Below are 72,089 nucleotides of genomic sequence, written 5' to 3'. Positions count from 1 at the left end.
GGACACACGAGGTGGTCGAACCTGGACTGGATTTTTGCCAAGAAATTGGTATTGGAAACCATGTCCGGGTCACCACTATCCCAAAGAGGAGTAGCCCAGTTCAGCTCCTCTCCAGTGAGCAAAGAAAAAACACATACCAACTTAGTGCGTTCGGGGGTGGACTGGGAGGACGTCAGTTTGATTTACAACGAGCACTGGACAACAAAACTCCTGCAAAAATTGGGGTTGCCATGAAATTTGTTTGGCATCGAAAAATCTGATCCAGAGTTCGCTGCTGAAAAACATGGCTGGGGGACAGAAGCAACAGGGGGAGTCACAGGAGCCTGCTGCTGTGAGGCAATAATCCGCAGGGTGGCAGCGAGTTTTTCCAAGAGTTCTTTTTGCGCAGCAATCTCTTGGGACTGCTGGGCAATAGCTTGTCCATGGCTTTGGCAGAGATCATGACCTTGGCAGGGTCCATGGCCGGATCTTACTGTCACAGTCTCAGGGGAATAGTCCCTTAGGACTAATTAAGTGGACTCCCTGGACCACCGCGGGAGAAAACAACCTTAGCCACACCCGGGAGCGGAGTCTGAGTGAACTCCTGGTCTTCACTCAGTGCGACTAGGTGCGACTAGGCCAAGGTAGGGCAGCCAAGGTAGGGACACGGGGACCAGGGGAAGGCAGGCAGGCAGGACCACGGGAAGACAGGCAGGCAGGACCACGGGAAGGAAGGCAGGCAGGACCACGGGAAGGAAGGCAGGACCAAAGGAAGGCAGGCAGGCAGGTCCATGGGAAGGCAGGCAGGCAGGACCACGTGAAGGCAGGCAGGACCACGGGAAGGCAGGCAGGACCACGTGAAGGCAGGCAGGCAGGACCACGGGAAGGCAGGCTAACAGGACTACGGGAAGGAAGGCAGGGAGGACCACGGGAAGGCAGGCAAGCAGGACCACGGGAAGGCAGGCAGGACCATGGGAAGGCAGGCAGGACCACGGGCAGGCAGGCTGGCAGGACCACGGGAAGCCAGGCAGGCAGGACCGATTTAGCGGACGCTGAGCGTTAAACCACTGAGCTCAGCGTCCGATATATCTGATGCGGGGCGTGAACAGGCTATTTTGTGTGTGTGTTTTTACTTTTTTCTTTATTATTTTTTGTTTTTACAAGTTTTCCCCTGTAACTGAGGCATCTATCTTACAGGGGAAACGACCACCTGTCACTGGAGATTATGTTCAGAGCTGTACTGGGTCTAATTAGACCCAGCAACTCTCCTTAACCCCTTTAGACCCCGCGTTCACATGACCGCCGAGTCAATGGAGCCGGGGGCGTGCCGGCCCAGCTCCTCGCTGCATCACGCTCTTTCAGCACGATGCACGGAAGAGCGGAGAAGGGGGAAGCGGTAACAAACTCCATCTCCCTTCTCCTTAGGGTCCCCAGTGTGCCTCTGACACCCGGAGACTGGTTCCTGCTGCCGCGACTAGCGCGGGAGCAGGAGAAGACTGCATCGACGTCTAAAGCTGTTGCTGCAGACTCCAGAACTGCGCCCGCATTGTCTATACTAAAACATAGAGGTAAAGTAGTGGTACTCAGCGGTAGATGTTGTAAGTGACATAAGCAGGGAGGGTACAAGTTGCGGCAACAGGGCCATTTCGTGCTCATAGGCGCTTTCTCAAGCCGATGACGTCAGACCACCTGCAACGTGGCACATATAAGCAGTCACAGGTGGGCAGTGTCATAATCCCACTGCATTACAAAAGTTACCATAGAGAGAGAAGGCATCAGACGATTCTACTCCCCCTAGGGGTAAATTGGAAAAGCACATGCTCACAGAAATAGAAATGAATGTGAACAGGGAATAAAAACAGGTGTCAATCTCCTGAGAACATACCTGCACCTGATACATTAAAAACAAGGTAAATCAAGATGTATATGATACATACATATATACAGATACACATATGAACATATTTTTGGCCTATGACTGATCACAAGGAGGTAAATAACCTAGAAAAACATATATTGGAATATAGATTACAAAAAGAAAAGGGCATATTTGAAAACCAAGCCATTATATATTTTATAATTACTCAAATATACTTGCGATTGCGATTGTTCATGCCTAGGGGACCTTGATCCATTTAATCTCATATTGTAACAGTAAAAGGGAACGGTCTCTTCCTATCGGACTCTTTCTATCCCTGAGAATCTTGTATTCTCTGGATTTCCATTATGGCATTGGCGTACTATTAGGCGTGGGCACCCACGCCCTGTGGTAATGGACTTCTGATGCTCTATGAAGCAGGTAAATGGCTTCCTAATAGTTTTGCCTATACAGACCTGCCACAAGGGCAGTACATAATCTAGACCATAAAGTATACCTCAGTACCACATGTAATAAGTGTCGTACTTCTGTAGAAGGTCATTAGGGTTAATTTTTTAAACCTGAAGCTGCCAGATCAGGATCTTGTTTTAGGATATGCCAGTTTCATTGAATAGCAGCACAATCCCCTCACAGGGATTAAAGTCAAAAGAAAAGGCAAGTCTGCCAGTGTTACTCCCCTCCTTGTCTTTTTTTCTTTCTACCTGCAGATCTAAGTAACTCATTGCATGGTATATTCATGGCGTTTTGGAAGCTTTATCCAAAAGTGGAGATCCATGAGTTTCCCTCTAAGTTCTTCTTAGAAAACTTAAAAAATTGTTGTTCATCACCATTAATTATGCTAATACGTAAGAACTTATTGAAGGGGAGACTCTCTTTAGTGTGTGTAGGATGAAAACTCTCCATGTGAAGTAGGGAGTTAGTTGCAGTCTGTTTACGGAAGGTGGAAATACATACACTACCCCCACTTCCCTTATTACTAAATCCAAAAATTCTTGTCTTTTGTCACCAAATACGGCTGTAAACCGCATATTCATCTGGTTAGTGCCATTCAAATACTGTAACAAATGCTAGAAATTCGGCTTGAGAAAGCGCCCGTGAGCGCAAAATGGCCCTGTTGCCGCAGCTTGTAACCGTCCTGCTTGTGTCACTTACAATAAAGAAAATACTTTAATGCACATCTACCGGTGCGTGCCTGCTTTAGTACCTCCACTATTTTTCCTCACTTTACTTAATGGTTGGTGTCTCTAGCCTAAGGGTCCACTAATTAGTGTTTTGACCCTTAGTACTTGCTAGTATGATTTTTGTGTATAATTGTCATTGGTCTTTTTCTGATATGGCAGCTGTTTTTTAACTATTGGTTTAGGCACTCAGTTATGGTTACACAAGGCAACGGCAATCTTTCCAGTTAGGGAATTCATACAAAAAAGATACATTCCTACATTTTCTGGGGCATTTTAACCGATTATCGCTCTGCATCTGATATATCGGGCACAGAGCTGATGCCGGTTCAGCTCACGATCTGAGCCGAACCGTCATCGGGATACACGCGACCGTAGCATTTAACCTGCCTTTGGGGGGGTCTTTCCCCCACAATCGCACCCCCGCACGCCGATCGTTACTATGGCAGCCTGTAGGCACTGCCTGAAAGATGGCGTCTGTGCATAGGCTGACACTGCTTATACCCTGCAATACTGAAGTATTATCATGAACAAGCAATTGGATGATTGCTTGTTCATGTCCAATGGGGGAAATAGTAAAAAAGTTAAAAAAAAAATGTTATTCAATAAAAAATAAAGTAATAAATCAATAAAAATGCCCATAAGCCCCACAACATATAAAGAGACATATAACCCAAAAAAAGGTCTAAACCATAACAAAAACCCCACATATATAGTATCGAGTCCGTAACAATCCGTAGAATAAAAGTAAATAATTATCGAACCTGTTCGATGAACGCCGTTAAAAAAACTGTTAAAAATCGGCCAAAAATTATGATTTTTACCTATACAATCCCACAAAAAATGCAATAAAAAGTGATCAAAAACCCATATGTACTCCAGAATGATACTGGTGCAAAGTACAACATGTCCCGCAAAAAAATAAGCCATCAATCAGCAACATAGCCAATAAATTAAAAATGTTATGCCACTTGGAAGACGGCAGTACAAAAATTAAATTTTTCCCACATTAGGGTTTTATTTGACAAATTTAGTAAAATGTAAGAAAAAATATTCATGTTTGGTATCCCCGTAATCGTATCGAACCATAGAATAAAGATAACATGGTTATTAGTCTATATGGTGAACACCAAAAAAAAAGGGTAAAAAATCCAGTACAGAATTGATGCTTTTCTACTTCTGCCCTCAAAAAGAAGTTCCTACATTTTCAACAATAGGGGATACCAACCCCAAAATGGAAAAACACTGGAAAAAGCATCTTGTCCCGCAAAATAAATGCCGTCACATGGCCCAAATAACGAATGGGACCAATGGGAAAACTAAAATCCTGGCAACTGCAGGGCGCTCCTTCCCTTCTGCGCCTCACTGTGCGCCCAAAACACATGTAACGGCCACATGTGGGGGGTCTATGTACTCAGGAGAAATTGCAGAACAAATTGTATGGTGGGTTTTCTCTTTTTATCTTTTGGATATGTGTAAATGTTATAGCTAAATGATCGTATAACCGGCACAATTTGACCATTCTAAATTTCACCTCCATTTTGATTTGATTACTATGAAGACCTCAAGGAGTTAACAATCTTCCTAAAAACTGTTTCTGATAGTTTGAGGGGTGCAGATTTGAAAATGGGTTGATTATATAGGGGGTTTTGATGCTAAATATGTAAAATGTCATTCAAAAAGGTATTTATCCCCAAAATAGTCGATTCTAAAAATACGGAAAATCGATATTTGATTTGTAAGCCGAGCGACATCAATATATATTATCCAGACATTTAAAAAATTATGAAAACGTACAGTAGACATATGGGAAATGTAATTCAGCAAGTTATTTAGGTGGTAAATTTATCTGCCTGAAAACGCAATGATTTAGAATTTTGGAAATGGCAAACTTTTCAAAAAATTCATCATTTTTTCTTTTTTTCTTTAAATAAACACAAAACTTATCTGCCAAAATTTACCATTAAAATGAAGTACAACATGTAGGGAAAAAACTATCTCAGAATCGCTTTGCTAAGTAACAGTTATAAACCATATAATGCAACGCAAGTCAGAATACAAAAAATTGGGCTGAGCCTTAAGCTATAAAAAGGCTGCGTCCTTAAGGGGTTAAATATACAATGAGCACACAACCTCATGGTGGTAGGTACAGAGTTCAGAAAATGAATGGGATTGTACCGAGAGGTACTGAAGCTAGGTGCCGTTGTCCCCCCTGATGGTCAAGTGGGAAGTGGAGGCCACAGCAAGTTCTCTCAGATTGACCTTTGGAGGAGGAGAAAGTGATGCTCCCTAAACTTGACGTCAAACTGAGAGAACAATTTGACATTACTAAGATGTTTGTCTAAAGCAGATTTCAAAACTAAGGAATCCCAGTTACAGGCTTCAATAGAAAGATTAGAGTTTCATCTGAAAGACAAGAACAACAATTTTTACATGACCTTCAAGACTTTGGGGAGAATAGGGAAGAATAGGGTTCCTCCATGAAGACAGATACTAACTCAAGGGTAAAAGGTAGAGGTAGGGACCGAGCTGCAGAAGGTGGAATCGCAGGCCCAGTTAAAACTTTTTTTTAGAACAAAATGAACATGTGAAAACACGGAGTGCACATCAGAACAACTCCGTGCCTCCTCCACTCAGTGTCCCAAATAGTAAACTTGTTTGTGAGACCCCTTTCAAATTCTGATGCAAAATGAGTACAGATTTGGGGATAACATAACATCTACTTATGGATGTTAGACTCCTTTTTAGCCTTCAGAATGATCCAGTGGAGGCAGGCAAAAGTTCATTTTAAAAACAAAAAATAGTCAGTTGCCTCTGATACTTTAACCATTGATGTGTTTTTGAAAGAGGAGGTAAGGCATATGGAGTTCAACAAGAGGGACCATAATCTTGATGTCTCTAAAAGGTCGGCTGAAGGATCTTGAACAAGACATCTCCATAACAATTAAGCCCTCCGACAAGGGGGGAAATGTTGTTATTATGGATAAGTCTGATTATAAGCATGTGTGAAGACCTTATTTGTGAAAAATGAGACCTATGAGGTACTTACTTCCAATCCCACCTTTACATACAGGATAGAATTGAAAGAAGTTCTTCAGGATGTTTTAGGAATGGAACTGATTAGCAAAGCAGAGTATGACTTTGACTGGTCATTGCTATATTCTACTCACTCCCTAAAATACATAAGGGGGTAGTTCCCCTAAATGAGAGGCCTATGTTTTTGGGTATAGGGAGTTTAGTGTAGAAAGTCAGTATCTAGCTTGACAATGTACTGTGTGACTTTGTACATCTCTCACCTCTTATACACGCAATACCCTTAATCTACTTAAAAGGATGGAAGGTATCTCCATTGAAGGTAATTGGTTCTCTATCCTCAACCATACATGAATCAGGCATCCACAATGACCTCTTCCTACAACTACTACGGTTCTCTATCACTCAAAATGATTTTTTGTTTGACAGAAAAGTGTAGCACCAGCTCAGGGGCACAGCAATCGGTTGGCCATGTGCACCAATGTATGTCGACCTGCTTATTTAAGTTTGGTATCCTTTTTGGGGCTTTTGTGTTGCTCTTTCCTATTTTTTAAGAATTGTGTCCTTCCATTTATGAGTTCTTTTTTGCATACACAGTATTCCCTATTTTGCTATTCAAATAAGGTATGAAAGAGAAGACTATGTGCGGATTTTATGTGTTTGAGGTAAAGTATTTATTGTTTTTAAGTATTTGTATTGGTGAAGTTTCCCTCGCATTTTGGGTTTTGTTATTGAGCTGGGTAGCACCACAGGGGTTGATCCTGTCTTTGTGGATGTTATTATATTTGGTATAATTATTCTGGTATGTGTCCAAGTCTATCAGTGAGGCTTTATAGGTTTTCCTGAGTAGACTGGGAAACGGATTACTGTCCTTTAGATAAGAATTCTTAGGTTAGGTGCTTGGGTATAGTGTAAAAACTTATGAAGTCACTTCTGAGCAACGGGAGCAGTCGGAACTGCCATCAGAAATTTTTGGACCCCACATATCCAAACCATCTACAACCTCACACTCCTCCCCTGCCACGTCCATTATCAGAAGTTTATATGACAATTAGTTCATCCTAGCCAGGAGAGTGGTGATCTGTTATTTTTGGGCAGCACATAGAGACGCATCCTCAGACAAAATAAAGGATACCATGCCATTGACGAACATTAGGTAATTCCTAGTTCATATCATATCTAGGCTCATATCTTCTACTATATATGTTATCAGGTTCGTATTTAGTGTTGGTGCTGCCTGAGGGTGATGCCACACATGGCGTTTTGAAACCGTTTTTGGTCAGTTTTTAAGCACTCCTTTAAAAAACACATGCGTTAAAAAAAGCATCTTTTTTAAAAATGCATGCGTTTTTTGAAAACACATCTGTTTTTGCCTGTTTTTTATTGCGCAAATTCGGAAAACCTGTAAAAAACGGATGCATTTTCAAAAAATTAACGGATTGCTTAAAAACGGACCAAAAACAGTTTCAAAACGCCATGTATGGCATCACCCCTAGGAACTCTGTTCTTACTTTACCCTTGATGGTGCAATCAAGCTAACATCTCTGCCCATAACTCACAGTATGTTACTAAAAAGAGGAGGGTTGGACCCAGGATGAGTCTCTCCAATGTTCACTGCTAGCATTAGAATTGAAAACGGATTTATATTGCGTTCACACACTGCGTTTGCCTTGTGTTTTAAAAAGCATGATAAAATGCTTTATCATATGTACAGTAATGGCCAAAAGTTTTGAGAATGATACAAATGTTAATTTTTACAAAGTCTACTGCATCAGGTTTTATAATGGCAATTTGCATACACTCCAGAATGTTATAAAGAGTGATCAGCTTAACAGCAATTAATTGCAAAGTCAATATTTGCCTAGAAAATGAACTTTTTCCCCCAAAACACATTTCAACTTCATTGCAGGCCTGCCTTAAAAGGAGCAGCTAACATTGTTTCAGGGATCGCTCCAGCAACACAGGTGGGGGTATTGATGAGGACAGGGCTGGAGATCAATCTGTCATGATTAAGTAAGAATCACACCACTGGACACTTTAAAAGGAGGCTGGTGCTTGGCTTGCTCAGGAATGGCAGCAGGCAGGTGTGAGTGCATCTGCACGCACTGTGGAGGTTGAGACTCTTGGAGCAAGGCCTGGTGTCAAGGAGGGCAGCAAAGAAGCCGCTTCTCTCCAGAAAATACATCAGGGACAGACTGATAATCTGCAAAAGGTACAGGGAGTGGACTGCTGAGGACTGGGGTAAAGTCATTTTCTCTGATGAATCCCCTTTCCTATTGTTTGTAACATCTGGAAAACAGCTTGTTCGGAGAAGACGAGGTGAGCAATACCACCAGTCTTGTCTCATGCCAACTGTAAAGCCTCCTGCAACCATTCATGTGTGGGGCGGCTTCTCAGCCAAGGGAATCGGCTCTCTCACAGTCTTGATTAAAAACACATCCATGAATAAAGAATGGTACCAGAATGGTGATGGAGCACCTGGCCATAAAGCAAAGGTGATGACTAAATGGCTCAGGGAACAAAACATAGAGATTTTGGGTCCACGGCATGGAAACTCCTCAGATCTTAATCCCATTGAGAACTTGTGGTCAATCATCAAAAGACGGGTGGACAAACAAAAAAAAAAAGACTGCTATCAGTCAGGATTTGGTCCAGAAGTCGATTGAGAGCTGCCAGGGAGAATTGCAGAGGTCCTGAAGAAGAAGGGGCAACACTGCAAATATTGACTTGCTGCAGTAACTCATTCTAACTGTCAGTAAAAGCTTTTGTTACTCATAATATCATTGCACTTGTATTTCTGTACGTGATAAAAACATCTGACAAACTCACATAAAAACCAGAGGGCAACAGATCATGTGAAAATATAATATTTGTGTCATTCTCAAAACTTATGGCCATGACTGTAAGCACATTGTGCCACCCCATACAGCTTAACACCATATATACTACTCACACCACAACTATCCACACTGTGCCAGGTATACGTTATATTCCCTGAATAAGCTGTATCCACATGTGAAATAAAGACACCTTTTTCCACGGAGTGCTGCCCGCCTGCCTTTTCCCTGAATAAATATTAATTGTAGCCACTAAATTATAGCACAGTTCCCCATTATTTCATTTTTTTCTATTTTAAATGCATAAAACCCCCATTAAATTACATAAAGTGCCCCTCTAATTATATTATATACATTTTCCCTCAGAATTATACAGATTACCAGCCAATAATTTTTAATAAAAGTACTGACATCCCTAAATTAAGGTACATTCCTAGCACCCCACATTCATATATATTACTTGTTAATAAAAAATTACAGCCCTCCCCTCACTTCAAAATGTAACAAACAGCCCCCCTAAGTCATTAATTCATGTAATATACAGATCTCCCCTCAGTCAATAATCCTTGTAAAAGGCAGGGTCCCCGCTTAGTAAATATCCATGCAATACACAGGGACAGGCAAGGGATCACACTTGGAAACCCGAAAGCTTGAACAAAAACTTACCCGGTCACCGGAGTTCATCGAAAGTGCATTGTCTGTCTACAATGCACTGTGCCGCGATTGAGCGCCCAATATCGTACATGTGTCGCTTCCCCACTCAGGTCCGACAGAGATCACTGTCTTTTTAGTGGTGCATGTAAGTGCTTGGGCTTGCGACCCAATTTGAAAGTTAAATCCCGGGCTCAGTCCGAATCAGTCGCAGATGGTACGCCCTCTAATTTGTGTAGCACGGAGGCAGCGCAGCTGCGCCACAGAAAGGGTCGCATGTGCCACAATCCCAGTGCACACACTTATTAAATACCTGCGCAAACTGTTTTAGCCCCGAAAAAGTTGCACAGTCCAACAAAAGTGAACGTCCGACCCTTTGTAAGTGAGCCACAGTCTGTTCAATGGCACACAGTCCATAGCAACAGTATGTAACAGGCTGTAACTTTCCTTCTTTTGTCCCCTCAAAAACACAAAGTCCTGAAATGTGCCTTCATGCATATGACACAGGGTAAATATAAATAAGATAGATTATAGGGGGAGATTTCTGAGAGCAGAACTGTTCTGGTTGCCCATTGCAACCAATGAGAGCTCATCTTTCATTTTCTACTAGCTGATTATAAAGTTAAAGTTGAGCTCTGATTGGTTGCCATGGGCAACTAGAACAGTTTTATCTCAGACACTTCTGCATGGCATGGCTCACACTCACACAGCCTATCTAGCTTACTGGTAGGATGATTGTTTTGTAGCAAAACTTGATCTTGGTCTGACCATGACTAATGACAACATACCAAGTTATATCCGAAAAGCATAGGTCTTCCGCACACACATTTTAACAGTGAGCATGTCAGCTCTATACCTGTGATGTACTTGAATTTTTTCTTTTTTGTTTCTTATTACCATGAATTAAAATAAAGAATATGAAGCGTTTTAATTCATTGCTACGAGTTTTGGATCAAATTCAAAGTTTTGCTTCAGCCAGGGGATGCTGATATTCCTGAACCCTCTCAGTCCGAGTCCGGTGCTTCAATGTCCAGTGGCATATCGGCTGGCAGATGGCTTTGTCTCCCAAACATCATATAGTGGGGGGTATACACAGTGGTGCAATAGGTGGTGTTATATATAGGTATACCAGTTTGGGTAGAGGTCTAGGCCAGTCATCCTTTTTCAGAGGCAGCAAAGTTTTCAGCACATTGATAAGAGTCTGGCGATTTTTTTTATTTTTACAAAGCCCGGTTCCCTGCCGGTAGTAAGCGGTGGTCCTCAGTTTCTTACAGTTGTATAAGGCACACAACTCCTGTAATAACTAGGATTGAAACGTAGACCCTTGTGTCTGGACACCCATGGGGAAGAATAAAGCTTTTCCACAGGGCTGCAGTTTTAGTTGGTAGGAATGGTAGTCTGTGAGCTACCACAAATTTGGTGCAATGGTCTATGATTGTCATCACATCAACATGACCTGACTGACTAGCCTCAAGCTTTACACGACCGAGGGGCACAATTTCCAGAGGATGATGTCTCACCAAGGGGTTTATAGCAACCTTCTGGTTATGTTGCTCCCCTTGAGCAATGGCACAGGAAGGGCAATCTCGGCACTTGGTTTCGATGTCGTTTTTCATGACAGGGCAAAGTTTAAAATTAGCAATCATCTGGCCCAAAATTCAGTGAAGGTGGTTCCCCTCATAGCGGCGTAGCCAAGGGGTCCTGAAGTAATATGATGAGAGGCATGACTGCAGTGGCATTGGTAGTAGTAGATCTATTAAGACTGCTTGGGTTTGGTTAGGTAACTTTTCTCTAAGACATGTATGTTCACTTTAGGCTATCTAGGTTAATATTCTAGGTTGGTAAGTTTTTTTAAATCCACTAGACCAGGTTTTCATCCTATGTCTGTTAACATATATTTCTAAAATAAAAAAAAAATTAATGAAAAAACGTTCCCCAGAGGTACTCACTCAGGATCAGCTCTGGTGTACAAACAAACTCCCTCCCAGCATGCATCCGCAAGTGCTCCTTGCAAGTCATGCAACACTGGTATCAGCATTCCAGCTGGTGTACAGGCTTCTGGCAGGTTAGGAAGCAGTGTGCGGCGAAATCTAAGATGGCCAATACAGGCTATGGAGTGTTTGGCCATCCACTTGGCAATTGAGGTTCATTGTGAATAAATGAAAGGTTGCACCCGGGGGCTAATAATCCACAGGCAACATACACTCACCGGCCACTTTATTAGGTACACCATGCTAGTAACGGGTTGGACCCCCTTTTGCCTTCAGAACTGCCTCAATTCTTCGTGGCATAGATTCAACAAGGTGCTGGAAGCATTCCTCAGAGATTTTGGTCCATATTGACAGGATGGCATCACACAGTTGCCGCAGATTTGTCGGCTGCACATCCATGATGCGAATCTCCCGTTCCACCACATCCCAAAGATGCTCTATTGGATTGAGATCTGGTGACTGTGGAGGCCATTTGAGTACAGTGACCTCATTGTCATGTTCAAGAAACCAGTCTGAGATGATTCCAGCTTTATGACATGGCGCATTATCCTGCTGAAAGTAGCCATCAGATGTTGGGTACATTGTGGTCATATAGGGATGGACATGGTCAGCAACAATACTCAGGTAGGCTGTGGCGTTGCAACGATGCTCAATTGGTACCAAGGGGCCCAAAGAGTGCCAAGAAAATATACCCCACACCATGACACCACCACCACCAGCCTGAACCGTTGATACAAGGCAGGATGGATCCATGCTTTCATGTTGTTGACGCCAAATTCTGACCTTACCATCCGAATGTCGCAGCAGAAATCGAGACCCATCAGACCAGGCAACGTTTTTCCAATCTTCTACTGTCCAATTTTGATGAGCTTGTGCAAATTGTAGCCTCAGTTTCCTGTTCTTAGCTGAAAGGAGTGGCACCCAGTGTGGTCTTCTGCTGCTGTAGCCCATCTGCCTCAAAGTTCGACATACTGTGCGTTCAGAGATGCTCTTCTGCCTACCTTGGTTGTAACGGGTGGCGATTTGAGTCACTGTTGCCTTTCTATCAGCTCGAACCAGTCTGCCCATTCTCCTCTGACCTCTGGCATCAACAAGGCATTTCCGCCCACAGAACTGCCGCTCACTGGATGTTTTTTCTTTTTTGGACCATTCTCTGTAAACCCTAGAGATGGTTGTGCGTGAAAATCCCAGTAGATCAGCAGTTTCTGAAATACTCAGACCAGCCCTTCTGGCACCAACAACCATGCCACGTTCAAAGGCACTCAAATCACCTTTCTTCCCCATACTGATGCTCGGTTTGAACTGCAGGAGAATGTCTTGACCATGTCTACATGCCTAAATGCACTGAGTTGCCGCCATGTAATTGGCTGATTAGAAATTAAGTGTTAACGAGCAATTGGACAGGTGTACCTAATAAAGTGGCCGGTGAGTGTATGTTCAAAGTGGAGTAAATCTGGGAGAGTCCCTTGTGGAAAAGGACCTGGGTGTAATAGTATATCACAGATTAAATAACATCATACAATGCCTCTAAAGCCAGCAGGCTCTTGTCTTGTATCAAAAGAGGTATGGACTCTTAGGATAAAGCTGCAGTCACGCGAATGTATGCCTGCCGGGCGGCCATACAATCGCCGCAATGAAGGAGGCCTCCCCTCTCCATAGAGAAGCATGGCGCTCGGCGCCTTAACACAGGGAAAGATAGGACATGTCCTTTCCCGGTGTACGGAGCCGCACGTGTGCTGCACGGTATTGCTCCATGCGCCCATTGCAAGCTTGCGACCGTACATACGTGCCCTCGACGGTCGTGTGAATGCAGCCTTAAGATGTAATATTACCACAATCAGTGGGTAACATGGAGATAAAGGGGTACAGGAGGTGGTCTGGGCAGCCATCACTAATGACAGCCGGTCTCCGCTAGCAGTGAGTGTAAGGGGACCCCAACAGCTTATAATATGTGCAGGGCATCCCGCAACCACATGGATAGCCTCTCACCGCGAGGCTTTTAGCTGGCAATTTTCAGCAGGATAATGTTTGCCCAAACATAGACGGCTTCCAAGGAATGTCTCCGACAGATCGCAATACTTACTTAATTATTAACCACGCATGTGTGGAAACAGCTTCAGATGGATGCACAGATCAAGCCGCAACTTATGTAAATGTGCTGCTGGATACAGTATGAAACCCGTATCACTATATACCCAACAAAATTTCAACCAATCCTATGGACAGACTATTGTAATAACTTATGCATTTGTATGGAATACGAACCGTATAGAAACAGAAAACAATAACAAATCAAAGGTCTTCTAGAATATTTATTTCCAATATACCTGCATTGGAATATTAGACAAAAAAAGGCACAAACTCACATAAAAGAAACAACAATAATAGTCTAGACAAATCTACAAATAGTACTTATTTCAAAAGGAAGAATGGTATCAAACAATCAGAATCTGTCTGAAGATCAGCTGAGGTTTTACTCAAAGTATAACAGGGCAAGAAAGCAGCAGTCTCCATTGAGAACATCAAGTGTAAGGTTTTCATCCGTTTCTATTGTCAGAAGAAGTAGGATCTGTCCTTGTAAAGCAAAAGCAGCAGCCAACAATTGCAAATCCTAAGGCAAGACCAGCAAATAATCTAATTAACATGGTAGATGGTAAAATCTGCTGTCCGATGTGCCAAAAAGTCGGCCATGTTGTTTATCTATAAGCAATTAACTTTTTATGTTTGAACTTTGGTTCAAGTCACAAAGTGGTCGTATGAACTTGAACCAATGTGATTTGTATAACCTGTGTGTGAATCAGATCATACAAAAAAGAAACAATTGCATTTGCTGCTATTATCTACACAGGAATCAGTCCATTTATATGTAGGTAACAAGAAGTGTACGTTTTATAGGACAAAGTATGAACATTACCTTTGCAGTGTCAAGCAGCCAGTCACCTAAATACCAGCATCCCCACCCTGCTCCAAACTCGCCCTGAAGATATCACCAAAGTTATAGTTTTTGGAAAGCCATATATGTGTGTGTAATGCTTCAATAGACCACATATGGAGAAGAAACCAGATATAGCTACAGATAATTTATTGAAGGGTCTTGTTAGGCACTGAATACATTGGTTACTCCTCTGCTATAAAACCCTCAAATTGTTCGCTTATTTCCCAAGAACACATTGCAGGGGTCATACAGTATGGATCCCGGGAACAACAATGGAGATTTATCACAAGTGTCTGAGAAAAAACTGTTCTAGTTGCTCTTGGCAGCAAATTACAGCTCAGCTTTCATTTTACAGAAGTCTATCAAATAAAAGTTGATTGGTTGCCAAAAGCAACTAAAATAGTTTTACCTTACCCAATGGCTATATCTATATGATGACATCTACTTGCATATTTATGGTCATCTTATCTGACAGCTATACACCTGTAGATGCTGCTGTAGAAATAGATGACATCATTTGTGACATTCTCATATAGTACAATGAACTTTGTTCTCCTCTTGGATTATCTATCCAAGGCAGCGATAATATCAATACAAGACAGAAAATACAAAGGGCCTGCTTGGAAGAACATATTTTAGAGCAACTCCTAAAAATAGTGCTACAAAAACACAGAGAGATATAGTGCAATAGTATCAGCAGCCTGAAAAATGTATGTGGAAGCCATCGAACACGTGTAACCAAGTCACTATGTCCACAGGTAACATCAATGGTAATGTAAAGATATTCTGGACCGCAAAAATGATAATAAAACCCTAAAAAATTAAAAAACTGCATCAAAATTGAATGTGTGATCATAGCCTCAAGGAATGACTGGCCAACTATCCAATGTGTATTGGGGCCTTTTAAGTTTAACAGGCAGATGATGTCAGGCAGTATATTAAATTTCCACACTGAGCCAAAAGTGTAGGGTATAAGGAAGTTGGGAGGGAAGCTGGTGCCCAAGAGCCATAAGACCTTTAGTGGTAGTGGCCAACCCCTTCAAACCTGACCAGAGCAAGTACAAGACCCATACAGTAATTACCCTGGTAAAGTTTGTGTAAAGCGTCAGGACCAGCGGCCCGGAAGTCCCGAGTCCTGCTGCCCTGTCTTGTGTGAAGTCCTGGCTGATTTACACAAACTTTACCGGGGCAACTACTATATGGGTGACACTATTAGGGTCTTGCATTTTATCCATTTACCCCGGTAAAGTTTACTGATAGTGGTCCACCATCTTTAAGGGATTTTGACAATAACAACTATATTCAAACATTCACTTTAGGTAGAAGTCCAGGTCAACTTCCTCTGTACGTTCCAAAGTATTTATATAAGAGTCTTTGACTGATATTTGGAACAGGGATAAAGGAGCCAGTAGGTGAAATATTTTATATGACTGCAACAAAATGCCCTTCATTTTTTTTTATATTGATCCGCTTTAGTTACCCATACACAATACAAAAGCAGCTGCTTTCTCGTCTACTCAAAATAAAGCAAATCAAAAAGACGGGCGTGCAATGAGAAATGCTGTCTGAGGTAAACGTTGAATTTATTTTAATGGCTAATGGGATATCGATGCTTATAAATTATAACATTTCACAAAAATATATCCTTCTATTTGGTGAGGAGTGATATTACATCAGATGAACGCATGCGCTGGGTAGTGAATAAATAAGGGGCAGTTTCTCCTCTTCTGCATGGACCCACCTACAGATTTTCTTTCACATCTCCTTGAGAACCTTATAATATCTACACATATGGAGAACATGTTTCACTATTTACAGTTATTAAAACCAACTTTATTATTAAATATATATATCCTACAACCACAGTCTGAGCAGGCATCTTGATATCGGAGGACTAAGTAGTGGATAAGCTATGGCTAGTGGGGCCCTTCCTTTTTCCGAGATAAAACAGCTTAAATGACCCCAAAATCTCAAAAATAAAATGTTTCCATTAACCTTTCCAACTAATTTTCTTCTATTCTTGTTCTCCTATTTTTTGGTCACCCAGCTGTCCCCTGCTGTGATATGTTGTCCATTAACACATGATGTGAATATGGAGGTCTATTGGTAGCCTTCCTTGTGAGAAGTCATGTATAATAACAAACTGAAGTTCTGAGCATGTGAAATCATGTCTTTATGACAAACATCAACAATAACAGAATACCACTGGACCACTGGAGATACCAAAAAACAGGAAAAGTGGAATATTTCTTGATATTGGGACAAGTAAGAACAATTGTGGCCTCAAGGAAAATCCCTTTAAAAGGGAACCTGTCATCAGATTTTAAACTAATAAACCTAATTACAGGTTTCCATAGCACTATGCTAACTATTTCCCACAATGGTTTTCGTTAAAAAACAATGCAAAGTTTGCCCAGAAAATTATTGTGGTAAGCCGACCTCGCACCCTGCCATAAGGAGCAGCGAGTCACAAGGGGCGTGTGTTATTCATTTAAGGCAGTGTGTGACTCAGCCCACAACCCCGGCATCTCCCTCATTCTTCCTTCTTTTTGGATGACGTCATCCACTGTTCTGCTCTGCAAAAAGGAGGGGTGGGGGGACGAGGGAGATGCTGGAGACATGGGTTAAGTCAGACAGCGGCTCGCACGAATAACACACGCCCCTGGTGACTCACTGTTCCTTCTGGAAGGGCCCCAGGTAGACTTCAAAGTTTATCTTCTGGGGATAGGAACTATGCCTTTTTTTAATCTAAAAAAAGTGTGGGCGATATTTAGCCTAGAGTTATGGGAACCTCTCATTAAATTTAATAGTGAAAATCTGGTGACAGGTTCCCTTTAGGGCCCTGTTCACACCTGTGCATTGGAAAATAAAAAGAAGGTGTTCTGTTCACCTTCAATTAACCATGGACTTTAATGGACTGTCTGTTAAGCATCCAATTTTGTGCCAATTTGTAATACCTTATTTTACCCAACACTGGAAGTGAATCCAATAGGAAGGAGAAGGATAAGTCCTTTCATTATATTTCCCATGAAGCTGTACTTTGGTTATTATGAGTAATATAACATTTGGGTCGTTCAAATCTGTAGTACTGCTCTGTGATAGGATAGCAATTTCAGACGCCTGACTGTTGTCAGTACATGTATAGTCACAGAATCCATAAAATTACAAAATAAAATGGTAAAATATTTTCAACAGAGAAACCAACACAGACAGGAACACAGCCAGTTTGCAAGTTTTATGAAAAAAGTTACCCTTATCAACCAATCCTAGCACAGCTTTCATCCCTTACATCTTAAGGAAAAATAATATCTGTGTTGCTAGTGGTTGTTATGAGCAATAAAAGGCAGTTCCCCATGAATTTCCAAAAAAGCCTTGTTCAAATGACACAATTGATATACAACCTTAATAAATCTACATTACTGGGGGCAGATTTATGAAAACTGCCTAAAATTGTGGTGCATCCAATCACAGGACATCTTTTATTTTACCAGAGCAGTTTAGGAAATGCTAGCTCATCTCTGATTGGTGGCTATGACCATCAAAGACAGTTTTTCTTTCGAAGTCCGCGTTTTGGAATTTACTCAATTTTCATTATAAAAGGAATGTTTCGAAGATACCTGTTATGCATCTGATATATCTCCATATATAGGTAATAAATTATCTGTACTTTATTGTCACTTCTTCTCTATTACGGTTCTACTTTTTATGTAGCTACTTGACTCTTACGGATCTGTTCTGCACCTCATCTAACATTTACCTGAAGAAGAAACATATTATGGAACATAATAAAAATTTGTAAAAATCGGGGTTATTGCACAACTGTTGGTTGCTCAAGAAATATTTAACCCTAAACCCTGTCCAACTACAAATCTCAGCATGCTCTACTAGCTTCATGAAGCTGTGGCTGAACTGTATATACATGTTTACATTACTTTGTGAACGTATATCTGAAGAAAACAGAATCCACATTATTCTTGTGGGAGCATGATGGGAGATTTTTTTTTTTTTTTTTTTTTGGGGGGGGGGCGATGCGCTTACAACACAGGAACAACTGGAATGTCAGAGCAAAGTGGGAAATCGGATTGTCTTACCATAACATAAACCATCAGGTTTTCAGTTATTTACATCATTGTGACAAAAAAACAACACAGAATCTTGGACTACAAAGCAAAAAAAACAAAAACAAAACTATACTTCTGCTATGGAGGTCTCCATATCATACAGAAATTTAGGCGTCCTGCTAGAAGAATAGGATTGTGGTACATCCCAAAAAATTACATCAGGGCTTTAGATAGCACTTCATGTCTCAAAGTAGTAACAGAACTATTTGCATTTCACAATTATCACAAGACATTAGTTTTAGGGTATTTTTTTTTTGTTTCTCTTTCTAAATGTGACATTTAAATTAAAGAGAAGCTCGATAGACTGTCTGGGGGCAATGAAAATAAAAGAGCTTAGGGCTTTGTTAATACAGTATATACACAATGCACCTGAGGAGTGAGCTCCTTCATCACGCAGGTAGGAGAATCATAGCGTTTGCTTGTTATAGGACTACCAGCTCACAATATTATGGGGTGCCTAGAGTAAACTACAGGAGGGGTTCAAATCTTTTGCAAAAACAGGTAGTGGACTTGATCTAGAAGTGAGCTATTCTTCAGGACCGGACTACAGGATATTCCTGTCCATCACTTCGGTTCAAAGCTGAAAAAGATTAAAAAAAAAAAAATTCTTATTCAGATCACAATGAATAATATTTTGTATGCAGTGTAACAAAAAAATTATTCTAATCTAAATATAAATATAAGATAATGTGAATGAAAAATGATCATATAGCGTTTAGAAGTTAAAGGAAACCTACCACTTGAAATGCCAGGTGTAAGCTGCAGATACCGAGCACCAGCTCAGGGTGAGCTGGTGTCGGAGCTTACTTTCGTTATTGTCCTAAACCGCTGTATCGCGGTTTAAACACTTTTTAATGTTTATATCTGAAGCACCTTCGGCGCACCAAGCGCGCAACTGCTTGGTGCGCCGAAGCTGCTTCAGATATAAACATTAAAAAGGACAATAACTAAAGGAAGCTCCGACACCAGTTCACCCTGAGCTGGTGCTCGGTATTTGCAGCTTACACCTACCACTTCAAGTGGTAGGTTTCCTTTAAATACAACAAGTAATATGGCCAACATTACAGCACCTACAGGGGTTGTCTCCCTACTTAAAGAGGACCTGTCACCCAGAAATTTGGCACTAGGAGCTCTCTCCATAGCTCGGCGTGACTGCCACGCATCATATGGCATTCACCGCCCCCAATCCCGCCCCCTCATGAATATGCCAGACCGCTTTGAGAACAGTCCGGAGTTTCTACTGTACTAAGCAGCGGTGTTAGATAGTGTTATTGGAGGTTTACGATAAGCCTAGCCGTGTTACACTGCTGCGTTTGTTTTAGCACTAGGAGCTGCTTACTTTAGTGCCGAATTTCTGGGTGACATGTCCTCTTTGAACAAGGGTTATACAAAGTATTATCTCCTGTCTACAGAATATGGGATAACAATCTAATCAGGGGGATCCAACCGCTGGGACCTTCATGATCACAATGCCTGTAGTCATAGGTCCTCTCCCACACCATTAAATACCGAGGGAACGTTGGAAATTGCCAAGCGCTGCGCTTGGCTGATCCCGGCGATACTATTACCTGTCTATGACAGAGTCGGTGATACCAGAGTGCTGTGTTCAGCAATTTCCGATGCGGTCATTGGATTAATGACTCAGCCACAGCTACCGCTTCAGTCAACTAGTAAGAACAGACCTCCTTTGCTTGTGAGAAGGCATCCCAGGAATTAGATCTCATTGATCAGGGGTTATCCCTTATACCAGTGATAGTGAATCTTTAAGTGGCCTAGTGCCTAAACTATAACCATTACAGTGCTGGAGCAGGAGCTCCAATGATAGACTAATAAATGTGTAGTTCAGCCAACTACTGGAAGTGGGTCAGAGGAACCCTTGTTCCCAAGATAGATGCAGGTTCCAGAGGTAAAATCCACATCTTTTATTGCAAACCTCATTAAGACATAACCACATAAAAAATAAATTTATTCATATCATTTTTTTTTTCTTTTTATACTAAGATTTCAAAAAAACCAAAATCAGGGTGGAAACAATGCATTGAAAATATTGTACTTACTGAACTCAATACTTCAATGCTAGTCATCTGCTGCCACCATGCCTTTTACTGGATCTTTCTCTCTCATCTGAAATTAGAATACAAGTCTTAAACATAGAATAGTCTTAAAACAGAATAAATAAAAAGAAAACTAAAAAACACAAAATATTTTAGACAAAATGGGGCCCTGGGCAAAACTAAAAGTGGGACCCCAAAATAAAACTAATTCATGACCAGTCACATTCAGTAAGAGGCTCCTTTATCCCTGCACAGTAATAGGACTTTACAAGCAGTAGTAAGGTAAGTATCTGTAATATGGGACTGTGGGAGAATTTTATAGGATATAGATAGATGATGGATAGATCGATGATAGAGGATAAATATGAAAGATTATATAGATTTATAGATGCAGAAATATAAAGTAGATTATATACAGATAGCTAGATAAATGATATATATTCTAATATATATATATATATATATATATATATATATATATATATATATATATATACATACATATACACACACACATATTCATATATATATATACACATACATACACACACACACACATTCTATATATATACATTCTCTCTCTCTATATATATATATATATATATATATATATATATATATATATATATATATACACACACACTCACCGGCCATTTTATTAGGTACACCATGCTAGTAACGGGTTGGACCCCCTTTTGCCTTCAGAACTGCCTCAATTCTTCGTGGCATAGATTCAACAAGGTGCTGGAAGCATTCCTCAGAGATTTTGGTCCATATTGACATGATGGCATCACACAGTTGCCGCAGATTTGTCGGCTGCACATCCATGATGCGAATCTCCCATTCCACCACATCCCAAAGATGCTCTATTGGATTGAGATCTGGTGACTGTGGAGGCCATTTGAGTACAGTGAACTCATTGTCATGTTCAAGAAACCAGTCTGAGATGATTCCAGCTTTATGACATGGCGCATTATCCTGCTGAAAGTAGCCGTCAGATGTTGGGTACATTATGGTCATAAAGGGATGGACATAGTCAGCAACAATACTCAGGTAGGCTGTGGTGTTGCAACGATGCTCAATTGGTACCAAGGGGCCCAAAGAGTGCCAAGAAAATATTCCCCAAACCATGACACCACCACCACTAGCCTGAACCGTTGATACAAGGCAGGATGGATCCATGCTTTCATGTTGTTGACGCCAAATTCTGACCCTACCATCCGAATGTTGCAGCAGAAATCGAGACTCATCAGACCAGGCAACGTTTTTCCAATCTTCTACTGTCCAATTTCGATGAGCTTGTGCAAATTGTAGCCTCAGTTTCCTGTTCTTAGCTGAAAGGAGTGGCACCCGGTGTGGTCTTCTGCTGCTGTAGCCCATCTGCCTCAAAGTTCGACGTACTGTGCGTTCAGAGATGCTCTTCTGCCTACCTTGGTTGTAACGGGTGGCGATTTGAGTCACTGTTGCCTTTCTATCAGCTCGCACCAGTCTGTCCATTCTCCTCTGACCTCTGGCATCAACAAGGAATTTCTGCCCACAGAACTGCCGCTCACTGGATGTTTTTTCTTTTTCGGACCATTCTCTTTAAACCCTAGAGATGGTTGTGCGTGAAAATCCCAGTAGATCAGCAGTTTTTGAAATACTCAGACCAGCCCTTCTGGCACCAACAACCATGCCATGTTCAAAGGCACTCAAATCACCTTTTTTCCCCATACTGATGCTCGGTTTGAACTGCAGGAGATTGTCTTGACCATGTCTACATGCCTAAATGCACTGAGTTGCCGCCATGTGATTGGCTGATTAGAAATGAAGTGTTAATGAGCAGTTGGACAGGTGTACCTAATAAAGTGGCCGGTGAGTGTATATATGAGATAAATGTAGAGTAGAAGAAAGAGAGAAGATCTATTGATAGATGGATAGATAATAGATAGAAGATAGATAGGTGTATAGAAGATATATAGATAAATAAATAGACAAAACGCTAGATAGATCAAGGATTAGACAGATATATAGATATGCAGCAGACAAATTATAGGAGATAGATAACGGATATATACACAGGAGATAGATGATAAATATCTTCACCCGGACATTCAACCAAGGGGTTTTAAAAGAGCATTACATCCACTGCACACAAACGTTCACATGCAGGGGGCCCTAGGCAAATGCCCAGTTTGCCGCAGACTAACGCCGGCCCTACTGGCAAGAGCCCCACACGTATTAAAACTAGCTCAGGATTCCTCAGAATTTTTTGGTGCCAATTTAAACATGTTGTTTTTCGGTGATATTACATATAATTTTCATGTTCTTAGCTAAATGTTTCCTTGCCATAGGTGGTGCTAGTCTTGTTCTTTTATAAGCCTGTTACAGTCATCTCCATTTGTAAAGCACTAAAGTGCAAATGTCAGCAGGATTTCACATAACCTGTTAGTAACATGCTGCTACAAGTCTAATTTTTGACAACACATACATGTTTTTGCCGCTTTGTTTTTGAGAAATCGTTTTAGAAAGTGTATCTAACTCTATTCAACTTCTGTAAGCCTTGACTCGAGCTCAAGAAATTGAATAGAGATGGGTAACTTTACTTAATGTGATTTCTCAAAAAAGAACCATGTTTGTATATGGTTAATGTCATTCTGCTGCAGGTCCCATTATAAATGATATGTGAAATCCTGTTGACAGGTTCCATTTAAGCCACTCAGTTTGGTGATATAGGAACCTCTATTAGAGACTCTTTTCCCAATAAACACATGCTCTCTTAAGGTAGATAAAAAAGAATCACAGACTATCCAGATCTATATTTAACCCATTTGGATTACAATTTGCTACTATTTTTAACTACGTTTTAAGTTGCAATAATAAAGCTAAATTTCTGGTAGAAAAACACCAAACCGTTAAAACGAATGGTAATGGTAAGTAATTCTAACTTTTACATATCATCAAAGCAAGATCTGAGATACCAACCTCATCAAGCTCTTTCTTGGTTTCTTCCTCCATCCTGCGAATGTCATCCATTGTTAACTCCACCCACTTGTCCAGCCAACAGAAAAGCTGCCGATGGAAATTTGTAAACAACCGCCTCTCTTGCTAAAAAAAAAGAAAAGGATAATATGAATTATTTTTTTTCTATGAAGTAGGGAAGACCAATGCAGTTTATCCTAACAGGGAACCTCCACTGTTCCCAAAATATAATAAATCAGACACTACTGCCTAAAAATGTCACCAAATAAACTCTCCTACACAACACAAGAAATAAGAGGACATCCTGCCTTAGGATTACGTTATAACACATCTGTGTAATAGAAAAGCAAAGTGCAGAGCACACGGGAAATCTGCATTCCGGAAGAATAGAGGGGCACTCACTTCCCGTCCCTTCACCATCGGGTGGGGGCTTCGACCGGAATCCACCCTGGGTGAACCAGGGTGTTAATGAGGCCCAGGGGTGTATTCACATAAATATAGTTTTCTGACACAGACAAATGTCTTGTAAACTTTTTGCTGCAGTTTTTTTCAGGAGTTTTGGCATAGAAAATACTCTTAAGTTCCTTGTGTAGAAACTGTATGAACAGAACACAAATGAGGTTGTCCGTTTCAAGCAATTCCGCAAGCCTTCCCCCATACAAAGATTTATAGAGATCACATTCAGTAACTCAGCATAAGAGACCCGACTAGTCAGCTATCAGCAGGCAGAACTGTGGCGGGCAAACTGGGTCCAGCAACAGCACCAGTTTTTGGTGACAAGGAGCATGGACAAGATAGATAGATCAGTGTTCACACATTGAGGATTTGTTGTGCAATTTTAGTGCTTTGCACAAGTGAGTAGACTAAAATGGTTTTATACTTCTTTTAATTTTTTTTTTTTTCATCATTATTATTTTTACGCACAATGGCATGAAGGCAAAGCAAACTTGCATATATATTTTGCTTTATATATACATAAATAATAATTGGATCAAAACGTTGCTGTTCACACATTACAACAATACAGTAGCTTTTACTGTTCCTCCAGTCACTAATGCCTGGCACACCGTTCCCGATAATCTAAAGAGGATTGTACTACACAGACAGAATGTTTCATTCTAAAACTGGAATCTTAAAAGGGGGCCCACAAGGTCTGCAGTATTTAAAAACCTGAATCAGCTTTCAGATGTAGCACCAAAACACCCAGGTCATAACCTGTGCATAGCACACGGCAGGGTGGAGAAGGAGGGTTCGTGAGCGCTCCTTGCCCCTTCCTTTTACATTGAAAGCCGAGCCGTAAAAACGGCAATATATAGGATATGTCGTATATTTTGCAGTGCAGCCTTCTGGCTAGGTCATGGCGAGACACCTTGACAGGGTGCCATACACCTCTATGGGGGCCGTAACAACTCCCCGATACTGTTGTATGCAAGGGGCCTTTTAAAGGCAACCATTGGGCTAATATGGCCCTCAGTGTAATTGAGTTTGACACCTCTGCCCTAGACCAGACATTTGTCTTTTGATAAGTTCAGGTACTGGACCAGCGGTGACCTGTCCACAGAACATGCAATGTGTTGGGAATGTTTTCAGCCTATATCAGGTATAGAACAATGTCCAAACCACCAGCTCACCCCCTCCTCCACGTGGCTCCTCCGATCATGAGCACTGATCCCTTTGCTGCAAAGTATACTAGCACCATTCCTTCAAAATTCAGATCCAGCCAGATGAAAGGATAAAACAGCCTTTATTGCAAGTTAGTGTGGCATCCAAATGTGGGTAAGAGGTATCAAGATAATCTGTTAACCTGTTAATACCTGTTACCTATGTTTGGATGCCACAATAACTTGCAATAAAGACCGTTTTATCCTTTTATCGGGCTGGATCTAAATTTTGAACAAATGCTTCTATATCAGGCATATGTCTATGATAAAAATGTATTATGAGGCAAACTGTTACACACCCATAACCTTCAATTTGCAGACATGTCAGGTCTACAAACTGATGCTATACATTTTGGAACTGCATACGTAGATAAGTATATGTTGGCATCCATTTCCTTTTTTTTGGAAAAACTTTTTAGAGACTTACAATGTATGCAAAGCCCCAATAATATGATACACTATTTAATAATCTTATGCTGCACAGACAAAGCAATGCTAATCCCTTCTCATTTAGGTCTAAAAATAAATGATTGAACTTGAGATACATGATATACACAGGAACTGTGGCAGTCCATTTTTTATACATATATTCCTATGGCACTGTATAATTTTTTTCCCATTTTTAACGATTTTACAGCCCCACCATTTCTATTGAAGGGTTATCCCATGGAGTGATCCTCCCATTAGTTGAAAAAAATTGCCTGGCGTTAACTGAACAAAAGGAGGGGCACAAAAAGGAAAGGACCTTTAGAAAACTTGAATGCAAACATGAAGGTGAATACTGTAATCTACGAAACGTGAGCTTCCAAAATATATTTGTACTACGCCCCTTAGACTGACACTGCACCATCACTTACCTTTTGGATGAAGTTTTCCACCTTGTTCTGCAAGCCCCACCACTTGAACTTGACAGTCACTAGCTTGTATGCACACATATGGGGCATGTCTGTTCGTTGTGCCAGGGTTTTCTATAAGAAGTAATGTATATAACATTAGACAAGCACAATTTATACAAGCGTTATGGCAGTATGAAAACCCTAACTGATAATCAGACATATTGCAGCATGGCAGATAATTATGGTGTTTATTAATTCATGGGTGTGAGAGAGACCTTGTATGTGATGGAAAGACAGATTTGTGCAAATAAACACTTTTGGGAAGATGTATCAAAATGGTCTGAATATGGGACAGTTCTAGTTGCCCGTGGCAACGAATCAGAGCTCAGATTTCATTTCCCCATACCTAATAAATTAATAAAATTGAAGCGGAGCTATGATTGGTTGCCCAAGGCAACTAAAACAGTTTTACCTCAGACACTTCTAATAAATGTCCCCCTTTCTGAAGTTTTTCCTTATTGTCATCTTGTTATGTTGGATTACAGAAAGGCTTTTGATTTTTTTGGGGCCTATTGGCCATTTATAAGTTGCTCTGACTACTTTTGTGATAATTATGCTTGAATAGCAGTAAGGGCATGGCCAACCATATCACTCAGGTTGTGTTCACATGTTCAGTCTTTCAAATGCAGTTTTTGATGTCCAAACCAGGATTGGAGTGAAAAGGAGAAACAGCTTTCTTAATGATATTATCTCACACATTATAATCCCCACCTGCTTTTGTCTTCATAAACTGCATCTGAAAAGCTGAACGTGTGAACTTGTCACAATAAATCCAACATCTTTGTTTCAGTTTATGAAGCCAACATAATGAGAACAAGACACTCATCACCTGTTTTGGCAAATACATCAGTGCACCCAAATCCATGAACATTTTGGGAAACTTTTGCATATTCCTGATCCACATACAGACAAATATTTACCTTCCAATCAGGAGCTAGGGGTCCACGTCCAGTCTTGATAGACTTAAATTTTGCTGGGTCCTCCTCTGGTTTATAATCCTATATTGAAAAAAAAAAAATAAGAATGAATAAAATCTACCAGTTTTTTGGGCCAAAGCACATTTTTTCATGTTCCATGGCAAAACTACAGTAATTTCTTTATCCAAATATGGATCATTTGAACATGTTTTACTTAGTTTTTACGTAAACTCATTAGGGGGAATTTATCATACGGTGGCGCTCTATGCATCACTATATGATGGAACTCCCCCCCCCACTTTGCCTTGGTGGATACATCAAAAGACTTACAGATGTGCAATAACATACAAAGGTTCAACGATGCAGGCTATATTTCAGAGCTTGTACACCACAAAAATGGCATACAAATCCTGACAAATGTCACCCATTAAGGGGGATTTATTGATGCGCGTCTTTGTGTACAAGCCTCGATAAATTTGCAATTCTATCGCAACTATAATCCTCCTTACTACATCTCCAACTGGGCGTAGAGTTGGGCTGTGGCATTTACCTTAGCAACTTGTGCAGATACCCCTATCCTATTCTGTAGATATATGTGAAATGTATCAACATGTATTATGTATTTTAGGCATTTTTTTTTTTCAAACAAAGTGACTGTAAATGTATTAACCCGAAAAAAGCAAAAGTCTATCCAAAACCCCCCAAAAAGCACCTGTAAGCGCTATAATTGCGCAAAGTAAACCATATAAGCAACTGTGAAACAGCTGGTACATTTCATACTGTCTTTGTAAAAGATTAATTCTCTCTCCATGAAGATGATCCGTTCAACAATCCGATCCCACCAAACCAATATGAATATGTGATCCTCAATCTATGAATTGAATAGTTTTATCAGTATTTGCACAAATAATTTACCCTGGTCACACAAGCGTAATAGGAGTATCTGTACGCCAGTATTACTGCCACGCGATACAGTTTTAGGCTACATGCACACTGCCGTGAGCCCGCCGCACCGTAGCATGGCGGGCACGCGGCAGCGCGCGGGGAGAGGAGGAGGAGGTGAGCGCAGCTCACCCCTGCCCCTCTCCATAGCGATATATGGCCATGGCGCCGTAATACGGGCTACGGAGCGGTACGGTGCCGCACGTGTGTTGCACCGTACCGCTCCCGTATGATGCTGTCAGCCCATAGAAGTGTATGGGGGACATATATCGGCCGCATATACATCCCCCATACTGTAGTGTGAATGTAGCCTTACTGACCTGATAACTTGCAGGGCATGGAGTGACTTACAGTAGTAATAGGGGCACACCAATGTTTCCGTATTACGTTGAATTGAAACTGGCCTTGAGATGTGACAAAACATAGGTCTCACCGTGACTGCAATGGCAACTCTACTGCCTACAGCACCATTGTTATTACAGAATGATGTCCAACATGACTAAACATGTTCACTATTTTCCAAATTAAAATGATATAATTAATATAATTTTAGGCCAATATCAGACAAGGCTTTTTTGTGTCGAACTTCCACAGCAATCTACAGTGCATATACAGCACAATCCCCATGTAGTACATGCAGCTCATGCTGTGTAATAACTTCAGATTTGCAGATACATTCCATTGCATCTGGATTTACACAAGTTAATCTACTACGTAATAGAAAAATATAGGAGAGATAAGTTAATAATGTATACTGGCCATTCCTAGACGTTTGTGAATCTCTCATACCAACCTTAGAGAGAACCTGATGTCTATCTCCGATATCAATTTGCACTACTTCCACATTCTTCCAGACGTCTGGTTCTAATTTATGTACCTAAAGAAAAAGGCATCAGGTCATGAGTAAAGTGAAGCTTCTGAGAGCGAAAAGAAACATGGAACTAATTTTGACAATGAGCAATTATAAAAATTATGAAAGCAATGCCATTTCCTTACATAGTTAGGCGCCACCTGGTGTTCACAGTCTATCACTAGGTTAAAGTCCACTTAAAGTGTAACGTAACTTTTAACAATAGTGCACAAAATAAATAATAATGCAGATAATAGTGAACTTTGTGAAAAAGCTTATTAAAAGAAAAAAGTCTCCTTTTTCCCCTGCCTTTCATCCTGTATTAAGCAGTTTGTATAAATCAGATTTCTGTCTTGTGCCCCCTGACAGCTGAGAGATGAAGAAGCCTGATAAAGTGTCTAGCGATTTCAATCTTTACACCCCCTGGAGAGCCCAATCTCCTTAGCTTGGAAAAAGTTAAGCCTCATGCACACAAGCGTTTTAATGGCACGGTCATGGTGCAGTGAGCAGAGAGTGTCTCACCATACTGTGAACGTGCTGGGCCGCACCACAAGAGATAGCGCAGGTCCAATTCCCGCAAGGATTACGGCATGGCCGTCTGGCTCCTCCCATCTCCACACGGCTGAAATGGGCCACAAACATTAAATTACTTGCATACTGTACATACTGGTTACTCGTGATCGAGTTTGATCAGTCAAACTCATCATGTGTGCTGGCTGGATTGTCGGGTTCCGATCACTGAGCTGCCAGAATTGAATTTACATGCGGTGTTCAGCATTCATGCCAGCACAAACAATGGGGCAGATTTATAAAAAAGTGTCCAAAGGTTAGACAGTGCAGAGTTCACCTAGACGGTTTTATTCTGCACCAGATATACCATATAAGTCTCTAGAGCTGGATGATAAATCTGTACTTGTACTTGTACTCTGCACCTTCTATTAGTTGGCTTACTTTACACCAGAAAATTAGGACACAATTCTGTCGGTTCAGCATAATTTCTGACTCCAGGGACCTTTGGCATGAGGCCACACCCCTTTTGTCAAGCTAGTCGTAGGAGAGCCAGGAAACCATCTACAACCCTTTATAATTGTGGTGCAGTTTTTTAAACTACAACAGAATTCTGTCATAGACAGATTAATAAATCTCCCCCAATGAGTTTGAACGACCAAACTCGCTCTTATAGTACCGGCCTTACTCTTTAACCTCCTTTCATTACCTCCATATTGCTCACTACAGGAGAAAAAAGGAGCAAAAAAAAAAGGCACAGGGTAGCTTCTTTACTTAATAAAGTATATTACAAAGTTTACTATTATCCACTGCTCTATTCATTTCTGAAAGAAACAAAAATAGCTTCAAAGGTTTAGTAACAGATTGAGTCACTCTACCCACTACCCAGTCTCAGCATGGTAATCCTCCTCACTGCAGAAATCTACTTCTATGTGTATTTATCTAGATGTTACATTTAAAATATTGTATCTAAAATTGTCTCTATTCTACATCATGTCCATCTGGTGGAACCAATCTTCGTCAACACCTGCAACATATTGACACACTTTTCATTCTTCAGCATATTAATGCCATCATGTTTTGAAAAAATAACTCCCAAAGTCCATGTGCTTGGTCACCACATTGATATACACTGTAAACAACAAATCACCAGTACAGATAGGTGGACTTGAACTTTAAGTTCGGCGTTCGGGTTGCTCCACTTTACCCGTACATGTTGCATGATATGCTGTTGAGCCGCCAATACCTATCTCAGCAAACTTACCCCACTAGCAACTAGGCATGGCTGTAGGCACCCCTGCCAAACACAACCATGCCTAGTTGCTAAGGGTGTAAATCTTAGCAGCATATCACGTGTGTATCACATGTCTGGGTTAGGGTCTGCTCAAAGTTTGGGTCCACTCAACTCTAGTCACCAGAGACCCCCTGGGCAATGGCTGCATAAGCAATAACACACTGCCAGAGCACTTGCAGCTCAGCAAATTTTCAGCAAAAGCAGACCTTAAAAAAAGTATTACAGGGCCAGATCCTGCATCAAAGTGGTGCAAGGTAGGTTCAATCAGTAATGCAGCTTTACAGGATACAAATCACACAGTAGACTTCCTTTTATCAGAATGGAATACCCCACAGAGATAAGGGATTTATATTTCTTGCTCTTGTTTTCTTCTTTCCTAATTTTAGAAAACGGGATACCCAAGCGCTTTCTTATGTCAATACACAAACCTCACTGGTAGCTGCCAAAATACCTTGTTTTCTAATAATAGAGCATACTAAAGATAACAGCCAGGAAATAACTGGAAAATAAATTCCTGGGAAATATTTTAAAAGCATAAAACTGCAGGCTATGCCTCCGGTGTTCAGAGAAGCTGAAAATGTATCTAGTACAGAATAAACGAGATGATTCCCATGGCAATAGAGAGGAGAATAAAAGGCTCTGTGTATGCCACTTACATTGTCTTGTGTACCCAGATCCGGCTTGTGCCACGTCTCAATCTTAATCAAAAAGTCATCCTTCATGTATTCATTCTGCAATGTAAGCACAAGTCCCTGAGTGTCCACCGCCTCTAAAAATAGGATAATACTCCTTAAATGTGCCAAGATTATTAGCGACTTAAGATGTTCTAGTAAAATATTAAATTCTGCCGGGGAGCGAGGAATGGATGTGACGTGACCAGGAGAAATTGTTATTAATGATATCAAATTCTTAGTGAATGATTATTATTTGCACATCTTTGTAACATTATAATTTCTGCTCTGGTTTACAGCACAAGCCCCGGAGTAAATGATTTTTAATAGCGCAGACAGCGATTCATGGGGATAATTACTACAGGCTGTAAAGCTATTAATACACATTCCCCAATGAGCATCCAAGTTAATGGCCCCAGGGACACTTTTCTCTGTCTGAAAACAAAGGAAAAGCACTAAAATGTAAGAATGAACCCGTTCTGGATTCCCTGCATAAACAGCTCATTGCATTGTGTTGTAGAGCAGCTGGAAAAGGTCACAGAACTGGCCGAGGCGCTACTGGAATCTGCAGAACGGCAAATACCATCTTCAGAATTTCACAATATCATCTAAAAGTCCATAGATGTGAAATTCAGACATAAAGGTGTTGGCCACTAAACTTCATGTAATGTTTTGGGGGCAGGATATGAGGTAATTTACCAATATACATCTATAAATAGTTCTGCACGGATTTCTTGAAAGTAAAGATATGTGATCCTAACTGTCCATTATCAATCTACCTTCCCGGACCTTAAGATTGTATTCATTAATGCCATCATAAGGTCCTGGAAGATAGTTGGTCATGAACAGTTACAAATCACATTCCAAGAAAGCGGTGCAGAACTTTTTATAGATGTATATTGATAAATTAACCAATATCCTGTCTAATATGCATTACAGAAAACTTAAAGTAAGGAGTCTGTCAACATGCAGACTCTTCAGTAACATTACGCTCCACAAACCTTCATCAATTTGCACTACAGCTCATTCAGAATTTAGATGCTGTCACTCAGAGCAGAGAGAAGAGGTGGTGCAGCAGCTGTCTGTAGAATGCTTGTGAGTTCTTTGATGATAGAGATAGTGACACTTACAAAAGTAGTAAAAGAATATGCAAAAACATTTTCGAGGGAAAAGGAAAACTCTGCCTCTAATGCTACCTTAAATGAGGCTGCTGCCTCTACATAAATGTCTGACTTTCAAGAAAACTAGTGACAGTAGGTTGAATAATACTCAAATAGTAATAGACACCCCGCTGTGGACAGTGCTGTTTAGTTGTTATCACAGTAGAGAGAACAGGTTTTGGTAGGTGAGTGGGATTAGATGTAGGTCTCCTTATGGAAATTGCCTTAGGCCGGCGGCACACGTGGCGTTTTGAACCCGTTTTTGGACCGTTTTTAAGCAGTCCGTTAAAAAACCGCATGCGTTTTTGACCGGTTTTAATTAAGATAATTGGTAAAACCAGTCAAAAATGGATGAAATTTCAAAAAACGCATGCGGTTTTTAACGGACTGCTTAAAAACCGCCCAAACACAGGTTCAAAACGCCACGTGTGCCGCCGGCCTTACAGGTGTACAGGAGTGTTGAAGGCCGAGCATGCTCCACTGGAGAGTCTAACAAAAGAAGTCTTTGCCTCCATATCAACTTCAAGAAGGCAGCTTCCTCTGCATCAATATCTGACTTTCAAGAAGCCTAAAGATATGGAATAACGGTCAAAAGGTTGTAAAAGGTTGTTTAGGTTAAGATGCTACACCAGGGTACGTTAAAGGGGTATTCCCATTTCAATAAGTAACTGATATTGTTTGAATAATGAAGAGTTATACAAATTTCCAATATACTTTCTGTAGCAATTCCTCACGGTTTTCTAGATCTCTGCTTGCTGTCATTCTACAGGAAGCTTCATTGTTTACTTCAATTGGACAGAAATCTGACCATGGTCACACAGGTGCACGACTCGTTATATCACACGGCTTTGATTACTCTGTGTTATAACGAGCCGTACACCTGTGTGACCATGAGCAGATTTCTGTCCAATGGAAGTAAACAATGAAGCTTTCTATAGAATGAAGACCATGAGGAATTGATACAGAAAGTATATAGAAAAATTTTTATTATTTCACCAGGTCTCTGATAACAGACTCTCTTTGCAGGGTTATATCAGTTTCATGGCATTTATTTACCATTTGGAGGTCCAAAACTAAATAACTTGTTCCCTACTGTAGAACAAGCATCTTCGTGCAGTACATATAAAAATTAGATAAAAGTACTACCTGCATATTCCATCCAAATGATACTGATCTATAAATAACATGTCAAAATGTTTGCAGCTACACGTTCATATTATATCTGCTGTGACATCGCCCAGCAATGTAGTATTCTAGCAAAACCATGTACTTACTGTAATTACTGCTCGGTGATGCATGGAAAGAAAATGAAGGGGAAAAAAAATTAATAGAGGTCATGTAAACAAACAAATATAGATTCCTATATTTCTATAAATCCACTCTAAAGTACTATACAACAATCATTTCAAAATGTCATCAAATATTTCATGTTAGCAAAGTAATAGGGAATGAAAGGAGGAGGTTATGGGTAATAATTGCCTTAGGGAAAGCAAGGTGAGTGGTTAAAACAATGGTAACAGCATTAGGCCTCATGTAACATTATGGCTCCTTAAAAGAGGAACTTACCATTCAAATTAACCCACCAAAAATAAATACTGATACTTCTTATGCAAAAATGATTAAAATTGCCCCCATCCCTAAATGGTTCCTTCTTTCTATATCTGAATTTTTAAACAGAGCAGCCATGGAAAGAGATAATTATTAGCCTCCTTATCTGTCTGAAGTGGATAGATCTAAGAAAGCTTTCAGAAATACTGTTCACGAAAGAAGGAAAAGGCAGAATAAAAAGGTACAGAGAAGCTGCATCACTTAAAGGACACCTGTCATCAGGTCTGTGTCACTAGTCCTGTCACTACTACCTGTTGGAGCAGCTCACAAGGATCCCATCCCAGCCTTTATCTAGTTATTTCATACATTAATCATTGTAAAATCATCTATTCTTTATTATGTAAATTAGGCAGGTCACAAGGTCAGAGGCAGTGATGTCACACCTGTTCCCCCTCCCCTCTCCTCCCCCTGCTCATGTCTGTGTGTAATGTATAGTAAAGCATTGCTGATGTGTGTGTTGCATCTGCTGACATGCTGCATCCTCCTAATACACATGTGAGAGACACAGACATCAGCTACACATGAATCTGACATGTTCTGCTGTAACATGGCTGCAGCCTGGAGCTGCTGTATCTCTCCTAAACACACACACATGCACACACAGGCTGCAGGGGGCGTGGCCACCAGCACTAGGAAGCACATCATTATACAGCCTCACATCATTATACAGGCTGTCAGTCATGCACTGGGGGTGTGGCTGTGCCTCCCACTCATGAATAAGGTGGACAGCTTGAATATGCTAATGCTTCATTGGACATCTCACAGGTCATTTGCATACAGCTTTAGGACCTCATTGCTTAGGTTTACAGGCATGTAGAGGGACAACGAAGGGATAGAGGCAATGCTCTCTAATGGCAGTTTATGAAAATATATTTAGTTTAGGGGGTTATTTTGCATGACGGGTTCTCTTTAAAGGATATCTACCATTTAAATTAAAAAAATAAACAAACAAAAAAAAACACCTACACATACCTCCCGGCGGTGTTCTTTGCTAATCTTGACACGCTGGGATCACCTAGAAAAGAAACCTATAATTGCCAGCCCAGTGCGCAGGGACAAGATGTCGGGCGCTCTGATATGCCAATTAGGCACGCCCTTACCAGCTCCCCAGCATGGGAAAGGGAGGTGACATCACATGAGAGGCATGAATTCACACCTCCTGCGTGATAGATGCCTCCCTCTCCCATGTTGGAGAGGGAGTTCACGTCACAAAAGGGGCGTGCATAATTAGCAGCTCGGAGCGCAGGACATCTTGTCCCCCCGCACACGGTTGGTAATTATAAGTTTCTTTTGTAGGTGATCCCGGCAGATAAAGCTTAGTGAAGAAGACAAAGAGGAACGGAGGTGAGTATCTGAACATATTTTTTACTTTTTTTAATGGTAGACTTCCTTTAATGAATATATTACTATTATCAAGCATTTACCATTATCACCTTTTCCATTCAATTTTGAAATGGAAGTCTACCATTAAAATCAAACATGATAAACCAGGGGCACTTACAGTTCATTCACACGGTCGTCTGGGGGGGGATGTATATGCGGCCGCATAGACGGCAATGGCAGCCCTTTGATGGTACGGTGCCACACGTGTGGCACCATTCCGCGCCGAACATAAGGAAAACATAGATATACAAGTTTCCAATATACTTTCTGTATCAATTCTTCACGGTTTTCTAGATCTCTGCTTGCTGTCCTTCTATAGAGATCTTCTGTTACATCCAGTGGACAGAAATCTGACCAAGGCCACACCGGTGCTGCGTGACCATGGCCAGATTCTGTTTACTGGTAGTGAACATAGAAGCTTTGTATAGAATGACAGCAAGAAGAGGTCTAGAAAACAGTGAGGAATTGAAACAGAAAGTAAATTGAACAATAACATTAATTTGCTGAAATGGGAATACCCCTTTAAGTGTCTCTGGTTTATCTTGCTGAATTTTGATGGTAGATTTCCTTTAGAGGATTAGTTACACTTCAAGTTATTGAATAAAGATACCATGCCAGCAATTTTGCAAATTAGAGAAATGTGAAGTAGAATGGTGCTTTAATTAAACAATGTAACAAATACTCTGCGAGGCCCTATAAACATTACATTAGATAATTGAATTTCTAAGTTCCTAAGTATATCTATTACTGGAATCACACCCTTTAGGAGTGGGAGTTAACCTTATACTATAATACAACTTGGCAATGGCAGGGCAATCAAATTATGAGCCGCCTGTGGGCATCATTGGCTTAATGACGGGAAGAGCAGGGAGACATTCACAATGTACACATGGGTAGATCGTCGATCTCTTTGCTCTTCATCCAGAGAATATAGGCAATGTTAATGGCCCACTGATTTTTTGGTTAATATTTTATAAAAAATTATTTTTACTACAGGCAGCCCCCGGGTTACATACAAGATAGGTTCCATAGGTTTGTTCTTAAAGGAAACCTACCACTTGTAGTGTCAGGTTTCCGATGGCAATACCGGGCACCAGCTCAGGGTGAGCTGGTGCCGGAGCTTATTTTAGTTAGTGTTTTAAACCGTGGTATCGCGGTTTAAAACACTTTTTAAACTTTATAGCCGGCGCAGGCTGGTACGCGCTCGGCGCTTACTGTGCGCGCGGCTACATAGGAAGTGAATGAGAGCCGCGCGCATGGTAAGCGCCGAGCGCGTACCTCCATGCGCCGGCTATAAAGTTTAAAAAGTGTTTTAAACCGCGATACCGCGGTTTAAAACACTAACTAAAATAAGCTCCGGCACCAGCTCACCCTGAGCTGGTGCTCGGTATTGCCATCGGAAACCTGCCACTTCAAGTGGTAGGTTTCCTTTAAGTTAATTTGTATGTAAGTCAAAATTGTATATTTTTGGGCAAATTGGACAATTGGAGTTTCAAAATTGTTCGCTGTAATGGGACCAAGGATTATCAATAAAGCTTCATTACAGACACCTCACAGCTGATCATTACAGCCTGGGACTATAGTAACATCCAGAGAGCTTCACCAGATGTCTCAGTGGGCAGAGAGGTCCGTCTTTAACTATGGGTCATCTGTAAGTTGGGTGTCCTTAAGTAGGGGACTGCCTGTACCTTAAAATAAAAAAAATATAGGGTCTTTATATGCCAGTCTCATAAGGTCATTGTCCTTGCCTTTAAATCTAGTTTCCACAAAAATTTGTCCTGCAAACTGTTCCATTTTAAAGTGAACAGGTCAGGAGATACCAACATGCAAGGAGATATCCTCCGAGAGACAAATACAGAAAACCGGTGCCAACTTAGCATCTCTTTAGCTCGCATGCCTTCCCCCAAAGCTAGGTAACAAGATGCTTGTCAGAATGGCCTGCATTATTCATGTAGAAGGCCAGAGCGAGTGAGAAGCGCACGCAGATTAGGTAACAATGTCACAACTAGAGCAGTGAGCCTGGACAGTAAAGAGACGCTCTGCAGGCTTCTAACAAACTGAGCGACTCCACAGTATATTGTTAGTAAGAGACAGGACGGCCATTCATCAGCCCCAGTCTCAATACTCACTGGTCCTGCAGTAGGGGTAGGCATTCCAGGCCTTCTCGTGCATGTTTAGTGCTCCTTCAGGCGCCAACATCCTCACAAACGTTGGTACTTTGCTGTAGACAAGACAGACAGTGAAAAAGTTTTGTTGACAGACTACAAAAAGAATACTTATTCAAACTTAGAGACAAAAATGAAACAAGAGTTTCCAAAACTTGTTCCAGGGAACGTCCAATGGGACAGAACTTTTCCTACGCATCAGTCCACCAAAGAAAAAATGTGATAGAAATTTATACAAAAACATGTAACAACCGCAATTATGGAAAATGTTAATAAACATTGGAGCTTTACATTACAGATCAAAGTGTCCTTTTGGTCTTTTAAGATCCTTAGATGTTTGGCTCGGCTGTAACCCAGAATAGGTATTGTTCTTATCATATTAAGGCTGCATTCACATGAATGTATGAAAACGGCAGTACATACGGGTAGCATACAGCCCAATTCACTTTAGAGGGCAACATGGCCACCTATTTACATGGCGTATTGTCCACTGTACTGTAAGAGAGCCGTATAAAAATATAGAACATGTCCTATTTCCGTGTATTTCTGTTCCTTATGCCCTAAAAAGGTCAATGGGAACGTATAAAATATGGGTTGCATACAGGCTGCATACCGTATGCTGCCATCTATACGGACAGTATCCGGAACCAGTGGGAGGGGCATTCTGTCAGCCAGCCAATAGTCAGCCATCCATCATTTGCCAGCCCACCATATTTTATATGGATACAGTACGGATCCAGTGCCATACAGATGAAAATCGGCATATATATATATGGATTCATACAGCACAGAAATACAGGACTGGAGAAATCACACGTTCTTCACACGCTGATTTGTAGACCCCCTAATATTGCCCCCTTTTCTGTAGTCTCTCCTTAAAGATTATCTGCTGCTCCTTATGATTCCCTCCTTATTGCTGCCCCTTCCTTATAAGGCAACAGAGAAGATCCTCAGAAAAGGGGGTATAAGAACAACCCCTCTTCCATAACCCCCATATACTGGTCTCCAGGTCGAGGGTGCCTGTTTCTATTGTCACTCTATCAAAAACATGTCCCTGAAAGCCTATAAAGGCCCCGGTACAACCTACTGTTAATCAATGGTCCCAGTCAGGTTGTTTAGGTGGATAGTAGGAGTGATAAGAATTCCCAATTTGATAGGGTGACAATAGGGATAGGCACCCTCATCCTGGGGTCCCTTAATCCATTCTCTGCAATACTACATACTCTAACCCCTTCCTCGTGCAACTCCTATTACACCGACTGTATACTTACCTAAGGCCTCATTTACAGGACCGTCTGGGGGGTTTATCTGGCTGCAAATTGCAACCACATATATTTCCCTATAGACGGCAATGGATGGCCTGGCGGTGATCCGGTGCCACACACGTGAGGCAACGATCTGCACCATCCACGGGGAAAAGATAGAGCATCCCTCTTCTCCAGTGCACCGCCGTATGCCCGCCTGGCTATGGTCGGCCATATGTCTATGTGAATGTACCCTAAGGTGAATTTTCTGACTACATATTTACTAGAGGTCAACATATTTGACCTCTAGTAATCAGGACATCAGGACATAATCAAGGAAAAAATCTGCAAAACCCAATCTCCATCTATACACCATTGTGCATTTGACAGGGTTTGCACCCAATATTTGGGGTACATTATTTTTAGTTCTATATCCTTCGGTTATAGTCTGATCACCAAACTGATGGCGATAAATTATTAGACTTGATAACCGTTTTAACTGTGAAGGATCTAGTTAGGGAAGCAAGAGTTCTCCCTATGGAGACTTCGCCTTGTAGGCGTGTGGAGACTTATAGCCATGGACGTTCCACTAGGGGATTCTGGGAAACCATACAAATAAGTTTTCCAGAATGGAATAAGGAAAACCACGCCTTTTGGTTGGTTTTATATAATTATTCAGGAAAAGTTATTTTTTAATCTCACTTCACACACCATTTTATATGTATATTGAGGTGGTAAAATAATTGGGGGGGGGGGACGGACGGACGGACGACTCTTCTCTATTCTCATTGTACTTTAAAGTAATAAATTAGGTAACATAACGCAGAAATTACCTCTGTAAATGGTAAATCTTGTGTGTGTATTGTCCTTTCTCCCCATCCTTCTCGTAGGGCTCATTTACAAGTACTTCCACACCTTCTCCTCCGCCTGTTTCATTCTTACTCGCTTCTGCAACTGAGTAGAGCTGGCCCACTTGGTACTAGAAAAGAGGAAGAACTAGTTAGTGTGGCAGCACAGGGTTAGAACACACTATGAATGGTAAGAGCCTAGTAAAGATCTGGGTGCAGGGATAATAAATAATAATAATAATATATAACCTTGGAGGATTGTAAAAACAAAATGAAGAAAGAAAAAAAAAAAAGTAGGAGGTGAGGATAATTTTTTTTTTTTAGTTTTGTTTTTAACAACCTTTTTACAGCCTGGACAACCTCTGGAAAACTGCTGTCTATATGTTTTTTTTAATTTGATCTATAAAACAAACTTACATTTTCTATGACTAAATTTCCTTTGTTTTTCTGTTAGAGAATATGAGCATAACAGAAAACACGGTGGTTTCTAAAAAGCTGCAAACTTGAAATAACGAACCATACACAATCTTTTATGAAGAAATCCTGTGATTTAAAGGGCACCTACCACCACAAATCTACCTATAAAGGTAGATCGGGTGGTAGGTGGATCAATGGGACGTGAGGATAGTCCTTTTAAGGGCTAATCCTCACGTCCCCGCAATTTTTTGGTAACTTTTATCAATCGTTTATGCTAATTTTATTATGCGGCTACTGGGGCGTGGAGTAGCCGCCTCTGAGGTTACACGAGGCGGCTACTCCACGCCCCAGTAGCCTCTTTTCTCCTCCTACTCACCATCTTCGGCGCGCAGCTGCTCGTAGCTGCGCACCCTTGTCCGACGATCCGGCAGTCTGCGCATGCGCAGAACAGCAGGCCCGCGCCTGCGCGGTCACTGTTCCAAAGCCGGGGCTGCACAGGCACGGGCCTGCTGTTCTGCGCATGCGCAGACTGCCGGATCGTCGGACGAGGGCGTGCAGCTACGAGCAGCTGCGCACCAAAGATGGTGAGTAGGAGGAGAAAATAGGCTACCGGGGCGTGGAGTAGCCGCCTCGTGTAACCTCAGAGGCGGCTACTCCACGCCCCAGTAGCCGCATAATAAAATTAGCATAAACGATTGATAAAAGTTACCAAAAAATTGCGGGGACGTGAGGATTAGCCCTTAAAAGGGCTATCCTCACGTCCCATTGATCCACCTACCACCCGATCTACCTTTATAGGTAGATTTGTGGTGGTAGGTTCCCTTTAAAGAAAACTGAAGCATTGTTACCGGTACTTACTTCTAGTACAATTATAGTAAAAAATGACTAACGCTCAGAAACCTGTTAGGCAGGACAGTGACCGTATGATCTTCTATTCTGGGAGATTCATAAGGTCTTTGAACACTGAAAAAACACGACCTAAGGAGTCGGGGGCAGAGATCTGTCACACTGGGATGTCCCCTCCTGTTCTGACAAACATCCTATAGGACAAGTACAATATTATAAGCTACTGTAATATTGTAGGGGTGTGACTCTTCTCCGCCCCTTTGACTCTTTACTGCTCATTTTGTAAAGCAATCAAAGATCTTGTTTTCTGTGCAATGCAGAATGTCCCAGAATAGAGACATGAGTGTGAAGACATATTGGAAGAAAGCTGCAATGTTTTTCATACTCGGACAACCCCCTTTAAAGAGAACCCGTCATGCAAAATAACCCCCCTAAACTAAATATATTTTCATAAACTGCCATTAGAGAGCATTGCCTCTATCCCTTCATTGTCCCTCTACAGACCTGTAGACCTAAGCAATGAGGTCCTAAAGCTGTATGCAAATGACCTGTGAAATGTCCAATGAGTCATTAGCATATTCAAGCTGTCCACCTTATTCATGAGTGGGAGGCACGGACACACCCCCAGTGCTTGACTGACAGCTGCTGAAATGTAATGGCTGCTCCATGTGCTGGTGGCCACACCCCCTGCAGCCTGTGTGTGTGTATAGGAGAGATACAACAGCTCCAGGCAGCCATGTTATAGCAGAACATGTCAGGTACTTGTGTATTAGGAGGATGCAGCATGTCAGCAGATGCAGCACACACACCAGCAATGTTTTACTATATATTACACACAGACATGAGCAGGGGAAGGAGAGGGGAGGGGTAACAGGAGTGACATCACTGCCTCTGATCATGTGACCAGCCTCATTTACATGATAAAGAAAAGATGATTTTATAATGATTAATGTATGAAATGACTAGATAAAGGCTGGGATGGATCCTTGTGAGCTGCTCTAACAGGTAGAGGTGACCGGACTAGTGACACAGACATGATGACAGGTGTCCTTTAAGAGCCCAGTACATGGGCAAATTAAGGTCCAAACTTCTTTGCACAAAAGATAGCTATGAATAGCTTAGAGGGACAGCCCACTGGATTCCTATGCCAAAAATGATCAGAAATTTAAAATACTGAACAAATAAAATATTGATCCCGATAACCCCCCACTACAATTATTCCCAATTTAGGAAAACCCAATAATAAATATAATGTTTAAAAAGAGAAATAGCCTGAAGAGATCATTTAAATTTACTGAAAAAAAATACACATCTTCTGTGGCTGACCTTTGCAATATACATTGACTTGAATAGTATATATAGTGACAGTGAACAAACCTGAATATCTTCTCTGCTGTCACTGGTACTGCCCTATAGCTACTGTATAGGTGCTGATCTGTGCTCTAAGGGTCACATAACAAGTTTTAAGAGGATCAGATGGTCCCTGCAGCATTTGCATGGTCCATTTAATCCTTCCTGTTATTTCTGATCCTTTAATCTCATTTAGAATAAAAAAAAGATGAAATAGATGAGAAACAACTCAGAGGATCCAACAAGAGTCACTGTCAGAAAGACACATAGGTAAACACGTATCTGCTTCTCAAATATTGAGAAAATACTGGATTCTAGTGTAGTTCTAGAGTATCCTCGTAATTAATGACACAATAATAAAGTCATAGGCCAGCGGTGGCACTCGGAGCCCTTTCTGTGGGCACCCAGGCCTTTACCCCAATACATAGTTTTCCAGGTTGGGACTTAAGGCTTTCTCCTGAGATCCAATACACCATTCTTAGAACTATTTTAAAGCAACATCCTAGGCTGCCAGGAGCGGGAAGGGTTGGATAGAGATGGATTGTCATTTGAGCTTCTGCTCTTGGTCCCCTGATTATTCCTTTTCAGGGGACCCTGGAGGGAAGCTACAATCCATATTTCTCCATCTTTCTATTGTCTTGGTGAACTCAGTACACCAATACGATTAAAACCTGTGGTACAGTAGGGATCAATAAGTTACTGCTTAAATTGTCATGTTGGCACTTTGCGACTTACAAGTAGATTTTGGTTGTAGGTTGGGCACTCTGTCTCCAAAAGGTTCGCCATCACTGTCATAGGCAATTATCATAATAACAGGTAATATAAGGCATCCTCTAGTTGGACGCAATCCCAGATGATCACAGGGAGCCCCACTGCATAGACCCTCCAGGATCATTTGGGATCTGTAAGGGAACGGGGATATGAAGCGGCATGTCATAGCCAAAAATGCCCCCGGCTTTGTACACCAGCATTAGTTTTACATTTTAGGATTTTATGACTTATTGGGGTGTAAGTAGTTATCCCCTTTCCACAGGATAGGAATTCACTTGTTATTCTATGGGGGTCCTAGCGGTGGGAGCTCTATGGGTCTAGAGAATGGGGGTACGATGTACCTCAAATGAATAAAACACTAGATCAAGCACGCACACTTTTGCTTCATTCACGGTCTATGGTGCTGACAGAAGTAGCGGAGTACTGCACTCTGCCATCTCTATCAGTGCCAGGAGTCTGTGCAACCATATGGGGGTACAAGGATTCCCATTCCTGTGATCCATGGGGGTCAGTGCCATACTGCTTCATGCTCCATCCACTATGTAACATGGCTGCGTTCTTCTGAAAATAGCGCCACCTGTCTTAAGGTTGTGCATGGTACTGCAGCTTCACTTCATTGAAGTGAATTGGCTTAAGTTGCAATACTACCCATATCCTTCTGACAAGTGTAGAGGTATTTTTGAAAGGAAGCAGCCATGTTTTTCAGATGTTCAACAATTACTTTACATTTCACTAAACACGAGCAACACCTATTCTGTCAGATATGAGATCTCTATATATCAGGGTGCCTTCTAGTGTTTGCATTTTGTAAACAAGCTTTCAAAAATTCTTGCCGCTTTTAAGCAGGAGATAGGATTTTCCTAGGAGGACGAGTCTTAAAAATAAATCCAGACATTGGATTACCTAAAATATGGGAATGATTACCCAGCACTATGTATAGCCATGTTCACAGCACCACACTTCCATCTGATCGCGACGTTCACCGGAATGTGTTATGTTCTTGGAAATACTGAATGTTTAAGTTAACACTAAGCAAATATGTGCCTGGTTAAGACTGCTTATAATATCTCATCCACATCCGTGGTGTACTCTCTACCTGGAAACATGTGAGAAGAGGAGCAAAACCGAACTTTGCACCCATTCAATGCCCACGTTGAGGAAGTTCCTTGTTTTAGGAGTCAATACCACTAAGAACTTTGCTACGTGACTACAATGTGATGTGTCATAAAGAGAGCAGGCGTTTCCTTCAAGCCTACGGATCACAAAAAAGGTGGCCGCACCTAATGACAAAGATGAAGCAAAACCACAGTTCAGCTGGATATTCCAGATACAGAGGATTTCCCACTGACACACATTCACGTCCTCCTATTCAACAGCTTTTAGCTCCTCAAATCACACGAGTCACTGAGCAGTGGTCTTATGTTTTAACTTATTAAAGGGAACCAGTCACCACATTTTTCCAAATACAGCTAGTGACAGGTTCCCATAGAGCCCTATAACATAACTGACGCTCTTCTTCTTTCTAAAAATTGTTTTTCTCTTACCTCCACATAAATCAATGTTAACTTATATTACCTGGCATCAGAGAGGGCATGTCCTGCTTGGCTGAACCCTCCCATCTCCTCCTCCCAATGTCCTATGCCTCTTCTCAGCATGTGATGTGACCAGGGGGATCTAAGGTCCTTTACCTAGTTACGATTGCAATGTCTTCCCCATGTATGTATCTGATCACATGGCAGTACAGGCAGTCCCCGGGTTACATACAAGATAGGGTCTGTAGGTTTGTTCTTAAGTTGAGTTTGTATGCAAGTCGTAACTGTATATTTTATCATTGTAATCCCAGCCAGAACTTTTTTGGTCTCTGTGACAATTGGATTTTAAAAATGTTGGGTTGTCATAAGAATCAGGATTAACACTAAAGCTTCATTACAGACGCCTCTGATAACTGTTACAGCTAATCATTGTAGCCTAGGACTAAAGTAAAATAAATTACCAATACTCCTCCCCATCCTCCATGGGCATCTTACTCCTCCCCATCCTCCATGGGCATCTTACTCCTCCCCATCCTCCATGGGCATCTTACTCCTCCCCATCCTCCATGGACATCTACTCCTTCCTCCCCATGCTCCATGGACTCACATCACGTGAGTTGTATATAAGTTTACAAACTGTTTTGTAACATTGCAAAACCATGGAAGATTTTAATTATTTGGGGTGGGTTCATTTGCATGGCAGGCTCTCTTTAAGGTCACAATTTGTTTCTTTTTGTTTTTAAACCCACCATCAAACACTAGATGTAAAATTGTGTTCTGAGCAACACCTAAATGAAACCTGGCATCACACAGGGGCCACGCCCCAAAACGTCAAATGACAGACGTGACGCCGCTCTGTTCAATGGCATAGCTGCATGTGTGTGTTCCAGGTTGCACGCCCCGAATATCTGCATTAGAGGAAGTGGATTTTGAGGCTGAATTTAGACGAAAATATGCCCGCATGGCTATGGCCGGGTGGGCATACGTCCCGTGGACTGGAGAAATGCATGGCATTCGTGCCGTGCACAAATGGAGAGATAGGACATGTTCTATCTTTTCCCCGTGTGCGGCACCGTATCGCTCTGTGTGGCCATTGCAGTCTATGGGGGAAACATGTACGGCCGCAAGCTTGCGTTCGTCTGAATGCAGCCTTAATCCTCACAAAAGGGTGAATATGTGTAGTTGTTATCCCATTGAAAACACCTGCATTTTTTTGATGTGTATATCATCCCTGTGTGAATAGCACTTTATTTGCTTGTGAAGATTTCTTTGGAGGGTCGCACAGCCCTCCATGTACTCGCCAGAGGTAGCCCGACTGCCATTAGGTACAAAGATGAGCTCCTCTGACCTCTTGTGAGACCATATGCTGGTCCCGTTGGCCCTGGGTTTCCTCTAATGCAGGACAATGCTAGACCTCGTGACTGGAGTGTGTCAGCAGTTCCTGCAAGATGAAGGCATTGAAGCTCGTTCCCTAGGCTTGAATTTGATTGAGCACATCTGAGACATCATATCTCGCTGCATCCACCAATGTCACGTTGCACCACAGACTGGTGGGAGTGGTTGGTGGGGTCCTAGGTTGAGTATCTATATATGTATATATACTATTGGAAATATTTTCACGGTGTGACTTTGTGTGGGTATCTAAAAAGGTTGATAATAGGGAGGGGGGATTAGGGGAGGGGGTGGTTGAGTATTTATAGATAATGCATATGCACCAGCGGAAATATTTTATGTTTGCGATCCTCTGTGGCTGGAGTACCTGCATGCAACATAGATATAATACTTGTATTAACAAAATATTTTTTGAAAAAGGAGGGGGCAGGGGAATGGGGGGGGGAGGTTTAAGGTGGGGTATTCATATATGCTGTTAGATATGTATTTACACGCAATGTATATGTATTAATGGAGTTGCTGTATTACGTAATTTTGTGTACAAATAAAAAATTTTCAAAAAAAAAAAAAAAGAAATCCAGGCCTCCATTAGTTAATAAAATTGATTTCCATTGATTTTTTTGTGATTTTGTTGTCAGCACATTCAACAAAGTATTTAAAGAGAATATTTCATTCATTCAGATCTAGGATGTGCTATTTGAGTGTTCCCTTTTCTTTTGAGCAGTGTATATACAGTTTCAAAAAGCAATGGCCCTTACATGTAGTGTTATTTTTCTTAGCTACAGTTGCAGTAGACCCACCCGCGTTAAGTGTGTCATCCAGATAATGAAAATACAAAGGTTCTACGTAGCCAAGTAGGGCACAGATTGACGTGTGACCTTGCAGAGTAACTGTATTCTGCTTCTCATGGTAAATAGGTTGGGATTGTTTTGTAACTATGCGTTGTTCTTGTTCAAAAACAAGTGAGCCAAGACAATGAGGCAAGGGAATTACAGCAACGCCGGTCTCCAGGCCTAGTGCAGAGCTATTATTACAGAACAACCGTAACTCCTTATTCCTGTTCTGCAAGTGCTGATTCAGAACACGACATCTGTGGAGCCTTCAGTATTACTGGTGGCGTGAGTCATGTTCTTCCTTATTAGAACTTAGACGCTGCAGTATTTCACTCTGAACAGAAGATATATACAAGCCCTTCCTGGGTTACTAACTGGAAAAATGTCAATATTAAGATTGGGATTTAAAGGAATAAAAAATACATTTATTTTAAAACCTAATTTTTTTGTTTAAAGAGGACTTTAGATTTAGAATTTTCTGTCTAGCCCTCATGGTTGCCAAGATCTTAGACCCAAGTATCTGACCATTATAATCCTCTCCACTGTCATAGAAGTGGAGGAGGACGTTAGGATAATCTTCTCAGCGTAAGGCTCCTTTCAGACAAATGTTGTGGGGACCTATATACGGCCGCACAATGTATGCCCAATATTGATCCCCATAGACTTTTATGGGGCTCGGCCATGCTATAGTGTGTCACCTTACCCTCCATAGGAAAGGATAGAGCATGCTCTATCTTCTCCCATACATTCAGCCAGGCACTATGCCTCATATGCTTGCCCGTGTTAGCGCCCGAGTGAGCATATGTTTGAATGAAAAAGGTTATGAGAAGATTATCACAACACAAATCCCCTCCTCCTCTCTGACAGCACAGAGGATTAGAATTGTCAGATACTGAGACTGATATCTCAGCAACTGTGGGGGCTTGAAACAAAATTGTGACACAGAACCACCATTATAGTATTTATGTTTATCTCTACATCTTGGAGGTGGCCTGAGGGTGTTTTTAAAAAAAACAGGGGCACCGCAGTGACAAATGGTGGCATGGTACACCAAGATGGTAAGTACAAGTTTTATTTAATTTTATTTTTTTACAGGACCTGCTTTATAATCTGCAATTCGGGCAGAATGCAATGGGGGAAATGAGGGGCTAATATATGGGGGCATGGAGACCACGGCTGTGTGTATGACCCTATAGAAGTTTATGGAAACGTTTGGTAGCAACAATGGCCAAAAACAATGTCTGCATGCAGCCTTACATAGGGAAAATCCTCTGAAAATCCTGATTGTTAAAATTAGTGAAATAACAATACACACTTTACCATGTTCTCTATGGCACTTCAACACTCCCCCAAATTTGGTGTCGCCAACGTCAGAATGATTAGTTACAGTGGTCACACTGGACCAGGAAGAACTGGAGGGCAGAGAGTGTCTGCAGTAGAAAATAAAATTCAGGAATGCTCCTTTTATTTACTACTGGTGTAAGCAGTTTGGAAAACTATACATATTTTTGGTTGGCCACGCCCTTTAAATACTTATCCATTGTTTGCCAGTATGTGTACTACCTTCAACGCAAGTTTTATATTTGTTGTTTGGTTGCTATGGAAGACATGGAAAGACCAGAGTGTAGAATACAGATGAAAATACAGTGGCTATAAATAAGAGCCATTTACTTCTACTGTTCTGATATAAAACAGCTAAACTAAGAGGACAAGATCCAGGACAAAGCACAGAGCAATATCTGAACCATGCAATGATAAAATGCCAGAGATGCGGACACAGCCCCTGGAGAAGAGCAAAGTTATCTTGAGATACAATTAAAAATAAAAGATGAGCATTACTTTTCAATCTCGGTCAACAGCACGTTGCATTTGCACTGCTTTAACACGGCTGGTACTCCATGTTTACAGAAACGCAATGTTAACAGCACGTAAACATAATGTAACAACGTGTGATCCCAACCACACTATGAGAACCCTTTCCTATGGCTGCATGGTAGATTACATAGGAGTTTCTCTATGCAGTTGGCAATTTGAGAGTCTTCTCCGACAACCTGGATCCAATCCTTCTTTTCCTCTCATAACCACCTCGATGGTCTTAGTTTCTACACCCAGTTCATGAACTAGGGCACCACCCACCTGATAAATGGAGGCCCTGATATGCTAATTGGTCTCTATATTTAACATAATTTATTACTTGGGAATATTGGGAACTACATATTAAAAGGTTCTGTGCCTGTAATTATTGCACAGCTGGATTTAAGGCCTATTTAAACCTATCAAAAGCTGGGGGTTGGTGGAGGTGATGAAATCTCCTTTTTAAAGCGAACCTGACAGCAGGAATGTCATTCTTAGCTGGTGACAGGTTCCAATGTCCTTTGATATGTCATTCCAAATACAGCCACTACTTTACAAAACTTTATTTCACATTACCTGGCAGCATACCAGCAGTGTGTGGAAAGTCCTGGGGGGAAGGGGCACAGCTGCCATGTCTCAGTCTCCTCCACACCATCCCCTCCCTTGACTGCTCAATGCACATGACAGGAAGAGGGTAGGGGTGGAGGGAGCTACATAAATGAGGAGTAGAGGAACATTGCATTAAGGAGACAGACAAAGGCTGCTGCAGCTGAACACCCAATTGCCCTCATAACTCCCCACACACTGCTGGCAGGGAGCTGGGTAAAGTGAAATACACTTTTATAAAGTAGTGGCAGCACTCCGAATGCTTACAGAGGCATTTTGGAAACTGTCACCAGCTGAAAAAAACATTTCTGTTGACAGGTTGGCTTAAAGGGGGTTGTCTAGAGTTTAAAAAACATGGCAACTTCACTCCTGCACATGGTTTGGGCCAGTATTGCAGATCAGCTGTATAAAATTACTGAATCTCAACTGCAATAACAGGCTGCAGCCATGGTCAGGAGTGGAACGGTTTCTGGAAGAAAGCGGCCATGTTTTTCCAACATGTGGCAACCCTTTGAAACTTGAGAAACACGTTAGGAAACACTATCCTGGTACAGAATTCACTCTGGGTGTTACAATAATTTTCCTGCAGGTAAGCCTAAGAATATATGTGCAGTTACAATTTAAGCAATGTATGGGAGGCTATATTTGGATTGAAAGGGCAAAGATAGAGCGCAATGCACTTTCACATGTGTAGTGCAGAATAGTCAATGGTCAAAGTAATTACAGGATCTTATGCAACAGTTCAGGGCTGGGATTGCAACACGTTTTTTGCATACACTAGGCAATAGAAGGCTATGGGGAGCGGATGCAGCATATTGCATCTCTCCCCAGAGCCCTGCCGAGCCCATACGTCGCCCAGCAGGAGGGAGGACCTGGTGGTGTCACTGTCCATATTATGACAGTGATGACTGGGGAAACACCCTGGTAATCGTCAGCAGCCAATAGCCAGGTCAACGTATCCCACTGTATAAGGATACAATCGGATACGTCTGCGTCATACGTTGTAAGGACACGTCAGAATCCTCCTGACATATCCTTACAACATATGACAAATAACGAAGTGTGAACCCAGCCTTAGGTATTCAGTTGTTTGCATCAGATTTTTGTGAACCAAAACTAAGCGAGGTCAAGCACACAGAACACATATCTTTCCAAAATCCATATACGGTACATAGTTGCTCTTCTGATTTTGGCTCACAATAACCGGTTCAAATAACTGGAGAGGAAATGTGAACTGGGCCTTTGTATGCCAATGGATGGTAGCACAGATTATTACTGTAGTACATAAGACTGTGAGTGAAACATCATGTTATCAAAATATAATTCCACTAATTTCTATATAGACAGAAATACGCTTTAATAGAGTAGTCATTTAGGATAATATTTAGCCTAATTGGTTGATGACACAGAGTACATGAGACTGGACTGTGATAGACAATCTATTCATTCTGTAAAATGACTGTAGTCTGAATACTTAGTCTGTGGCTGGATGTTGATACCAGACATGGAGTCCAGCATAGCCACACGGTACTGATCCATCTACAACAGCACTGTAAAGTGAACGGCATTTCCTACTGTGACAGGCAGTAATATCACAGTGTTATGGCATAACCACTAATCCACCAAGACTCAGTATCTAGTGGACATCCACTAAGGGACATCATGACAGCCCTTGCTTACCAGTGATGATGCCGGGGTGTAAAGGAGATCAAGCCTCTGACATTAAAGCTACTGTATCCACAATCATAAAACAAATATAAAATACAGTTACAAGTCATAATTGTGATTTTTCAGTCCAATATAAGGATCAAAAACCTTGGTGTTATGTATATTCATGAAAAAGAAGTATGACTTTGGTCTTTAAAAGAAGGATTAGTCGCCCTGGAGTCTTACACAAATCAAGTCATAAGTTGTATTTTGGAACAATGATACACTAGATGTCTCTTTCTATTGTGCAAAGCAAGTTTGGGCAGTTCAGCATGTAAGGTAAAGAGTAAAATATACAACAGTATGTAGAAACACAGGACTTGGCTGAATCTCATCTAATAAAACCTCACAGGAATTATCCTCTGATGATTGCCAGGGCACCAGTCTTCCTGCAGCCCCTTTAAGTTTGATGCAAGTTCTGGGATACCACCCACACGCTTGGTTACATTACACACTTGATGTCTCAGAATTTAGGACCTGGTTAAAGGGGTTGTCCATGATCGAGAGTTTTTAAAGAGTTACTGTAAAGATACTTGACAAACAAATTGCTTTATCTGGAGATAGCCTTTGACAACAATTCTAACAATGCCTACAGCATGCTCCTGGTTTCTTCCTATCCTGAGATCCAGCCTCATATATCTATCAGCCCTATCTGTAAAATCCTCTCAGCATCCCTTGAAGTGGGCGGGACTTCCTGGTTGTGACATCGGCTATGGGCAGTGAGGCCACAGCACTGATGGCATTCACATGAACGTACACAGGCACATGAATGTTCAGAGAATTAGTGTTACTGAACAGTGTGACATCACTCAAGGTCCTGGAGATATCTTTTTACTGCCTGTAATATTTAGGACTAAAATCCTCCTCCACCTAGCAGCTACTGGTTGGGAGTGTACATTTCTCCTAGAACCCCTCCCAACAAGATCCACCCCACTCATCTACAGCTACGGATTCCCATGGAAACTAAGGAAGCCATGAAAAAGGAGAGCAGCCAGGGTGACAAGGTTAAACCCCTTCTTACAGCAGAAGTAATGAGGGTAGATTAAAGAATTACATATTTTAGCTAAGTGCAGAAGTTTTTATACTTTACAGTTATTTCTTTAAATATAGGGCTGTGAGCTCCAGTATACAGAAGCTCAACAGTGATGTGGTGTCGATGACAGCACACCAGTTACAGCAGCAGTTGCAGGCCCACAACAGCATTACAACATTACTCTACAGATATAGTAAAGCATCAAATAATTGTGGTCAAATGACTCCTTAGGAAAAGGAAGGATATAATGGAGTTTTTGTTTGGTGAAATATAACAAAATGTTACATTATCCCCACCCCTCCACTGCATCACCTGTGCCTTTAAAAGAAAAAAAATAAAAACAAACAAATGAGATCACCATGCTGCTATAAATACACATAGAAAGTTACAAGTGGAGCTAAATAAGGAAAATAAATTGCATAAGATTTTAGACATCCGCCCCAAGCAACCAGTCCTCATTTATTTCAACTATGAAATATTTTGCCAGTAAAAAGTGAACAAATTACATTACAAGGTTTTTCTTGTGTTGATATTGGCTCTTAACTCTTAAAAATGTGCTGAAAAAACCTAACATGGCTTATACTCAAGTCTATAAAAAAAATTCTGTACCCAAACTGTACCCACCTTTCTGAGGCCTACCCCCCAGGTCCTCTTCTTGCTTAATTCCAGCTCTGTCTTCGGGTCCCTGCGAGATGTTGGAACCCACACAAGCGACGCACAAACAATGACGTCTACAAGCGGCTGATGTCATAGTGTGTGTGTCTCAGCCACACGTGGAAACCAAAAGACAAAGCCGGAGCAATGGAAGCAAGAAAAGGACCAGTGGGGGCGTCAGAAAAATGAGTATAGTGTTAATTATTTTTATAGACTTGAGTATAAGTTGAGCTAGGTTTTTTAGCACATTTTTTTGGGCTGAAAAACTCGTCTTATACGCGATCGCCTAGGGCGCCACTCTTGTCTCTCACCCGGGGGTGCTGTCCTGAACTTTAATAGTAATCAACCGTATGTGTGTCTTTAAGACGCAAAAAACACTGCTTATTAGATGCGAGGTTACCACTGCCTACGCCCTCTTAGTGACCTAGGCGGTGCCAACGACAAGTCAGTGACACCATTGGTGCCTCTAGTGTCATTGAGAGAGGATGCCTGCAGCAGTATCATCATGCTGCCGGCGTCCGGGGATAGAAAAGGTGCAGTGAGGCTGCAAGGAGCACGGCCAAGTGAGTGTATATATATATATATATATTTTTTTTTTTTCTGTGCTATCCATATACTGACCTGTGCTACCTATATACTGGGGGCATGTGCTGACCTGAGCTACCTATATACTGGAGGCATGTGACTATATGCTTAAGGGTAGGGGCTGTGCTGTGTGCAGAAAAAAGCCGTTACACATCATTGCCCCAGAGTGCTCAGAATCTTGCGACAATCCAGGAATATAAATGTATTTTTCAAAGTTGTGTAACTACTAATAACACACACAAAAGGTGCAGCACAGCCCCATCTACCTTAAGTCATTGCTGTAGTATTCAAATAGAACCTTACTACAGCAGTGACTCGGAGCAAAAGGAAAGGGGCTGTAAAGAGATCTCACATACAAGTGCATCAGAATACTCCAGCTTCAATTCTGGAATATCAAAGCATTTCTCACAGTCCTGCTGCTACTCACAAGACACACAAAGATATGGTTACACAGTTCTTTAGGGCTGCCACTGAACACTGTCTACAACTTTTTATGGTCAAAACTACTGATAAATTCCCTTTAACAAAGTATATAGTGCATTTTTCCCCACTAGAGGCATTTAAAAAAGTAAATTAAAAATTTAACTACATTCTGAAAAAAAACATATCCAGTTGGCTGGTTTTACCATCTAGAAAATAAACATTCCACTAAATAAAAGAACCTTTTAGAGAGGTAAATTCACAGCTTAACACAACATTAATCAGCTTCAGGCGGAGAGAAGGACTTAAAGTGTTAAATAACACTCATGGTGAATAACCATTCTGTACTCTTGGACTTTGCAGCTTTGTATTAGTCACTGGGTATGAGCTCTGAGATACCGAGGAGGATAATTATGGAGAACTATTACATGTGGATTCAGGAACGTGTCATACACAGGCAGCGCCTATTTACAAGGCTCCTCCGCAGAACAATGAGGAGTCAGTAGTATAAACTTATAAAATAAACACAAATGCTCTTTATAGAATAAACTAAAAACCAGGATGCCGAAAATAGTCAGCTGTAACGGACAAGTATTGTAGTGCTGACCACAGGACATTCAACTCACCTCTGAGACCAAATCAACCCACTGGCATCAGGCTGTACATGATTTTTGCTTGACAAGGGGGTGTAGCTTAGTATGAATCAATGTGTGCCAAAATTTTATAACCAGTATAGCAACCAAAAGCGGGTATAAAATTAGAAAAAAGCATCTAAAGAGGCACAAAATGTATCATTCCACAAGAGGCACCTTGATAAATTTGGTGCAACTGTCTAGTTTAGGCTTAAATTGTGAAATTAACGTTTCAGTTAGAAAATGCAAAACTTTAAATTTAAGGCTGCACCTATACATAAGATCCATGTTGGTCAAATACCACCTACTATGGAAAACAAAGATTTAAAGGAAATCTAACATCAAATCTAATCATAAACCAGGGATACTAACTCAAAGATTCTTATATTTGTCATACATGGCCTCCTTCCTTCTAAAATCAACTGTTATAATTGTGCTAATGAGCCCGAAGGGATCTGAGGAGTGTTTCCAGAACTCCTCAGTGCATCCAGTTACACAGGCTGTTACAATGAGCAGAACAAGTCTCACCTCTCCCTGAACTTCCTGGTACAGGATCACATAGATGTACTTCTATATACTGGAAAATTCATCATAACACAGAAAAATTACTTTAAAGGTTCAAATGACTGTAGGAGTCAGAGGTACAGAAGAGTCATGTCGGGCTGACCCCTCATAGCTTAGATCAGTGGTGGCGAACCTATGGCACGGGTGCCAGAGGTGACACTCAGAGCCATTTCTGTGGGCACTCAGACCATCGCTCCAGGACAGAGTTCACCAAATTGGACCAAATCCACCTGCAGTCCCAGGCAACTTAAGAGATGCGGTTTTAAAAGCGACATTTCATTTGCTGTTTGGAACTGCGGGAAAAGCGAGAAGTGCAATGTCTTTGGACCCACTATTCTTTCTCTACAGAGGTACCCTGGAGAGAAGCTACAATGGGGGTCTGCATCTGTGTTCCTTCTTTCAACTGTATTGGTGGCCTCAGGGGGTCAATACGATTGACGAGGAACAACAGGGAGCAATAAGTTACTGCTTAAAATGTCGTGTTGGCACTTCACGGTAATTAAGTGGATTTTGGTTGTAGTTTGGGCACTCGGCCTCTAGAAGGTTCGCCATCACTGGCTTAGATTATGCCCTATAGCAGTGATGGCGAACGTTTTGGGGACAGAGTGCCCAAGCTTCAACCAAAACCCACTTGTATCCCGCAAAGTGCCAACATGACAATTAAAGCAGTAACTTATTGATCCCTGCTGTATCACAGGTTTTAAACGTATCGGTGTCTTGAGTTCACCAATACAATATAAAGATGGAGAAATTTGGATTGTAGCTTCCCCCCCCCAGGATCCCCAGAATCAGGGGATGCAGAGCAGGAGCTGAAATGACAATCCATCTCTATCCACATCTTCTGGCTCCTCCTGTAGTCCTGGCAGCCAAGGATTTCGCTTTAAAATAGCGCTGAGTATGGCACGTCCTGGACCACGGGAGAATGCCTTGAGTCGTATCTGGCAAACTTTGTGTTGGGGTGATGGCCAGGGTGCCCACAGAAAGGGCTCTGAGTGCCATCTCTGGCACCAGTGCCATAGGTTCGCCACCACTGCCCTATAGGAAGATCATCACAAGCTTCCTGATGATCATGAATTAAGCCAGAAGAAGACATCCCAGCGTGACTTTTCAGCAGCCCTTTAACTCCTTACAGTTCATTTGAATACAGTGTTCTATGTAATATTTCAGGCGAATGCTTAATTTCCCAGAATATAATAGGGCATAACTGATCCGTCCTGTATAACAGGTTAGTTATTTCCTCATGACAGATTCCCTTTCACCTTTTCAGTCACCCAATGACCTCAGTAATTAAAGGGACATCATGAATCCTTGTAGGATATGACAGATATGCTATCCCTCGGGATCATTTTATCTTCCCTGCTGACTTTTAATAGGACAAACAGGTTTTCCCTATTTTTTACTTCACTGTCAGACTATTAGATGTACAGGCGGTCCCCTACTTAAGGACACCCGACTTACAGACAACCCATAGTTACAGACAGACCCCTCTGACCTCTGAAGAAGCTTTCTGAATGCTTTACTGTAGTCCCAAGCTGCAATGATCAGCTGTAAGGTGTATGTAATGAAGATTTATTGATAATCCTTGGTCCCATTGCAGCAAAAAATGTTTAAACTCCAATTGTCACTGGGGCCAACTTTTTTTGTCTGGATCTACAATTATAAAATACAGTTTCAACTTACATACAAATTCAACTTAAAAACAAACCTCCGGACCCAATCTTTTATGTAATCCGGGGACTGCCTGTATTAGTAAATCTGCCCCATTTTCTGCCAGTAATAGGACCATGTACTAGATACATGATGGCTTGAGGCTTCCTCTCATTGTAAACTTGATGATGAATGGTCATTCGAGGAATGAAGACTTTCTCGACACAGTTGACCGCAGCGACGCCTTTAACAAACAGTATCCATGGCAATGGGCAGCTGATCAATGATTTACAATTACACTGTACACTTCATGCTTCACTTCTCTGAACCTTTGTTATGGGAGTCAATGTCTTCCTAAATGAAGCGCACAGGTCCCTAAGTGATAGACAACTGTATCCTCATTTAAAGCGCTTGTGTTTACAGGAAACAACACAGCAATAAATGTAAGGGCCGGGTGAGATTACAGGTAAGCAAGGCCTAAGTCACACTGTACAAAATGTCACACCAGAAATTCTATAGTTAGCACATATTCTAGGGAAGGACTGCACAGCATTGCACCTTGTTCTTATAGCCTTAAAGGGAACCTGTCAACACAATGCCCATTTTTCACCACGCACATGTTCCAAAAGCCCATAACATGGCAATTGCATAGTCGCTTTTTTCACGTTTGTGAGTTTTATAGGTCCGCTATAATCATATAGTGCATTTTACCTGGCTACCTGCCAAGCTCCCAAGCCGAGTCCCATGGGCAGGAATTCAAAAATCACACAGTCTCTTTTCCTCAGCCCACATGCTCCAGTCCCTGACGTCACAGATGGGCAATAGCTAGGAAGCAGGGGAGGGACATCTGGAGCATGTGGGCTGCTCCAGAAGAGATAAGGTGTCATTTGAAGTTCCTGTTTCCAGAACTCAGTGTGGGTGCTTGGCAAGGAGCAAGGTAAAATACACTATATGATTATAGCGAACCTATAATACTCACAAACGTGACAAAAGCAACTATGAAATTGTCATGTTATGAGCATTTGGAACATGTGCATGGTGAAAAATGGGCATTGTGTTGACAGGTTCCCATTAAGGCTATAAAAACAAGGTGACATCCTGTGTAGTCCTTGCCATGGTGAAAAATGGGGGTTGTGGTGACAGGTTCCCTTTAAGGGACAATACCATAAATAATTTGGTATATATACACGCCCCTCCTTCCACTGATACGGCCTCCTCCATTCCCCACAGTCCGGCAGGACACAGGACTTCTGGAGTCACGTTATCCCCAGCTCCTGGTAAACTTTAACCAGAACGACGTATTAGAGTTTATTAATTACCCTGTCAAAGCTTAGTATAAGTGCCCAACCCCTTTATAAGGAGTCTGACAAAAGGATAGGAGATACTTATGTGTACTACATCGTAGCAACCAGTGGGAGCATCAGAAATCTCAAGCAATGAAGTTCCCTGAAGTGCCAAACACAAAGACTCGAACAGCACTTCTTTCACTTCCATGGGACCAATAGTGAACAGAGCACTGGTTGGACATCGTTGTCATGTAGTAATGAATAGTTGTCATTAGGGAAAACCCCTTTAAATCACATTCTTTTCATTGCACCTGGACAAAAACAAGGCGACCAAGCCTTCCTATTTCCCATAAGATTACTGTTCACATGTACTAAATGGTAAAAGTAGGGGAGAGGGAAGTTTTATCACATTTCTTTAATTATATGTAAAGTTTAGAGATGTTTCTTACCTCCTCCACAGACAGAGGCAACACAACTCGGCTGAAAACGAAAAGAAAAAACAAGTGAGAAATGAACATATGAAAATGTGCACAGGCAGCGCAAGTTTATTTTTGTCGACTATCTTCAAGGAAATCCCATTGAAATCTATTTTCAGATTATTTTAAGGTTAAAGAACGTTCCGTCCTAACCCCTTCCCTGCAGCAGTAGTGGCGAAGTGATGGAATGAGGTAACGCACATACTGAAACTTTGTCTCAGGAAAATTAAATCTCATGTGTTGTATATTTCAGAAAAACTTTTACCTGGGAGCTGTCACCAACTTTATTCCCCATAACATCAGTAACAAGTCAATGTGCCGCTTCTCTATTAGTCCTATTACTAATCCTAATGCCAGACAACAACTGCTTGTTACGTTTGCCAAAAAAACAAACAAAAAACAATTCAACATAAACATAAAACGGGCATCCTGCTGCACATGTCATGGGGAAATTGTGGATCATTCGTCTAATGGTTGGACATTTGGCATCAGCTAATTGTGGGGGTTCCCCAGTATGGACCCCCACTTATCTCATATTAACAGGTGAAAAGTCTATTTAACCCCCAATACGTCCTCATAACTATTCAATCTGATAGTTCTACAAATGAATGTAACTTAAAACAAAGTTAAAGTGGTTGTCCCAAGTTGCCCAGATTTGACCTGCTGCTCCATTCTCATGGTTTGAAACCCTCACCTATCAGTAAATTATTTCCTATCCTATGGACAAAGAACAACCTTACAACTTAGAACAACTTCTTTAAATAAAAAAGACAGAAGAGAGCAAGTTAAACAGTATTTAACCCTTTGTACCAAACTATTGCACTGGAAGCCGGCAGGACACGTGACAGTACAAGAAGTCTTGAATCCTGCTTCCCGAGAGTCACGTGACCCATGGCTCCCTGTAAACTTTAAACAGGCCAAGTGTAATATGGGAGACCTCTGCTCTATCACCCAACCACTGACCCCTCTATTTACTTCTGTGGAATCTGATGCTTCTGTGAGCTGTAGTCCATATTTCACTAACAAGGCAAATTCTGCTTAGTTTCTATTACATGTCAGTTTAGGAGGAAGTATGTGGAGAAAAAGGTAACTTTATCCAGTAAACTATACTACAATGTTTCTTATATGCAACTGTAATTTTCATGTATGCCAAGTTTGTCAAAGAGGTATTGTATGTTTATTTATGTTTTAGTTTCATTTTTCCACAACCAATTTAAAGATGAATAATGACCAAAAATACAATCAACTTAAAAGGGAACCTGTCACCACCCTTTTTTTTACATTAACAGCTTGTGGTAGGCTCACATAGAGCCCTAGTAACTAACTGACACCCTACTCTTAGCTAAAAATTGCTGTAGCTAGTCCAGGGGGCGTGGCATTTAGGGGATGAATCCTGTAGCTCCTCTCCATGCATGCAGCAGTAATGTGACATGGGTGACATCCTCCTAACATTAGCAAACCGTACACCAAGCATAGATCTCATGAACTCACAGCAGCCTACATTGACAGGGGTAGAAGTCCATGTAGGCATGCTGTGATTTTATGGTCAGATATGTGCACAGGGTACAGTTTGCTAATGTTAAGAGGCTTAAGGACCTGTGATGATGTCCCCCTGGTCACATGACATTAGGCCACCCTTCCCACTCGCCCCTCGACTCGTTTTATAGATTCCAAGTTAATAACTCAGATTTTATGGGGATGCAAGGGAAACAATTTTTAGCTAAAAGAAGGGGGTGGGAACGTTACTAGGGCTCTATAGGAACCTGCCACTAGCTGTATTTGTGAAAAAATTGTGAAAAAACTGGTTCCCTTTAAACAAACTTCAACAAATAATAAGGAAATAAATGGAAATTGTAGCCTGTTTCATACGATATGAATATTATATATATTTTCTGTGCCTGATAGCAGATAATATAAACCTAACATTAAACAATGTGTCTTATTGATTTGATGACTGGACCAACGACACAGATGTTGGTGTGGACACTGCACCGAGATATGCAATACCTTCCTCTGATCAATAAAGAATTCTCTGGAAACTCAAGGTAACCTTGATCCCCAGCTATTCTTACAAAAGTCCTACAACACAAGGCCAGCAACCAGATTTCATATTAAAGGGGTGCTCTATGACACTACCTGTAAGAAAAACGAGGGTGGCTAGTGAGGTCAACATAGGGGGGTTAGGTGTGGCTTAGAACCCGGTCCAGCACAGATAAAAAGGACTATGTTTCCAGCGACAAATAGTATTTAAGCTGCCATTTGCCCAAATCCAGGGGTTCACAGCAAGGGGAACCCACACAGTATAACCAGATGCCAGACAATCCATTAACATAACTGCAGTGGATAAGAGATCACCTTTTACCACCAGTCCTGAGGCACTGACTACTCCATAAGCCTATTATTTTTGGCACAGAAAACAAAGGGAGGAATCTCTAGTGATAGTACGGTAATTATTCCAAAGGTTAATACATGAAGGGGAAATCACAGCACATTTGACAAAATGTAATCTTGGTCCCTGGTAACTCGATATAATATCAAATCACTACCAATGGCACAAATGCTTTTAGTAAGAATCATAGAAACAAGACCAAAATAAATCCGTCTTACTCCTGCTTAGCCCCAACGACGGGAACAGGCAGACGGCTCTCAGATCATGTGAGGACAAAGCCAAAAAAGCTTTCGAAATCTGTAGCCTCATCGCACATCACGTCAGCATGTAAAGCGGTCTTATCTTCTACAGATACTGGGTTGGGGTACCTGGTGCTGAACGAACTGGTTGAGGACCAGTTCTGAATGCGCAGATTTCTATTTTAGTGTAGAGGGGCTGATTTTATGTAAAAGTTATGTATGGTCTTTGTAAACAGAAAAATCAAAGAGCTTTGTGCTACTGTACATTTCAATTTATAGGATGATACATTGTAGCAAACGGGACAAAATAAATAACTTATGTAGCTCACATGTTATTGTATAAACTGGATACAACTGTAGCAGATGTACGGTAACACATTACTGTTCTCCTATGGAAATAAACATTGTATCTTTACCTAATAAAGGAACCGATACAAAATATATACCGCATGTACTGACATAGAACAGGAAATCTCTCTTAAATTTACATCCCAAGTAGTTGAAATAATAGCACCACTATTATACATGATATACATTGCAGTCACACACAACTAAAAGTCACCTTTAAAGAGAACCTGTCATCAGTCGCACCCACTAAACTACTGAAGTAGGGTTAAAAAGTATTTTCTAGAATTTCTCTTTTATGTGAAATCTCACACAATCTCCTACAAAGTCATATGCAAATAAGACTCTTCTCACCTCATTTTAACATGATATGAGTCACGTGGTGGCAGGGGTAGTGTTACTATAGAAGACCCTATTTTCGGTTCTAAAATAGCTAGAAGCATGCTTTTAGATATTTGGAGATCACATCAGGCTTATGCCTTTGTGAACTACAGAGCCAGAAGAACAGGCAGTTAAACACAAAGCCGAAAAAGTATGCAGATAAAGATCCAGTTTCAGCCCATTTCTTAACCGCCTGTCCAGTTCTGTAGCTCACAGAACCATAAGCTTGATGGGATCTAAAAGATGAGATTTTGATCTTTAATATATGACACAAAAAGTATGTTTCTTGGTGCTACAAAATCAAAGATAGGGGCTTCTGAAATCATGACTCTTCTGATGTTAAAATGGGGCACACTAAAAGTCAGAAACTGCACTAAAAGTGCTCTGCCCGTGTATAAAGCTGGGTGCGGAGAATCACTAAGAACATGCACCAGAAATCATGAATCTGTCGCTTCTCCGCACTGGCCCGACAGAGTTCACCATCTTTTTTGTGGTGCACCTTTAACACACGGTGTGCGACACAATTTGCAAGTTGAATACGGCGCTCCGTCTGAAACAGTTGGACCAACTAACGGCACGCCCCCTTATTTGTGTCACATGGAGGCCAGGGCAGCTGCGCCAGAAAAGGGTCACGTGCGACACAATAGCAGCACAGACACTTCTTAAATACCTGTGCAAGCTGTTTTAGCCTAGAAAATGTGCACAATCCGACTTAAGTGAGTTGCAAAGCCCTTAGCAAATGTGCCCCATTGTGGTTTTTTTTTTTTTTTTTACTAAGCATATGGATAGGATTTGGATTATCCCATTCACTCCCAATGTGTTCCCCTTGGACAAATCAGCATGTAATGCCCTTTGAGTGCAGAAACATTGAGGGAGATTTATCAGTTTATACATTTAGAATTTGAACCAAAAAAACTGTCTGCGCCCCATCAATCAAGCGTTACTGACAGTTTCCTACAATTTTATGACTAGAATGGCAAAAGGGGTGTGACTTTTGGTGGAAAAGTCTGTGTGCCAAAAACTAGGCTAATGTGCCAGAATTTTGCTACAGTTTTCTTGTATAAACTAATAAGAGGTGCCAAGAACGACTCCACAGTCTTTAACTACGTCAGATTTATCTTCCTGGACCAGTGATAAATCTGGTGCTGCTTACGCCACTTTGGGTGAATCACCTACACCAGTGATGGCGAACCTTTTAGAGCCTGAGTGCCCAAACTTTAACCAAAAGCCACTTATTTATTGCAAAGTGCCAGCACAGCAATTTAAGCAGTAGTTTATTTCTCATTGTTCTTTGACAACTTTCAATCCTTCAGCCTCCTAAAGACACCAATGCAGTTGAAAGGAGGAGGGCAAATTCCCCTATCATTGTAGGAAGGTTCTGTAGGAAGATTCTTTGAGTCCTGTCTGGTGAACTTCATGCTGGGGTGATGGCCTGGGTGCCCACAGAGAGGGCTCCGAGTGCCGCCTCTGGCACCAGTGCCATAGGTTCGCCACCGCTGACCTACACTATAGTTTCTGTAACACGTTGTCCATACCTATATAGTCAGGTCCAGATTATAGGGTGGGCTCATGGGGCGCATGACCCGGGCCCCCAATGTTTTGTCCTTAAATAGGCCCCCACCAAGTGTGGGGGATTCGGGCGGTCTCATGGCCACCCAAATCGCCTACTATGTGCCCCAGAACAAGTTCGGCACACTTGTGTCTATGGGAGAGCCAGTAGCACAGTGACGGCATCTTTGTGCAGGCAGTGAGGAGTGTAACAACATCCCAGAAGAAAAGGAGGAGGTTACCGTGCATCATGGGAACGGGAGAAAGGGAGTACAGATTTATTATTTCACTGGGGGGCTGTGTATTACTGGGGGCTGTATATATAAAATAGTGGGGACTATATATAAAATAGTGGGGACTATAAATAAAATAGTGGGGAGCTGTATATTAATCACTGGGGAGCTGCACTTTTATTAATTACTGGGGGCTGTATATTTATTAATTACTAAAGAGGCAGTATATTTAAGGGGTATGCCCATATGAGCGAATAAATGTTATTGTTTGTATAATGAATAGTTATACAATTTTCCAATATCCTTTCTGTATCAATTCTTCAATATTTTCTAGATCTCTGCTTGCTGTCATTCTATAGAAAGCTTCTGTATTTTCAACACAAATGAGGAATTGATACATAAAGTATATTGGTATTTTAATTTGCCTAAATGGGAATACCCCTTTAATTACTGGGGCTGTGTATATATTAATTACTGGGGCACTGTAGACATCTATGGGGACAGTGATCGAGCCAAAAATTGTGCAGCTAGATCATAGTCCCCTTTATGTTTTTGTGCAAGAGGCCTAAGAGGGGAACCTGTCTTACATGGATTTCTGACTAAGGGGGGGTCCTAACTATTACATGGATACTAAATGTGTACCCTGTCTAGGCTACATTCTGTGGGGGTCTAGGCTACCAGATTTTGCATCCAGGGGCCCACAATATATATATAGTCCCCAGAATTGCTAAACTTAGAAGTAATAAGACATATATCAGAACCCCACTATCCCATCAGAACCAGGAAAATCTTGCTTAGTCCCACAGAGGTGTAACCAGAAGGCAACAACAAGACGCTCTTCCTTGGCCAAAGTATTCTGCTATTCACTTTTGGTTATAAACTGTAGCTAAGATTCTGATACTATTCTGTCCGGTTTATATTATAACCAGATAATCATTGTATTTTATTTATTTTTTACAATGGAAATGGGTTAGGACAAGTGATATTTGTACAAGCTCCAAGACTAATAAGTAGTGCTCAGTAGGGTGTGCCCAAAAGTATCAAGAGCAATGCCAAGTTATACCTCTGTTAATCATACAGTGGCACAGACAGTACACAATGAATGGGCCATGTTCTCTCCCATCACATATAGGCTACCTCCAGGGCTGGGCCCCGTACCCAGACCATCCCTTATTCATTTTCTGTGGACAGGGGATAAATGCTATCTATGATTTTACCAGTCTCTGACATAAAAGACAGTAGAAATGTTGTACTGGCACGGTACACAGAATATAGGACAGGCACGGTACACCCAATACAGGCAGTTCGGGCCCAAAACAGTACACACAATACAGGGCAGTACACATAATATAGGACAGTACAAATAATACATGTCCCCATGTTACAGATCAGTGTACATGTATCTCCTCTAGCTGTATGTATGAGTATGGATGTCCCCATGCTATAGATCAGTGTACATGTATCTCCTGTAGCTGTATGTATGAGTATGGATGTCCCCATGTTACAGATCAGTGTACATGTACCTCCTGTAGCTGTATGTATGAGTATGGATGTCCCCATGTAATAGATCAGTGTACATGTATCTCCTGTAGCTGTATGTATGAGTATGGATGTCCCCATGTTATAGATCAGTGTACATGTACCTCCTGTAGCTGTATGTATGAGTATGGATGTCCCCATGTTATAGATCAGTGTACATGTACCTCCTGTAGCTGTATGTATGAGTATAGATGTCCCCATGTTATAGATCAGTGTACATGTATCTCCTGTAGCTGTATGTATGAGTATGGATGTCCCCATGTTATAGATCAGTGTACATGTACCTCCTGTAGCTGTATGTATGAGTATGGATGTCCCCATGTTATAGATCAGTGTACATGTACCTCCTGTAGCTGTATGTATGAGTATGGATGTCCCTATGTTATAGATCAGTGTACATGTACCTCCTGTAGCTGTATGTATGAGTATGGATGTCCCCATGTTATAGATCAGTGTACATGTACCTCCTGTAGCTGTATGTACGAGTATGGATGTCCCCATGCTATAGCTCAGTGTACATGTATCTCCTGTAGCTGTATGTATGAGTATGGATGTCCCCATGTTATAGATCAGTGTACATGTACCTCCTGTAGCTGTATGTACGAGTATGGATGTCCCCATGTTACAGATCAGTGTACATGTACCTCCTGTAGCTGTATGTATGAGTATGGATGTCCCCATGTTATAGATCAGTGTACATGTACCTCCTGTAGCTGTATGTATGAGTATGGATGTCCCCATGTTACAGATCAGTGTACATGTATCTCCTGTAGCTGTATGTATGAGTATGGATGTCCCCATGTTATAGATCAGTGTACATGTATCTCCTGTAGCTGTATGTATGAGTATGGATGTCCCCATGTTATAGATCAGTGTACATGTATCTCCTGTAGCTGTATGTATGAGTATGGATGTTCCCATGTTACAGATCAGTGTACATGTATCTCCTGTAGCTGTATGTATGAGTATGGATGTCCCCATGTTACAGATCAGTGTACATGTACCTCCTGTAGCTGTATGTATGAGTATGGATGTCCCCATGTTACAGATCAGTGTACATGTACCTCCTGTAGCTGTATGTATGAGTATGGATGTCCCCATGTAATAGATCAGTGTACATGTATCTCCTGTAGCTGTATGTATGAGTATGGATGTCCCCATGTTATAGATCAGTGTACATGTACCTCCTGTAGCTGTATGTATGAGTATGGATGTCCCCATGTTATAGATCAGTGTACATGTACCTCCTGTAGCTGTATGTATGAGTATAGATGTCCCCATGTTATAGATCAGTGTACATGTATCTCCTGTAGCTGTATGTATGAGTATGGATGTCCCCATGTTATAGATCAGTGTACATGTACCTCCTGTAGCTGTATGTATGAGTATGGATGTCCCCATGTTATAGATCAGTGTACATGTACCTCCTGTAGCTGTATGTATGAGTATGGATGTCCCTATGTTATAGATCAGTGTACATGTACCTCCTGTAGCTGTATGTATGAGTATGGATGTCCCCATGTTATAGATCAGTGTACATGTACCTCCTGTAGCTGTATGTACGAGTATGGATGTCCCCATGCTATAGCTCAGTGTACATGTATCTCCTGTAGCTGTATGTATGAGTATGGATGTCCCCATGTTATAGATCAGTGTACATGTACCTCCTGTAGCTGTATGTACGAGTATGGATGTCCCCATGTTACAGATCAGTGTACATGTACCTCCTGTAGCTGTATGTATGAGTATGGATGTCCCCATGTTATAGATCAGTGTACATGTACCTCCTGTAGCTGTATGTATGAGTATGTATGTCCCTTTGTTATAGATCAGTGTACATGTATCTCCTGTAGCTGTATGTATGAGTATGGATGTCCCCATGTTATAGATCAGTGTACATGTATCTCCTGTAGCTGTATGTATGAGTATGGATGTCCCCATGTTATAGATCAGTGTACATGTACCTCCTGTAGCTGTATGTATGAGTATGGATGTCCCCATGTTACAGATCAGTGTACATGTATCTCCTGTAGCTGTATGTATGAGTATGGATGTCCCCATGTTATAGATCAGTGTACATGTATCTCCTGTAGCTGTATGTATGAGTATGGATGTCCCCATGTTATAGATCAGTGTACATGTATCTCCTGTAGCTGTATGTATGAGTATGGATGTTCCCATGTTACAGATCAGTGTACATGTATCTCCTGTAGCTGTATGTATGAGTATGGATGTCCCCATGTTACAGATCAGTGTACATGTACCTCCTGTAGCTGTATGTATGAGTATGGATGTCCCCATGTTACAGATCAGTGTACACGTCTCTCCATTCCAGCATCGCCTCCTCCTCTCATTCATCCCCGCACTGCCTCCCTCCATCCCCCGCTCCCAGCACATCCCTCATCCCGCTCCTTACAACTCTTTTATCAGCACCATGGCCGCTCCTTGCGCCTCCCGATCTTCTCCTCCGCTGATCCCGGCCCCGAGTGAAGGTTACCGGCCACTTCCTACTCCGCACCGCGCTGGGGGCGGGGCGTTGCTGCAGCAACTCATACGTCACGGGGGTCGTCAAAAATGGTGCGCGATGAGCTAAGGGCCCGTTACCTGCAGACCCGCCCCCTCCTCCCCACACAGAACATCTGGATTAGAACGGAGCCCTCCTATTGGCCGGTGACGTCTATAGGAAGCCGAGAGGACCAATTGTCGGCACCGCGCTGCGGAATGTGGCGGCCTCAGGTGTCCTTGGTGAGATTGTATAGAAGGAGCGGGGATACCCCGGCAGCGTCATGTACCGTACATGTGCCGTACACGTACACTGCTACTACTATTAACCCCTTCCCTTACTCTGCCCGCTGAAGATCCTTACATGGACATTTATGGCAGATACCTGCATCTTTGCAACCAAAAATGTTCTTATCGCAGTGCAAATGACAAAAACATACAGTTGCACCATTTACGAACGAACCAAGTCATTAGGCTTTCATTGTGTTAAAAAAAATAATAATCTGGTGTACAGATCTGTGTAAATTGTATTTTTTGTGGGATTTTGGGGATTTAACAACCTTTTGATCACTTAAAAAAAAATAATTATGTGCAGGAAAAAAGTAATGATCCATGTGAATGTACTGCATGAAAAAGCTTTGCTAATGCCCCCTATAGCCCTTCTGCCTCATTAGCATAATTATAATAGTCGATTTTAGAAGGAAGGAGGCCATGGATAACAAATATAAGAAGATTACCACAGTCACGGTGCCTGGATCTATGAGTAACTGCCCCTGGTTTATCATGCTTCATTTTGATGGTAAATATCCTTTACAGCGTAACTAAACTTTCAAAAACATTTTGTAAATGAATAAGGAAGATGATAATAATAAACTTTATACTATTTATACTATTAGCACAATGGGTGCTCTTAGTATAATACATAAGAGCTATCCCTCTTGCACGCTTCTGGGGTCACTATATGTTTCCTGGCAAGTAATTGTTTTACAGTCATTATATCCAGGAATGTTATCTATATTACATACAGCAATGCAATTTCTATGAGCACTATATATATATATATATATATATATATATATACTGCATATACATGCAGTCCCCGGGTTACATACAAGATAGGTTCCATAGGTTTGTTCTATAAGTTGAATTTGTATGTAAGTTGAAATTGTATATTTCATAATTGTAGTTCCAGACAAATTTGTTTTTGCCCCAGTGACAATTGGAGTTTCAACATTTTTTGCTGTAATGGGACCAAGGATTATCAATAAAGCTTCATTACAGACACCTTACAGCTGATCATTACAGCCTGGGACTATAGTAAAGCATCCCGAGTGCTTCACCAGAGGTCACAGTGGGCAGAGGGGTCTGTCTTTAACTAGGGGCGTCTGTAAGTTGGGTGTACTTAAGTATGGGAATCGCAAGTATATATATATAAATATATATGTCATTAATGTGGCAGAAAGGTCTCTATGCTTCTCTATTCCATTCTATACATCTGATTCAGTTTCTTCAACATTTGCATTGAAATGTACCTCCCTCATTCACATCTATAAGTAAAATCCAGCCCTCCCAACAAGTGGGATATGCAGGATCTCTAAATAAACATGTAGCCTCTGTCACAGTTAGTCTCATTATAAGCTCACCCCCTACCTGCATCCCTGTTGCTTTATGCTGTAAAGGTTCCAATACAAGTCCCTGCTTCCCTGCCAGTTCTCATTTCTTATGCATGTGTCTTTGCATTGTCTCTGTCTGTCTTTGCATTGAAACTTTAAATCGTATATATGGGGCTATGTGGTTGTAATATGTGTTATGATCTGGCGGTATTATTGGGCCATTTGTTACATTTTGTTTTTTACATTTTGTGTTATCTTGGTACAACAGTATTCTGGTAATATGTATATTTCTGTTTGCTACTTGTATAGTGGTTTGAAGGCTTATTTTTGGGGGACTCGCCTTCAAAAGAAGGTTAGAAGTTTAGGGTGATATACGTTTGTTACATTATTACTTAAATCCCTTTAGGGGATTGTTGCATGTAGCCATGGTAGCAGTGAGGGGAGCCAAGGACATGGTGTCCGCCTCTCTCAATGTTATAAAATAATGACTTCAACTAATCAAGTTAATAAAGAATTAGAAACAAATATGGTAATAATTCATAGAAAAAAAGATGGATACACATATATAATTCAACACATGTAATGATTATCTCTTAATAAATTAAGTCCCTAATTGATGTCAACCTCCTGTAAGAACAGGAAGGAGAAAATTCTACAAACTGGCAACAAATCAATAAAACATAAAATAATTACCAAGCCTAATTAGATGTAACAAGCTGTTAGATTAAAATCACAGGTGGAGAGAAGGCATGATCAAGACAAAGAACACTGATATTAAGGGCTTATTCACACGTCCAATTTTGTTTCTCTTCCTGATGCCTTAGGGTGATGCCACATGTGGCGTTTTTGGTCCGTTTTTAAACCTCCGTTTTCAGTCTGTTTTTGGCAGTTTACCATGCATTTGGCTGCTTACAGCCTGTTTATCTATTAAGATAATTGGGAGAAACGGACAAAAAACTGACCAAAAACGCCATGTGTGGCATCACCCTTACTGATCCATTCTTTTCTATGTCCCTTTTTTCCCCGATATGTGTGAAAAAAGTCTGTCCTATTCTTTTCGCCCGGATCACAGAAGACAAAATAAGTCTATGGATCTGCAAAAAACTGATGTCAGCCTGTTTTTTTTTCTCTGATGAACCAGGTTTTATGCCTTCCAACCAATGTTAAACCATTCAGTTTTTAACTCGTCTCCATTCGCCCGCTGACTTTAGATGTCTTTAGAGGCCGCTGCAGTTTTCTACTGCTCCCTCGCTAGCTGTAGGAGCAGGACTGGGTCTCTGGGTGTTAGGGTGCTCTCACAAGATTCGTTGCGTTTTTTATTGCAATTTTGGCGCATTACAAAGGCCAAGATTACATTGCGTTTCCACTGCATCTGCTAAAACGCAATGTAACCCCAGCATGGGATTAAGGCTGAAAACGCATAAAAAAACGTGATGCAACGCATTGTGTGAATGCGCCCTCAGAGACACCCAGGGACCGTAGGGAGATGCAGTTTATTACCGCTTCTCCCTTCTCCATTCCTCACAGCATCGCGCTGAAGTAGAGCGATGCACAAAGGAGCAGCACCGGCGCTACTGACGGCTCCATAGACTCGGTGGTTACGTGACCGCTGGGTCTAAAGGGTTGCTTCTGGGTCTAATTAGACCCAGTACAGCTCTGATCAGCACCACCAGTGACAGGTGGTGGTTTTACTCTGTAACTGGAGCTTACTGATGCCTCAGTTAGGCCGGCGGCACACGTGGCGTTTTTAACCCGTTTTATGGCCGTTTTTAAGCAGTCCGTTAAAAACCGCATGCATTAAAAAACGCATGTGTTTTTTTGGTAAAACAGGTCAAAACTGATGCGTTTTTCAAAAATGGGTTCAAAACATGTGCCGGCAGCCTTACAGGGGAAAGCTTGTAAAAGTAAAAAAAATAAATTAAAAAAAAAAAAGGGAAAATGTCTCCCAAGGGTCGTTTATGACCTCATGGGGGGCATATAAAAAAAACACACATACAAAATAAATATTAACAAATATTCATAAAAATACATTTGCATTTCCCCATATAATAAAAAAAATCCCTGGCTTCACTACAAAAAACACAGCCATTGTCACCCTGTTTGCCTGAGACTATACATTTATATATGTCAACGAAACAAAATAGGGAATTCATTAATAATGTTCATTTTGAGTTAATTTGAAAATTAAAAAAAATATGAAAAGACTTGTTTTCACTTTTAACCTCAAATAAAAATGAAAAAAAAAATGTTTAAAACTTTTATTACTTTTAGCTAGCTCTATCTATCTTGAAAAAAACACAGCAAAAATTTTAAGGTAGCATGCAAAAAATAAATTTATGGCCCTTAAACCGCCGCCTATGAAAAATCGCTAAAAATGTCCGGTCACTAGAGCCTTTTCAGGCTGCATCACTAAGGGGTTAAAGGGGTATTCTCGTCTGTGCATTCACATTTAGTTTCATTAATCTGCTATATAAACATTTCTTCAATTAGATGTTATTTTTAAAAAATGTTCCTGTGTCAAGATAATTTCTCATAAATGTAGTAATATGGTCCCTTAGAACCAAGACTTTGTCCTTGGATACGGCCACCTCTGCTGGAGGGATTGCACAAAGAAACAAAATGTTTTTGTATATGAAATGTCTGGGAATTACTACATGTCCCACAGCCGTCCTGTAGTAATGAATCCTGAATCCAGGAGGTCAGACCGGGCTTGGTAGTGCATGTCTGGCCAGCGCTGCCAGAGTGTGACATGGTTGTATCCGAGGAAGCCATCTCATTTCTAAGGGACAACATGGCTACATTTATGAGAAATTATCTTCACACAGGAACATTTTTTTAAATAACATCCAATTGAAGAAATGTTTGCATATGGCAAAAGAAATAAATGAAATGTGAATGCCCAGGTGGGAATAGCCCTTTAAAGCTATCTG

General features: G+C 41.3%; 1 protein-coding gene across 1 annotated transcript; it reads right to left on the bottom strand.

The window, feature by feature from the left end:
• Positions 1-13,845: 13,845 nt before the first annotated feature.
• On the bottom strand, positions 13,846-67,663 carry PITPNA (phosphatidylinositol transfer protein alpha). Its single transcript, XM_072138139.1, has 12 exons — positions 67,461-67,663; positions 58,344-58,374; positions 39,751-39,896; positions 37,638-37,729; positions 33,792-33,799; positions 31,343-31,417; positions 28,829-28,912; positions 27,097-27,174; positions 26,138-26,248; positions 23,623-23,745; positions 20,662-20,728; positions 13,846-19,184 (listed from the first exon to the last, which is right to left on the bottom strand). The coding sequence occupies exons 1-11, from the start codon at positions 67,478-67,480 to the stop codon at positions 20,681-20,683; spliced, it is 816 nt and encodes a 271-aa protein (XP_071994240.1). The 5' UTR covers positions 67,481-67,663; the 3' UTR covers positions 13,846-19,184; positions 20,662-20,680.
• Positions 67,664-72,089: the final 4,426 nt, after the last annotated feature.

Source organism: Engystomops pustulosus, chromosome 2, assembly GCF_040894005.1.
Source record: "Engystomops pustulosus chromosome 2, aEngPut4.maternal, whole genome shotgun sequence".
In the NCBI taxonomy this organism is placed as follows: Eukaryota; Metazoa; Chordata; class Amphibia; order Anura; family Leptodactylidae; genus Engystomops; species Engystomops pustulosus.
Note: the sequence above shows the minus strand (reverse complement) of the source record. Positions and strands in the feature narration are given on the sequence as shown.

Coding starts and splice junctions, on each gene's coding strand:
- PITPNA (XM_072138139.1), bottom strand. CDS start 67,480: ATGGTGCTGATAAAAGAGTT. Junction 58,375..67,460: donor ATGGTGCTGATAAAAGAGTT/GTAAGGAGCGGG, acceptor TTTCGTTTTCAG/CCGAGTTGTGTTGCCTCTGT. Junction 39,897..58,343: donor TGCCTCTGTCTGTGGAGGAG/GTAAGAAACATC, acceptor CCTCTTTTCTAG/TACCAAGTGGGCCAGCTCTA.